This window comes from Lycium barbarum, chromosome 1, assembly GCF_019175385.1.
Source record: "Lycium barbarum isolate Lr01 chromosome 1, ASM1917538v2, whole genome shotgun sequence".
Taxonomy (NCBI): domain Eukaryota; kingdom Viridiplantae; phylum Streptophyta; class Magnoliopsida; order Solanales; family Solanaceae; genus Lycium; species Lycium barbarum.
The window spans coordinates 2547566-2618990 of record NC_083337.1 but is presented as its reverse complement, the minus strand read 5'-3'; the positions used below and the strand labels follow the sequence as shown (position 1 = coordinate 2618990).

The 71425-nt window shown below is 34.5% G+C and overlaps 5 protein-coding genes and 2 pseudogenes across 14 annotated transcripts; 6 read left to right on the top strand and 1 right to left on the bottom strand.

The window, feature by feature from the left end:
* The first annotated feature begins 4645 nt into the window (after positions 1–4645).
* Positions 4646–8573, top strand: LOC132628927 (transcription elongation factor 1 homolog). 2 transcript variants are annotated; one of them, XM_060344677.1, is made up of 5 exons: positions 4646–4794; positions 7036–7200; positions 7904–7974; positions 8143–8164; positions 8274–8573. In XM_060344677.1, the coding sequence occupies exons 2-5, from the start codon at positions 7088–7090 to the stop codon at positions 8332–8334; spliced, it is 267 nt and encodes an 88-aa protein (XP_060200660.1). In that variant the 5' UTR covers positions 4646–4794; positions 7036–7087; the 3' UTR covers positions 8335–8573. The 2 variants fall into 2 exon arrangements, with proteins under 2 accessions (XP_060200660.1, XP_060200664.1); XM_060344681.1 differs by lacking the exon at positions 4646–4794 and having other exon boundaries at positions 7014–7200.
* Positions 8574–13575: 5002 nt separating this feature from the next.
* On the top strand, positions 13576–22700 carry LOC132628913 (protein SAWADEE HOMEODOMAIN HOMOLOG 2). 3 transcript variants are annotated; one of them, XM_060344669.1, is made up of 10 exons: positions 13576–13732; positions 18391–18476; positions 18567–18612; positions 18719–18926; positions 19057–19101; positions 20204–20285; positions 20402–20453; positions 20870–21013; positions 21090–21209; positions 21495–22700. In XM_060344669.1, exons 1-10 carry the CDS (start codon positions 13679–13681, stop codon positions 22440–22442), a joined length of 1785 nt encoding a protein of 594 aa, XP_060200652.1. In that variant the 5' UTR covers positions 13576–13678; the 3' UTR covers positions 22443–22700. The 3 variants fall into 3 exon arrangements, with proteins under 3 accessions (XP_060200652.1, XP_060200648.1, XP_060200655.1); XM_060344665.1 differs by having other exon boundaries at positions 19051–19101; XM_060344672.1 differs by lacking the exon at positions 13576–13732 and adding an exon at positions 14244–17110 and having other exon boundaries at positions 19051–19101.
* A 2170-nt stretch (positions 22701–24870) lies between these two features.
* LOC132628894 (uncharacterized) lies at positions 24871–29612 on the top strand. Of its 5 annotated transcripts, none has more exons than XR_009578130.1 (6): positions 24871–25524; positions 27315–27533; positions 28336–28361; positions 28451–28695; positions 29139–29253; positions 29328–29612. XR_009578130.1 is itself a non-coding variant. In XM_060344653.1 (5 exons), the coding sequence occupies exons 1-4, from the start codon at positions 25027–25029 to the stop codon at positions 28662–28664; spliced, it is 957 nt and encodes a 318-aa protein (XP_060200636.1). In that variant the 5' UTR covers positions 24871–25026; the 3' UTR covers positions 28665–28695; positions 29139–29612. The 5 variants fall into 5 exon arrangements, 2 of the variants coding, with proteins under 2 accessions (XP_060200636.1, XP_060200633.1); XR_009578129.1 differs by having other exon boundaries at positions 24874–25524; positions 29135–29253; positions 29537–29612; XR_009578128.1 differs by having other exon boundaries at positions 24874–25524; positions 29135–29253.
* A 584-nt stretch (positions 29613–30196) lies between these two features.
* Positions 30197–31971, bottom strand: LOC132627071 (UDP-glycosyltransferase 79B3-like; annotated as a pseudogene).
* An 11197-nt stretch (positions 31972–43168) lies between these two features.
* LOC132643715 (anthocyanidin 3-O-glucoside 2'''-O-xylosyltransferase-like) lies at positions 43169–44797 on the top strand. The gene has a single exon (XM_060360472.1). The coding sequence runs from the start codon at positions 43191–43193 to the stop codon at positions 44556–44558; it is 1368 nt and encodes a 455-aa protein (XP_060216455.1). The 5' UTR covers positions 43169–43190; the 3' UTR covers positions 44559–44797.
* A 1549-nt stretch (positions 44798–46346) lies between these two features.
* LOC132642558 (anthocyanidin 3-O-glucoside 2'''-O-xylosyltransferase-like) lies at positions 46347–48410 on the top strand (annotated as a pseudogene).
* A 13467-nt stretch (positions 48411–61877) lies between these two features.
* On the top strand, positions 61878–69976 carry LOC132628881 (probable aminotransferase TAT2). 3 transcript variants are annotated; one of them, XM_060344640.1, is made up of 8 exons: positions 61878–61994; positions 65879–66265; positions 67361–67700; positions 68313–68531; positions 68776–68835; positions 69002–69157; positions 69241–69334; positions 69719–69976. In XM_060344640.1, the coding sequence occupies exons 2-8, from the start codon at positions 65928–65930 to the stop codon at positions 69847–69849; spliced, it is 1338 nt and encodes a 445-aa protein (XP_060200623.1). In that variant the 5' UTR covers positions 61878–61994; positions 65879–65927; the 3' UTR covers positions 69850–69976. The 3 variants fall into 3 exon arrangements, with proteins under 3 accessions (XP_060200623.1, XP_060200628.1, XP_060200621.1); XM_060344645.1 differs by having other exon boundaries at positions 61973–61994; positions 65885–66265; XM_060344638.1 differs by lacking the exon at positions 61878–61994 and having other exon boundaries at positions 65737–66265.
* Positions 69977–71425: the final 1449 nt, after the last annotated feature.

Genomic DNA, 71425 nt, shown 5'->3' with positions numbered 1-71425 from the left:
TTGTATCTATATTCGTTATTGTATTCCTAATCTTCCATTACGGTTATTAGGAACCCTAGCTTAATCCATGAATCATGAATTCTTCCTCATGTGTTCTCATTATGTTTATATGAAACTTTATGATTCTTATCTAGCAAGTTACAAGCATGTTTTCAAGTCAATAATATATATATATATGAACTATTGTTATTACTCATGAATCAAGAACATGTTTGCAAGACTATGACAAGTTATCTCATGAAACCATGTTACAAGATATTTCATGAAACCATGTTACGAGTTATTTCGTGAAATCATGATTACAAGTTATTTACAAGTTATTTCACGAAAATCATAGGCTTCCTGGCCAACTATATCATGTTCATTTTTTGTGGGATTTGCTTAGTTAACCGAGAAGGCTCAGTAAATCCTAAACTACGTAGCCACCGTAGGATAAAGATTGTCAGCAAGGAGGCAACACCTTTATTATGCAGTTTGGATCCTTGCATGCTTATTATTACTTAAATCTCATATCCCTGGCAAGGTGTGAGTGTTCTGCTGGTAGGACGCAAGTACCAAATCATGTTATCGGTTATACTATAGCATTCCCCACATTACAAGCAGTTTTATATACATGTATTTCCATTGATTTACTGTTTTCAGACTTTACTCACGTTTCATGCTCATGTTCAAGTTATATTCAGTTTCAGTTCATGTCCTCTACCTATGTTGTGCCGTGTTCTTTATTTCATCAGGTTTTACATACTAGTACTATTCACCATGTACTAACGTCTCTTTTGCCCGGGGCCTGCACTTCACGGTGCAGATACCGGTTTTCAGAAGCATACACCTGCGCAGTAGGATCACCTCAGTTATCGGCTTATTGGTGAGCCCCACTCCTCTCGGGGTTCAACATGGAGTCTGCACTAGTATTCCGTTTATGGTAGTCCAGGGTCATGTCCTGGTAGTTAGTATTCAGACATGTTTTAGAGGTTTTATAGACAGATGTTAGTTCACTGAGCCAGTTATGCTTTCATGTTTGCAGACTATTATGTTTTCATGATTTTTCATGCTATGAGATTTCTTCAAGACTTTATTCCGCAATTACGTTTTCATGATTCATTTAAATTGCATCATATATATTATATTGTTTTGATGCCCATGTTGACAAGCAAGCCATGAGGTTCGCTTGGACACATGCAAGCAAGACCCGAGTGCCGTGTTACGTCCAGGCCATGGTTCAGAGCGTCACAGGTATGGAGAGGGTAGAGATAGACAGGTTGTTTCCGATAGACCATTGAGTAAGAATAAAGCTATAATAAAGCAGGTTAGCATTCCTCATTGACGCAGACGTCGCATGAGCCCGACCGGCCCAAAAGGACACGACCGGATCCAAAACGAGCACGACCATCATCTCAAAAAGACCTCATAAACCACCATATTCAATTTAACATTATTAGTACTAAACTCAATAGACTGTTAAAGTTATTGATCTAAAATCTAATATTTTGATAAAGTTTAACTTATTTACATATTATATATATTTTATGCGTCAAAAGTATTAAATTAGTTTGAATACACAACACTAATGCTACTTCCGCCACAACTTGGAGGGTATTTGAGAAAATTCATCTTATGAATGACTTTTTTTTTTTTGGGTTAATAACACTTTTAATCCCGTAGTTATTGATAAATTTCAATATAGATTGTGATATTTGACTAAGAATATTTAATCTTCAATTACGTGAAATATTTCATTTTTGAATTGACTGAAGAAGTGCGGGAAATATTCAACAAAGAGATTTTGTCCGGATCCCACCTTTCTTCCGAAAAAAGGGAAGGAGAAGGATCTTCTTCAGTGGATCGCTCTTGTTCCTGTTTAGTTGATCCCTTTGCATATGAACATTTATGACTTTTCAAAACTATCAACCGTTTCATCATTTAATATGTACGGTTGTTATTCCATATGTGAGGATAATATACTAATAATCCAAAACTCCATATATAATATACTTTCCATATAAAGGATCAAAAGCACGCTTTCTAATGAATTGATATGATATTTAATATATTGAATCATATATTACAAAGTAAATTATGGTATTAATCGTTTTAAGATACCCTCTTTTTTTCCTTTCTATTTTCTATAATTCAAGTGAACAAGTTGAAAGCAAAACCACAACAATAAAACGATAAACCGTCTCAATTGAATATGTGAAGGAATCTTAAAGCAATGTTTTTTATAAGATATTGTTGCTTATCTTTAAAATCTCATGCAATGGACGGTACAAAGAGAATAAAATAATAAAAACTCACTAGTCAGTCGTATCATTAACACGTGAATTATTAGATTTACAATTCATTAGCCTTAACTTTCATTTTAAAATATAGCAATTAATTTGCACGAGACTGATTTATTCAAACTTGACAGCATACTAAAAACTAATTGTTTAGTTTAATGATAAACCATTTTTCGCGTCACAATAATTAATTGTTTAATGTAGTGATAAATTAGACGAAGTCATGCTATTCTCGATGGGTCAGCTATAGAACAAAACCATATCACGTGATGCAGGCTGTCACATACGAAATAAAATAAGGTAAGAAAATCGGGTTCTAATAGTTTTTGTTGCTTCTTAAATAACTTTACTAAGTTGGGATTTCAAAATCGACATTGTTATGAAATAATTATAAAAGTATAAGATAATAAATGATATAGCAAAATAGCCAGGGAAGAGAGATTTTATTGCTCCTATGTACAAATCAATTTAATTGACTTTTTACTTATAGAAGAAAAGAAGTTGTTGCGATGCTTTTAGGAAGTCGTTGCGAGGCTTTTAGGAAGCTATTGCGAGACTTTTCAAGTAAATGATTGCAAGTTTATCCAGGAAAATGTGCATTTAAATGGACATCCACAATATAGTGTATTTATCACTCTTCGTTGGATGTTCATTAACAGATAACGTGCCTCACTAAAATCTTATTAGGAAAAACCCAGTGGAACAAAATTCTAGAAGGAAAAAGAGTACACATATCTAGTTATACGCATCACTAATGGTCTCATTAAAAACCTTACCAGGAAAATCCAAATGGGACAAAACCTTGACTTAAGAAAAAAGAGTACAACACGTATTTCACTCCCTTGATTGAAGCATCGCATAGTTCTTGAAAATGATGTACTCCAATCTTGTATACCAGGTTATCATATGTTGATGTTGGCAGTGCCTTTGTGATCAAATTTGTCAAATTATTATTTGATGAGCTGATTGATCATCTGCATGTTCATTCTTTTGTCAAAGTTGCATTATCGTCTATAATATTGTTGAAATCACACCAAATACGTTCCTGACTTGCTTTATAAATTGTTTTTTTATCTTTGTATGATTTGACTGTCATGTAGAACATTATGGTATGACAGCATCACCTCATGGGAATTGTTAACATATCTGGATCGAAATCTTATGTCGATAAGATGCATGCCTTGTCTAAAAAAACTTGACAATACTGTTAGGATAAACACATTTATATGAGGGCTTTCATTTGCAATATGCAATTGATCTTTATTGTACTTCAAAACCAATCTATTATTGGAAGTTCCTCATTTCAATTTTGTCAAGTAGGCCATATCCGTGGTGACAATATCTATTAGTATCAATGGTGTGACATCTTCTAATGTTTGGACTGCAGGTCCAATAAACATTACGCTTATCAAGATGTATCATTTCACTTGGTAATTATTTCTACATTAGCATATTTTAAGGGACATAGAATTCACATCCTCAAAATTTTATACAATAGTGCGTGCTATATTGTATCAAAGATATCGTCGATGAGATATCATTCTGTATCAATTCGCAATTCGATCTAACTTACTAAGATCACATCACTTTATTATTTTTCAGATACCTTAATCTTCCATCAGGTTTCGTGAAATGTTATGTCGTGGGCTCTTCAATAGTACATTGCCTCCGTGATCATTTTAAGCATTTGCTCCTCTGATTTTTCTTAAAGGATTATTGCATTTGGAACTGATTGGTCCATTCTCCTTGCATGCTGTAGACTCAATCCTTCAGGGACATTAGTAGCATTTTGCAGCTGAAATATGAAATAGTTGGCTCAGCAAATGCTTCCAGTATTTGACTTGAATTATCTTTTGAACGAGGATCATATTGATGATAACTCACAATATATTTCTTAGCTATTTATTCTCTCCCCCTTGTGTTAGAAAAACTAATATATATCCGATCTTCTTTGGAGAATCCATCTGTGTGCATCGTTGTAGATTCATTAATCATATACCGCACATCAAAAGTTATTAGACGAAAATTTATTGTTCACGACCCTAAACCAATTGTAAGGAAAGAGTCCATCACAATTTATTGGTCTGAAACATACATGTATTATTGTATACAATATATCATATCACGGACCAACACATAAAGCTTTGTTCTCATACGCAATGATTTAGCTATTTATCAGAAGCATTCAATGTCAAACCAGCTTGAATATAAAACAACATTATCTAAAAATTACGCTCCCAATTCAATTATTTTGAGCAAGTAACTTCGTAAATATTAAACTACCGGTTGATAATAAACGCACATCTGACCGTCTCACAGATACATATATTTTAGACCAAACACATTGCTTTTAACATCGGATATATCAGAGTGCTAGTGTAGCCCAAGTCCATATATACTAAGCTTTCCTAAAATAAACGGCCCACTACTAGAGTCTTCTATTTGTGGGGCGAAACTACTGCCTATAAATACCCCAAATCCCAAATATTTTCCCACTCAGTTACCAGTTTTGCAGGTATGTTTCATAGTGCTATCGCTCTGTTCTCTCTTTTTTTTTTTCTTTTTTTTTTCTTTTCTTTTTGTAGGTGTAATTTCTATGTGATATATTTATTTTTTTCTGTTTCGTCTTTGGTTGTTTGTATGATTTCTAATTGTTCAATTTGTGCTGCGATGAACTAATTTTTTTTGGTTTTTAGGGTTCTATGAATTTTTTTTCTATCATTTGAATTACATGTACCTGTTTTTATTCAATTTGTTCCTTGTTTTGATATATGGTTCTATAGAGTTGGGAAACTTATAAGATATTATACAGTAGCATACAGTTAAACCAAACAATACAAATATTATTAAACCACAACAAACGTTACAGTCTATCAAAACATTGTGTTCATTAATACAGTACAATACAATATAACACCATACTGTACCATACCATACTGTACATTAATGAACCACAGGAAACAACCATCCAAACAGAGGGTAAGTGGCCGTGGTGTGGCTATGAATACTTCTTTACTTTTTCCCAGAGTTGAATTCTGGAAATCATGTTTGGCGATAAAATTCCAGAATTCGTCGGAATTTGGAAAACACCAAAAAGTTGTATTCACTTTTTTCACTCCAAATTACTCACGAGAATTCGAAAACAACTCCAATTTGTATTCATGGCCAAACACAACTCGAATTTCCAAATACCATTTTTCACTTTGAAAACAAAAAATACTTTTTTCAATTTTTTTTTTTCTTTTTCAAAGTTCAGTATTTTCATGGCTAAACGGGCCGTTAAATGTAATGAAGAGGAATAATCTGTTTTGTTCTGCCATTTTCCGATTGATAATTAATAAGTGTTTCATTCAATTTGTTCCTTGTTTTTGATGCATGGTTGTCTAGAGTTGGAAAAATTAAATATATTGAAGAGTAAGACTGTTTTGTCCTGCAATTTTTCGACTGAGAATTAATTAGTGTTTCATTCAATTTGTTTGATTTTTATGTATGGTTCGCTAGAGTTTGGAATGTCAAATATATTGAAGTGGTTCGCTAGAGTTTGGAATGTCAAATATATTGAAGAGGAAGCCTCTGTTTAGTTCTGCAATTTTCCGATTGAGGATTAATACAATAATAAGTGTTTCATTCAATTTGTTCTTTGTTTTTGATGTATGGTTCTGTAGAGTTGGTAAAGTTAAATCTATTGAAGAGGAAGACTCCGTTTTGTTGTGTTTTTTGATTGAGAATTAATAAGCCTTTCAATTTCAATTGCTTTTTTCTTTTTCTCGGTTACAAAGATCTAGTAGCATAGATTTTTGGGATGGTTCGATTTGAAGTCGATCTTATAAAGAAATGTGAACTGTCAGGGGATGAGATTTGCTTGATGTGATACTTAGACTAGCTCCTGGTTGCATACACTTATACAAATTGTATATTGCGTTTCCACGTCAAAAGCATACTTGAGGTGTGCTTAAGACCTGAAGTTAAGACACAATAAACATCGGATGCTTCACAAGGCTTCAATGAAGGCGCCTTCACTGAAATGCCACATCGGGGTAATTCAGTTGAACATGTGCTTGGCACTTGGGCAACTGTTTTTTTACATATGATGTTCATTAACGAGTTTCACAGGCATTCTTTTGAGGAAGGCTGATAAATTTTATCAATCAACATCAATATGATACATTTAATTGCTAAGGAAACAAACAAGGAATCAGAGAAATAACAGAATATCAAGCAAGCAATAGTTGGACCTCTCAAACTCAACATATTCGTGGAGTTAAAGGAAGAAAAATCTTATTCATATTGAAGAAATGTAGGATTATGAGCCAAGTAATATATGAGAATTATTGGGTTATTACCAGTAAGGAGAAGAAGGATGTCATATATATATATATATAGAAGATGATGCTAGTAATTAGGATTCAAAAATTGGAAGTTAATACAAGTAAGATAGTCGCTGGATCTGAATTAGAAACTCGAACTGCATTTTCACATCTGAATTATAAATTTAAACTGATTTGAACTGATTGACAACCTGTTACATCACATATTTCACTTAACTATAACTTCCTCTATTTCTCTGCTCACATAATATTTTTGTGCGTTCCACTGTTAATTGCACTCTGTGGTAAAAATACCAATTGTATTGATGCTCTTCGCCTTGTAAACACATCGTATTCCTTTGTAATTAACCTTTCAATTTATTTTTGTGCATCTGTTTGTATTTCTCAGTCCGCCCTCTTGAAGTCAACGTTTGTCTCTTCTGATCTAGGATCTTAATATACACTACTGTTAGTACTGTTTGGGAGAAGTTTGGTTGAAAAATGGGCAAGAGGAAGGCAAAAGCAAAGCCAGCACCAAGAAAAAAAAGGGACAAACTTGACACGGTCTTCAGTTGTCCTTTCTGCAATCATGGAAGCAGTGTAGAATGTCGCGTGTGAGTGTTTTTATTAATTTTAATCTAGACATGTTGCTTTTTGTGTACTGAATGACTGTCTGGTCACCGTATACTTTGAAGATTTATATTTGTTTTACTTCACGTTCAAGCTCTTTGCTGCCATCTCCTATCTCGTGATCTTAAACTAGATATGTTAATCTTATAGGTAAAAGTAATGGACAGTAACTGTGATGCTAAGATAGAATATATTGAAAGTACCTCAGACCATCCTGTATCTAGTTTAGCCTAAATACTTGAGCCTAGGATTTCTGAAATTAGAAACTCAATATCTGGATAAGGAAGGAGAGTGAGGTTAAAATTAGATTTGATGACAGGCTGAGAATATTTGTCCTGAGAAAGAAGATCTCTTTTTCCGATTTCCCGGCTCAGTTGGGTGATACAAATGATGAAGAGCTCAAAATGGTGTTATAGTCCATTAAATGTGTTACTTTAAGTCTTAGTTTCTTAAGGAGTCTTTTAGTCCTATTCAAGATTTATATGCCAGTAGAAAACATAGCGAACTTCTAGTACTTGCTAAACTTGCTTGGAGCTTTTATTTTTATGCCACATATCAAGCTTCATTTCACCACGCCATTACTGCTGTAATTGTTATTCTACTGCTTATATTATTGTTTCTGTTTGCACATTTTACATCAGTTTTGTTTGGTAGTTCTTCTGATATACATATTGTTATATGTTTCAGCGATATGAAGAACTTGATCGGTGAGGCCATATGCAGGATTTGCCAAGAAAGCTTTAGTACTACTGTGACAGGTAAGTTCCACATAGTGCCTTTTTTTTTTTTTGTGTGTGTGTGTTTGTGTATCCTGTATTAGGGTATTTTATGAGAATGTAGGTCTCTTGTGTAAACATGGTGTTCAATGGACTCTCAATTCTGTTTTGCTTACATTTTTAACCTGACATATTTTTTTTGTTTTGCAGCTTTGACTGAGCCGATAGACATGTAAGTCGGTGTTGAAACATCATTCTGCTTTGCTCTAAATTGTCGACTATCTTCAAAACCTTTTTCTCCATGATTATCTTTAATAACTAGTCTGAAATCCATGGTGCAGATATAGCGAATGGATAGATGAATGTGCACGTGTCAATAACCTTGAAGATTATGAAGACTAGGAAGGAGGCTAGACAGCCATTGAAAGGGAATACTTCAACAGCAAAGCTTATCTCAAATCTGAGCGCGACCATAACGATGAAGCTACCTCGAGGCTAATGTAGTTAGTTGATCCTACTGGGATTTGTAAAATATGTTATGAAACAGTACCTTATATAAATGAAACATTTGCAAAAACATTCTTCTGACTTCTGAGTTGAAGAAACTGAAATTGTTGTGATAGAAAGTCAAATTTTGCTTATTGCAGATTTAGCCATGCACTTGGACTAAGTTCTACCAATCACTCAAATAGAGTTGGTTAGAGCTTTTTTTGCTTTATCAACTCTAAATCATAGCCAATAATGGCCTGAAATGACAGATTTTTACTATTGATGGTGCATATTCCTGAAGTCAAAAAAAGAAGTCATGTCTTTTATTTAACAAAAACAAAGGAAGAAAGAATGAATACCGCAAGTGAAACCAGAATATAAGGAGATAGACAACTAGGCACCTTACATATTAGTGATCAAATATCTCACTCTGTTTACCTAAGCAAAGAAAACAAAAAACGAAGCAAGTGAAATCAAACATTTTTTTTCCTTTTGTGATTTTAATACACTTTGTAGTGATTGTTTGGAAGTTAAAGATGCCATTTAAATTACAAAATAAGTGAGGATTCTAGTGAAATAATGCACTTCTTGTATGTCAGGTTACGGGAGAGTGAGTCTTGCATCAAAGGCTTGTGATAAAGCTTAGGTTTCGAGATCGAACTTTAGAAAAAAAATCTTGATATGAAGCGCTATCTCTTTTAGTGGATCTTGTGCGGGGCACATAAAAATTGATCGAGCAGCGAGTACAAGATACTGAATGATTGTATAAAAACAATTTTAGTTTGAATAATCCAGGCACTGCCATTTGAGGAGTATTTCTTACTTTTTTTTTTTTTGGTGAAAGAGAATTAACAACAAACAACTAGCCCGAAACTAAGCGAGTGAATGAGGCCCAGCAACATCTCCTGTAGTATGTAAAAAAATGTTAGAAGGCACTTGTGAATGTCACTCTAAACAAGACTCTTGACTAAATGCCAAATTGATTAAATCATCAACTACCGAATTAGCCTCCCCATAAATATGAGCAATAGAGATCATCCAGTTCCTAGCTAAGAGGTGATGAATACAGTTGACAATATCACCATTTTATTGAAGCACAATTCTTCTAGCCGACAACACATTAACTACACTAGCATTATCAATTTGCAAGGCAATTCAGCGCCACCCCCTATCTCAGGCTTCCTAAAGACAAGTGAGAACTCCCCATAGCTATGCTCTGAATGATGTACAAACCCCAATTTTGATTGAAAAACTTTCAAGCCACATGCTATGAGGATCGTGAATTATACCGCCTGTAGTCCCCACCAAAATATTCCTTTAAAGAGCCCCATATGTGTTCAAAGCCACCCACCCACCCAATGCTCGGAGGCAACCAGTCGAACGAAACCACATGATTGTTGTTAGACACTTCTCTGATATTCTTTAACGAAAGCTAAGAAGGAGTACAAACTCTAACCTTGCTTATAAGGAGTGTTACCTTTTTGTCCATCAAAAGATACTCATTTTGAAAAAGAGCTTTTGCATGCCTCCGTTATCTTTGGGAGGCCTACACCTATATAAACTGTCTACCTGTGATGCCCCTTGGCCCGTAGGTCCATTATTACACCAAATTCAAATTTTCCAGCATGTGTAACCAAATAAAATTCTTCAATCATTATCTGTAACTCGCTTCAATTCAGACATTAAATTGTTAGTTAGTCAATCATGGATATCAAGAGCAAAGAACCGAGACATGTCCTCTGAATCAAGAATGCTAACCCATATAGCCCGAGCACAAATACAATCCCGGAAGACATGGAGCACAAACTCCTCCTCCACTCCACAAGCCACGCAACTACCAACTGAAGTAAGATGTCTGCGATATCTCTCCAAATTTGTAAGCATTACCACACAACTATTGGAATACTCGAAGCTTTTCAGGCCCAAACCAACCCCAAATTAATTTGTAAACTTTATCAGAAAGAAAATTCTCAGTATTGCTAAGAACCTCGTACATTGAAGCAATGTGAAGGAACCACTAGAACTATTTCTCCAAAAAAATTCATCTCCAAGCTATTCACTAGGAGGCGGAAAATTGCCAAGTAATTTCACTATTTGTGGTGGAACATATGGAGAAAGGAGCTGCAAATTCCAGTTTTCATTATGCCCAACAACATTCACTAACCTCCAATATAATTAGGAATAAAAATATCAACAACCTCAATTAAAGGCTTATCCATCAACCATATGTCATATCAAAAGGAACAATTCTTACCATTACCAATTGACCAACAAAGATTATGACTGACAAAAGGCCAAAGCTTATATGATTCCATAAAGTTGTGCCCTGGGAAGAAGGAAAAAGCAAAGACAGAGGCTTACTGTTGATCCTATATTTGCCTTCTAACATCGAAACCTGTAAGATTTGAGGTTCCGAGATAAATCTCCTACAAAGCTTGACAACAAGAGCATCATTAAATTCGCTTAGACTTGTAATGTCAAGGCCTTCTTTCTCCTTTTTGAAGTGAAGTTGGTCTCAATTTACAAGATGGACTTTGCGAGGATCTACGTTACTTCCCCAAACAAAATTCCTAAACCACTTTTTAATATTAAGCAAATAGTTTTATGGATGAAATAAAATTGCATGACATAAGAAGGTACTGGCATAAGAACTGAATTTACAAGCGTGACACTCCGCCAAAAGAAGGGAGTGAGACTTTTAACTTTATCCATCAAGTAATTAAAGTACATAGAAATAGACCGGCCACAAGAATGGGGTACATCTAAATAGTGACCCAAATAGTCAGAATATTTAAAGCCAGAAAGCTGTCGAAAATTTGAATTAAGCTCAGGAGTGCAATTTTTGGAAAGCACAAAAAATCGTGTTTTCCACATTAATTTTCTAACCAGAAAAAGTATAAAGATCCTGCAACACGCCGAAGATTACCTGTAACTGATCCAAAGAAGCCTCCGCAAATAAAACAAGATTGTCCGCAAAAAAATAAATGAGATAAAGGGGGTCCGTGTCTACCTAAATGAGTAGAACGCCAACCATCTGTAACCGCTTTATTAATGTCATGGGATACCCTTTCCATGCTAAGCACAAAAATTATGTGACAAAAATCACTTCATCTATTCTTATTTATGTCTTATTTTCTTTTTTAGATTATCTAGAAATGGATCACATTTTCTATATTTAGTAACTTTTCAATTTAATATTCTTATTCTACTTTTAGTGACAATCCTTTATAGGAATGGCTTAATTTAAGATTGAAAATTATAATTTATTTTAATATTCTTAATTTTTGTGTTAGAAAAAACTAAAACTCGTAAAGCAAAACATGAATAAGCAATATCAAGCCACGTTACAAGCTTGTGAGTTTGATTTAAAATGCAATACCGATAGAAAATAAAACTATTAAATAAGTTTCTAGTACTACTACTATTTATTTAAAAACTAAAAAGAAAAAGAGAAATAGATCAAAAGACCAAAAAAAATAAAAAAAAATAAAAGGAAACAAAGGTGCTAATAAGAAGGTATTGCACGGTTGTTACATATCATTTCATAATGTATCGTATTATATTCTATTGTGTTGTATTGCATTGTACAGTATCGTTTCGACGAATATAATGTTTGAATAGACAGTACTGTCTCCCGTCATTACTTAATGCCACACGTTGGCAGTTTGAAGTACAAACCTATAAAAAAAAGTAGGGTACGGAATAAAATTAACAAAATTGTTATTATTAAATAATAAACAAAGACAAAATGAGACGAAAAAATAAAATAACAACGTGATAAACTTTTCATGTTACGTCAAATATAACATAAAAAATCGACTCTGAACAAATTTGACTGTTATATAAAAATGTTGTTATATTAATATAAAAATCTAAATAAATATTGTATTTAAACTAATAACACACCGTACTTTACAATACAATACAATAAACGGAAAAGGATCAAATATACCCCTGTACTATCAAAAAAGAGTTAAATATACCTCTCGTTATACTTTGGGCCCAAATATATCCTTCCCGTTATACTTTAAGTTCAAATATACCCTTCCTCCGTTAAAATTGTCCAAAGTGGACATGAGATATGATGTGACACTGACAACTCGGTGAGGTGGACACCACATGGCATGCCACCTCACCACCCCAACCCATTTACCCCTCTCTTCCCCTTCTTCTTCCACCACTACCATCTTTTTCCCTTCACAACCTTTGCAACCATTAGCACCACCACACCACTAGAGAAATAGGAGTTGATTAAAACAAAACAAAAAAATTAAATTAAACATGCTTTGGTTCTGTATAACATTTTACCTGGATTCATGTTATTTACTTAAAAAGTTACAAGAATGTAGTTATTGGTACAGGAGACCAGAAACCATCCTCAAATTCTTTTTTTTTTTTTAAAAAGGGTCGCATAAAGCTAGAAGAATGTAAGGAAAAAATGTTGATAAACTTACCAAAATGTAGAGAAATATTATGTTCTTGTAGCCTAAAATGTAGAAAAATATTATATGTTCTTGTAGAAATTTGAATGTGATTCCAGCAAAGAAACGGCTTCAAATCCCTGTGGAGGTTTAAATTTGTTATGGGTCCTTACAACGAGAGTTTTTGTGTATATAGGGAAATCCGACACCAAGGTAGTGGTGTAGTTTATTCAAATCTAAAGGGGCCTTTTGAAACTTAAACACATTCTGGCCGATTTAGTTTTTCAGTTTTGAGCTCTATTTTTTTTTTCGGTGATTTTCGTGAGTTTCACTTACTAGTTGTGTTTCTGTGCTAAAATGATAAATATTCTTTTACTTGTTTTTTAGTTGGTGGTGCTAATGGTTGCAAAGGTTGTGGAGGAGAGGAGATGTTAGTAGTGGCAGAAGAAGGGGGAAGAGAGGGGTAAATGAGTTTTGGGGGGGGTGAGGTGACATATCATGTAGTGTCCATCTCACCGAGTTATCAGTGTCACGTTATATCTCATGTCCACCTTGAACAATTTTAACGAAAGAAGAATATATTTGAACTCAAAATATAAATGAAGAGTATATTTGAATCCATAATATAACGAAAAAGATATATTTGAACTCAAAGTATTTCGAGGGTATATTTAACCCTTTCTTTCTGATATTACAGGGTATATTACTATATTTGACCCTTTTCCGTACAATAAATAAGTAACAACCATCCAAACAAGCTTAAAATAGAAAGAAAAAAAAAAAGGTGAAGCCAATTCAGATTCTCTCCCCTCTAGCAAATTCTACCCGTTAGCAAGATGGGAAGGCCGCCGAGTAACGGAGGTCCTTCTTTCCGTTTCAACCCTACTGAGGTATATATATATATACACACACACATGTTTCGTTAACTTCAATTCGATAATTATTACTGATTTTGTGTTTCATATCAAGTTTATTTACATATCCTTGCTCCTGATTTTTTTTTTTTAATTTTTATTTTTTTATACTGGTTTGGAGTGACGGAGCCAGAATTTTTACTAAAGTGTAACCACACGAAAAAAGGCAAAAGCCAAGGGAATTGAACATCTACTTATATATAGATAAAAGATACAATTTTAAGCTTGTATATAAATTGTCATTACATGATTCGTAGACTTCAATTGGATAATTATTACTGAATTTGTGTTTCATATGCTGTTTATTTATATATCCTTGCTCGTGATTTTTTTTTTTTTTTAACTGGTTTGGAGTGACGGATCCAGGATTTTTACTGAAATGTAACCACACGAAAAAAGGCAAAAGGCAAGGGAATTCAACATCTACTAGATGTATAGATAAAAGATACAATTTTAAACTTGTATATACATTGTCATTACATGATTCGTAGACTTCAATTGGATAATTATTACTGAATTTGTATTTTATATCAAGTTTGTTTATATATTTTTGCTCGCGATTTGTTCCTTTGCCCGCTTGGGAGCCAAGATTTTAATCTAAAATATAAAAATGTAACCACATGAAGAAGACACGGGGCGAGGCGAGAAGATCTTGATCGAAAGTTCCACTGTTCTGAATAGTGAGAAAGAATGAAATTCGATCAAATCGATCGAGAATCTCATCATCTGTTAGGTGGGCCAACTGACTGAGTTGGCCTGGGCGTCCATGTCATCAAAAGCTACTATGTATAGTACATCAAAAGTAAATTTAAACTTGTATATACACCCTAACTCCACCAGCGCCTAGAATGTATTAGTATTTTTTGCTCTGTATTACATCAACGCCGTTAGCAGATGGAACGGCCACCAAGTAATGGAGGTCCTTCTTTCCGTTTTTAATACCATTTTTTATTCTCTATATACGTGGTCCATGGACTTCAATTGGATAATTATTACTGCTTTTTGTGTTTTATGTGCAGTTTATTCTTACCGTTTGGTATTTAGCTTTTACTGTCTTTAATTATGCACTTTGTACTTGCAGAGACTTGCGATTCCGATATTAGTGTTTTCTCTTTTATGTCTACTGGCTATAGGATAGTTCTGTAAGGCTTTTAAATGATGATTACATTTGACGGTCTAGCCTGAACTTGTAGTCGTTTGGCCATGAAAACCAAAGACTTTTCACTTATTTGGAATTTTGAAGTTGGAGTTGTGTTTGGTTATAGTTTGTACAAAAAATATTTGGTTGTTTGAATGTACTGAAAGTGGAAAAAGTGAAGACAAGGTTTTTGGTGTTTTCCAAATTCCAAATACAACTTCAAGTTGGATTTGGAATTTTCATGGCTAAACGCTGATTTTCAAATAAAGTGAAAAAGTTATCTGGAAAAAAGTGGAAAATTCTCATGGCCAAATGGGTCCGTATGTATATGATGTCATATAATGAGCTTCTCTTTGTTAAACTTAGACATGATGAGAGCTAAAATACCTTTGGATAAAGATGAAACTTAGTCTGTTAAATTAGTCAAACTCCTGGTAGACTCTTGAATTTCGTAAAATTATTGAAGATAGATAGTTAAGATAGGAGTTCTATATAGGTAAAATTTAAGTAGAAACGATAAGAACGGAGTAGAATCCAATAGTGGAGTGGGTCAATAAGATCATCTCCAGAGTGAGATAGATCAGATTTGAAATGGTTTGAACTGTTATTGAATCATACATGTGCATTATAGTTCCATTTTAGCGTGAAAGATATTTAGAAATTGTATTCATATGTAGTATTAGTTGACCTTAAAAGTTGATCAAACTAATGGAAGAGCTACCGAGAAAAGTGGGTGGAGAGCAATGGACCACTAGCACACTATGATCTTTTTGGATAGAAGTGTAATCCCACAAGTGGGGTTTGGGGAGGGTGGTGTGTACGCTGCCTTACCCCTACCTTGTGAAGGTAGAGAGGCTGTTTCCGATAGATCCTCAGCTCAAGTAAAGCATATCAAAATCAGTAGGAAAGGAAATACAATAGAAGTACTTGAATGAGGGCAAGATATCTTTTTATTAAAAAACTAGGGAACATAAGTTAACCCAATAAATAAATGAATAAGTATGAAACACTATGCTGAAAATGCCTCTATATGTTGCAAGTCTGGTAGTGCCACCTGCATATGCCACTACCATTGTTCTTTCCACCCTTCCCCAGGTCAGTGTATGGGAGACATCAGGGGTAAGGAAGTTGATAGTGGTGCTTGACTAGGGGCTCCACACTTGTCCTTTATCCTCTTTTGCTTTCTTTTTCTCCAATTTCCCTCATTCTTCAGTTTTAGTCTTCAAAGAACCAGTAAATTGAAAGAAATTGGGAACACAAGTTATTTGAGTAATGGAGTATAAGGATAGGGGTTCATTTTTTTGTTTTGATGAAGTTATAAGGATAGGGGTTCATCTGAGTCTGGTCATATGATGCTGAACTTCTTATTTTGAAACTGAAGATAATTAATTTAATATCCGGCCCGGTCCAAGTCCCAGTCCAAGTATTTAATACGTGTTTCTATATATAAACCGTTAGGGCTTTGTACAGAGTCACGAGAAAAAGAGCAATGTCTCTGACATAGATGCGTAATAAGCTTTTTTACTGAAGAGGGAAGAAATTAAATCGTTAACTTAAATTCTAGCACGTGCATCATTCAATCTAAGTATCTAGGATTTATTTTGAAATTATTGCAGTTAAATCATTAGAACATGCAGAAGATGTAGAGGAAGATACGGGGGTTGTGTTTCCATTAGGTGTTAGGAAGTGTTTCCCTAAGCCGTGGCTTTCGATGTTCTCTCTTGTTTCTTAACTAAAGTAAAGATGCTAAGGTGTGCAGAGCGATCAAATTAAACTAAGCTCCTTTATTACTAGCAAATATGAGTAAGTTTTGTTCATTAAATTCCAAAGAATCTGCTTATAAACAAAAGATGATTGCTGGACGGAGCAATCAAAGTAAAAAAAGCTAACCTACCCAATTCTACTTTAGAATATCCAGTGCTCTACTTTCATTTTTCATTTCATCCACCGCCCCTATTTCTTTCCTTTCCCTCTCACCCATAAAACCCTAGCGCCGATTTTCCCGTTCTTATCTGGTTTCCTATTTCTCCGGTAAAACCAGGATTTTCTTTTCCATTCCCGAACCCCCCTCTCTCCTTTCTCTCAATTTGGTAAATTTGGACCAAGACAAAGCCCTTTCTAGGAGATGTGTCACCCGCTTAGCTCATAGTGGCCATATCTGGCCACCAACAACTATTTGGAGTGCCGATGGCAATGATGGGTGTTCAAATACTCGAGTATGATAAAATCTTTTCCCTTTGGATTTATTATTCCCGAATTTGTTTGTATATACGTGTTTCCTCTTCTGTATTTTTGATAATACTATGTCTCTGTTATTTCCCTTTTAGATTTCTTATTATTATATTTCACATCTCATTGCCTTAATTTAGGTCGAGCATGTTTAAAAAGGAAGAAACCCTAATTTTGGAAAAACTTCTTTCGGTCTTGTGCTTTTAATTTACGATATTTCCTTCTTCAAACCTGCTTTGAAAATGCTTTACTTGAGCTGAGGGTCTTCCGGAAACGGCCTCTCTACCTTCACAAAGTAGGGGTAAGGTATATGTATACACCACCCTCCCCAGATACCACTTCTGGGATTACACTGGGTATGTTGTTGTTGTTGTAATATCCAGTGCTCGAAATTACAGTACAGTGTCCTTCTTGCTTGAAGCTTGACTTGACCTGTACTTTGTTCTATCTCCCTTCTCAGTTAGAACTATCTCTAACGTAAATTTGACAATATCAACTCCTAAAATTATTTGGTGTTTCCAAAAGTTCTCTTGGTTGCTTAGTCTCACATCTTCCCTACAACAGAAGCACTAGAATGAAATACTTGTGCCAATTGAGATATGAAATAACATCATGACTGAAATAGATGACATTACTTACTAAAAGGAGGTCTTGGTCATATGCTCTCTGATCAAGTTTTTGTACTGGACAAATGGAGGTAATTTTCTGTAAGTATATGAAATATGGAGTTGTCTAGAAATAAAGCTACGGCAAAGTCCTGTTAATTATTTTTGCCCCTAGTTGCTTTACCTATCTTTAGACTAGTTATTATTATCCTTTCAAAAAATGTTCATTCCTTTTGCTATTTCAGTTGCCTTCCATGATAGATATGCCTCTCTGCCCCACAAAGGTAGGGGTAAGGTCTGCGTACACCCCACCCTCCCTAGACCCCACTTGTGGGACTATACTGGGTATGTTTTTGATGTTCCATGATAGGTACCCTTTGATGTCACTTGTCAACAGAAGCTGATTTTTATCTATTCATGAGTTTGACAGATTTAAAGTAACCATGGAGAAAAATGTATGCCATAGAAGCTTTCCCGCTTGTCATACGTCCTTTTCTGTTTTCTTCTGGTGCATCCTTCCCTTTTTCAATTATTGTATTCAAACGTTTCAAACATGCGGACCTTACAGCTCAATTGTACTGTGGACAATAGTTGCATCTGATAACTTCACAGCAAGATATACAATCTAGTTGAAAACCTTAGTAATTTGTCAAATGTTGCAGGTTGCTGAGATGGAAGCTATATTGCAAGCTCATAATATTCAAATGCCGGCTCGAGAAATTCTTGTAGATCTTGCTGAGAAGTTCAGGTAGGTTGTTAATGTGCCAAACAATTGCAGTTATTCCTTAGATTTATATGCTCATGAAGTTTGGATGTTTATGTACCTACTTCAATGTAGTTCTTCAGCGGAGAGATCTGGCAAATTTGTGGTTCAAATGAAACAAGTAAGAGGCTTATCATTTTTTGCACTGTTTCTGATGATCAAATGAAAATGCTTTCATAACCGTGGCTATTTATCATGTACCTAAAATTATGAAAGTATTGCCATAGGTTTGGAACTGGTTCCAGAATAGACGATACGCCATTAGAGCAAAATCAGCTAAGAGTCCTGGAAGATTTATTGCCCCACCAGCGCCTCACAGTGATTCAGCTGCAGTAAAGGCTCCTGCAAAATTGAGTACCTCACCTATGCCTCAGAGTGATCCAGCTTCAGTTAGGATTATGCCCCAAGCCCCTCAACCCATACCTTCTCCTCAAGGTAGAATTTGAAATTTCCTACCTTGTTTCGAAACGGTCACAGATTTCTCTTATGCTTTACTTAGCAAGATTAATTATATATTTGGTTTTCACTATTCTTCCTTAACTTCTCCTACTTTTGTTAGCTACAGTGAGAGCAATGCCCCAAGCACCCCAACCTCTGCCTGCTCCATCAGGTAGCATCGTTAAGCAACATTCTTATGGTTTCTTGTTTTTGCAAAAATCTTCTTTGTGATCCTTTTCGATGGGTACCAACTTATGTTTGTCTTTCACGATTTATCATTTATTGTAGTTGCATATCGCCTCATTCTACTGTTACCCCAAAACATCAATAGCATCTTACCTTATCACAATAATAGAAGAAGAAGAAGATCACATGATTCTACTAATCTATACCTCGTCATGTGATAACTGGAACCTTTTGAGCAATGTGTGCTATATGTCTAGTTACCCAGTTCTGTGGCCTTCTCATATGTGGCACAGTGGCAGTGTGCTCATTTGACTAGTCTTAACTAGAGCTGGAGGGAGCAGAAGAATTCAATACTACTATTATCTTTTTTGATACTTTTGATAGTGTAACGTGCTAAAAGTATGGTGTACACAATATGGTGCTTAAGCTGTTTCTTGAACTTCTTGGTATCCCACCTTATCTTGAATTAATCTCTGCTAGCGGAGAAAATGGTGCATTCGGATTTGGAGTTCTGTAGGTTGGCAGAATTATTATAGGCTTATAACTGTTGAAAAAAAGATGACGCGCCTTATCCTGAGTTGGGTTTTATTACCTTAAATTCATGTCAACTTGCAATGAAATAATTGGGATACCTGTGAACCGCCATAATATTGAGTACTCTCTCTGTAATAATTTTCAGATTACCAGAAATGGTGATAATTAATTAGAATAAATAGCTACGATCTACCAATGTGAGGTTCCTCTGTGGATTACCGACGAGCAGATTGGTGGTTGTTTCAGGACGAGTAAGGAATATCTCATCACATAGGAGTTTAGTTGTGGTCTCATTGGAGGATCATGTTTTGGATATCAGCCCATCTCTAAGAAAGTACTTCAACAATGTTATTGAGGAAAAATAGTGGCTGAATAAATTGATGAATAACAAATATGTCTAAATTTCAAGTACTATAATCAAATATATTGCAAATCTTTTTAGGTTCCTTTTGCTCTTTTTCCCGTTTCTGTCTTAAAAAAGAACTTGTTTTTCCTTTAATTATATTTCTTTGAAGTTGTAACCTAACTTCACATATTTTCTACTCATTTTTTAGTGCCAGTGCAAAGTGTGGGCAGGAGTACCTCAGATAACGTTCAAATGGAGTTTGAAGCTAAATCTGCAAGAGATGGTGCATGGTTTGTCTTTTAAATCATTCAAAACATATGTGCTTCGCTTTATCATTTGCTTAATCTCACCTTCTTTTTATCTTGGTCTCTAATAATTATAGATTAATTATATTATCCTTCCTCAGGTATGATGTAGCAAGCTTCCTGTCGCATAGATCTGTGGAGACTGGTGATCCGGTAATTCTCAGAGCTACCTGTCTAATGTTCCATGAAATAAATTATAGTTAGCCTGCTTTGGTAGATAAATTTCTATTGATGCATAGAATTATCTCTTTGCTCTTTCTTTTTACCCAATGGAGTTTGCCATTGATTGTTGAGGCAAGATTAGCCCTCTTATTTTTCTGGAATCGGCAAACACATGATTGTCTCTTTTCTAGTTTCCTTTTCCATCCCTCTGTAACATGCATGACCTTTTTATCTGATGTTAAGAGTTCATACTGCAAACTATGTTTTGGTCTGGAATATGCTCCAAAAACCAGAGTTACCTCTATAAAGTTGTTCCATTTACCTTGTGCATATCTTCTTGTTCCAATCTGTTTTACCTTCTCTCTTTTTTTTTCTTTTTCTTAATGATGATAAGTTTCTGATTTCAGGAAGTAATGGTTCGATTTGCGGGGTTTGGAGAAGAGGAGGATGAATGGGTAAATGTACGTAAGCACGTAAGACAGCGATCTCTCCCATGTGAATCGTCAGAATGTGTTGCGGTTGTCCCTGGCGATCTGATACTTTGCTTCCAGGTGCATTTTATTATGGGCGAAATGTTAAAAACTTAGCAAACTGTCGTCATTTAACTAAGTCTTTTATAATTTTCAGGAAGGCAAAGAGCAGGCTCTGTACTTTGATGCGCATGTCCTTGATGCTCAAAGACGTAGACATGATGTGAGAGGTTGCCGTTGTCGGTTTCTGGTTCGTTACGATCATGATCAGTCTGAGGTATTTGATTATATCCTTTTTTCTCTAGTTTTCTGCTTTATCTCAATATTGAGGCCTAAAGTTTCATGAATTTATTTCAGATTTCTCATAAGTAAGTCGGCTCTCTTAGAACTTGTACTACAGTGGGTTACACCATCTACCTTTCAATGTTGGTCATTTATGTTTGAAACATCTAGTTTTCAAAAAATGGCGGTTCTTAGAACACTGAAACTTTTTTATTTTCAAGGAGAGACATCATATAATAATCTTCAGTTGGGTTTAATCCAGTTGTCTTTTCCTATCTAGGAAATTGTTCCTCTGCGGAAGGTTTGTCGTCGGCCTGAAACTGATTACAGGCTGCAACAACTTAATGCGGAATCTATGAGGCAACAGAAAATAGGTAATGACCCTACAACAGCCAACACTATGACGGTCTACCCTCCAGCTGATGCACCACAGAAAGCTCAAACTGAATCAAGGATAAGACCAGCTGTGCCAACACAAAATCAGCCTGCACCGGAGGACCCCACCAAGCTAGGACCCAGTGTTGCTCCTATGCAGCTGCAAAAAGCGAGTACTGATTCGTTAACAGGAGATACTTCAGCTGAAAAAACACCTAAGCTTATGGAAGAAATGACGGATAAGCCTGTAGCTGAAACAGCTGAGGTGCCTCAGGAACGAAAAAGTGAGATGCCTCCGGCAGAAATAACAAACAAAGCACCAGCTGAAACAGCAGAGAAGTCTCATGATGAAACAACTCTTAAGCCTCCAGCTGATTCAACATCGAAGCCAGATGAAGCACCAGAGAGGCCTCCTGCTGAAACAACATTGAAGTCTGATGAAGCACCAGAGGGGCCCACAGCTGAAACAACATCGAAGCCAGATGAAGCAACAGAGGAGCCACCTGCTGAAGCAACTCTTAAGCCTTTGACTGCTTCAACATTGAATCCAGATGAAGCACTGGAGCAGCCTTCTGCTGAAACAACTCTTGAGCTTCCGGCTGCTTCAACTTTGAAGCCTGAGGAAGCACCCGAGGAGCTTCCCGCTGAAACAACTCTTAGGCCTTTGACTGCTTCAACGTCGAACCCAGATGTTGCACCAGAGGAGCCTCCTGCTGAAACAACTCTTGAACATCCAGCTGATTCAACATCAAAGCCAACTGAAGAACCAGAGGAACAGCCTAAGGCCGAGGAGCATGTTGATGGTGGACCCATCACAGCTTCCATTGATCATGACAATGCTACAACTGTATAAGCAAAATCTTTGTGGCAAAAAGTTATGAACATTGTCAGTGTAGCTAACGTTACTAAGTTAGGATTCCTAGGGAAAGACAAGCCCAGAGTTAGAGGATGCTGGATAAAAACTTATTTCTTGCAAGTTCCTGCTTCCCTTGTGTAGTTCAAAGCACAAATTGTGCGAGGGACTTTACTAGTGGCTCCAATAGATCAATGATAGTCTTGTAAAATATTTGGATGTTGGCCTTCAATTTGAACTCTTGAACTGTTTTCGTCATTTACAGTTCCGTGATGTTTAGATAAAATGTCAGTGATCGTCTTAAATTTCTCGACTTAAAATTAAATCTTCTGTGAAACTCCTTCACATCAGCAGAAGTGGAGTGACAAACATGCAGAGGTATTTTGTAACCACAGTTCACTAATTCTTCGTTTACTTAAAAAATAATAATCTCACAGCACCTAATCATTTTGATACATTAATAATGTTCTAATGTCATCTCTAGATTCTCTACAGCTGCCTAAGACTTCCCTCTTCCTTCTCTACAGCTGCCTAAGACTTCCATAGATTGGGACTTGTTTCCTACGCGCGATGAGGTAGATAAAGATATTTCATGGGTTGGAATATCCCATCCCCTATATGAGATAGCTAATTTTATCATTTTAGTACATTCCATGGGATTGTTAACGCTTATCCCACTAATCAAATGCAGGATAAAATGATCTCATATTTTATCCTATTATATTGCTATCCCACCCCGCATGCCAAACGAGCAGTGTACAAGTCATGACTTCATTTGAAGTCAGTCAGTTTGGCTTAAACCTTATATATGTTAAAAAATTTACTAGTAAATATAAATAATAGATTTAAATCCAATAAATTAAGTGGGTTGGTGTAGAATTTTCAAACTCGAAACATAGTGAGCTGAATTGATCTTATCCGTCTACTAATTCATAAATTGTACTCTCTCTCTCTTTTTAATTACATAAGGGTAGGGGAAGGAGATGGGTGAGGGATTGCAAAGTAGGAATTGAATCTCACCAACAAGGTAAAAATGTAAGTAGCCAACCAACTAAGCTACTAAGTTCACAATCATAAATTGTATTGTCCTTTGGTAGCAAACAAATAAAGAATTGGGACCTGTGAGATTTTTCTTCTACCAGAAATTCAGATATTATTCAATCCAACATTCTTGAAATTGTTTTTTTTCCCCAAGAATAAGTGTACTCCATCCGTCCCAAAATAAGTGTCGTTCTAGCTTTTTTTATGCCTATTAAGAAAAACAAAAAATACAAGATATCATTTTTTAATTTGTCCCTATTTATTAGATGTTTCTTGAGCATTGAGTACTATTAAAAAGAAGTAGTTCTTTAATATAAAGATATAGTTGAAAATAATATATTGTCTTGAATTTCTAAAGCACAAATATTTTGAGACAATTTGCTGAATCGACACTTGTTTTGAGACGGAGGGAGTATTGTCCTTTGCAGTGTTTTAAAAGGTGTTTATGGAGCGAGTCCCGAGACAAGCCTTGGGGCAAGGCATACCAAAAAACCCCGAGGCAATGATGGGGGCGAAAGTATCAAAAGGCGTACGCCCAATCATTCGGGGCGTATGCCTGGGCATGAGGCAGGTTTTTTATGGGATACTATTAAGGAAACTCTTCCATTAAAATAAATTTTGTTGAATAAGTCCTTAATATAATAACCGAATTCTCAAAAATCAATTTATAGTTACTCAAAAGTTTCAAAAAAGAACTGAAGCTTAAAATTATTAAAGTCAAAACCTTTTTTTATTGTTAGAAGTGCTAATTTATGTTCTTTCACAATTCTTTCTTTTGTCTTCTACTATCTCAAAAAAATAACGAACAACCACCAAATACAAAAAAAACTCTATTCTCCTCCATCAGAGCATGTTCAAAGTTCAAATTACATATTATTCATCTTTTTTATTCGTATCACAAAATACTTTTAGCAAACTTGTATCGTAGAAGACTTTAAGCAAACTTGTGCTTGTAAGTAACGTATAATGAATTATTTTAATTAGTTTTTTGTTGAATGGGCCACATCTATATTTTTCACTTATTTATAGTTTTCATTAATTTTTTATGCATTTAAAAATATTTATTACAATTATATTATTTGTGAAATACTAAAAATTAAATATCTATGCGCTCACGCCAGTGGCGGATCCAGAATTTTCACTCAGGGTGTTCGAAAAAATAATTGGACCTAAATATCACTGTAATATATGTTCAGGGTGTTCAAAAGTTAATATATGTACACGATTACAGAAAATTTACCCTAAATATATACTGTAATTTTTTATCCAGGGTGTTCGTGAACACCCTGACCTCTTACTGCATCCGCCCCTGGCTCACGCCTCAGGCATATGTAAAAGCTCGTCTTAGGCATATGTAAAAGCTCGTCTTACGCCCCGCCTTTTAAAACACGGTCTTCGATAGCAGAAATAAAAAATTGGGACCAGAAAGATATTTCAAACACCAAAAATCCACATATACATATCATTCAACTCAAGATTCTTGAAATAGTAGTTTTTTGAGTGTTCAAAAATCAAAACCCCCATATCCACTTCACCCATAAAAATGTTGCAGACCAAATCCTTCCTCTCATCCAATTACCACTTCCCTCTCTCTTTTCATCCCAACCCCATCACTTTCTTCACTCCATTTCACACTTCTAACCACAATTTCCTTCACAAACCCAATGCCACGCGCCTTTCACGCGCCGCCCCTACATCACACGCGCCGCCGTCACCACAGTCATTGCTAGCCGAATCCCCAGACGCGCCATCTGAGGAGGGACCCATTGAACTCCCTTCTACAATAACGGCTGCCACGCGCCGTTCACGCGCCGCCACTAAATCACACGCGCCGCCGTCACCACAGTCATTGGTGGCCGAGGCCCCAGACGCGCCACCGGAGGAAGGACCCATTGAGCTGCCTTCATCAATAACTGATATATTTGCCACTACTGATGATCCTTCTACACTTCAAACTGCCACCAGTCTACTACTCACAGGAGCCATATCCGTTTTCCTCTTTCGTTCCCTTCGCCGCCGCGCTAAACGTGCTAAAGAACTGGTAAAAATGGTGTCTTTTTACTCTCTATGGTGTGAATTTTGCATATTTTCATTAACTTAAAGTTATACCTTCAGGGATGTTTGGTTGTTAGTTAGAGTTATGCAGGTATTAGTAATGTGAGGATTAGTTATGCAGGTGTCAGTAGTGCAGGGATTAGTTATACAATGATTAGTTATGCAGGTGTTAGTAATCCAGTAATGCAGGGATTGGCTATACAGAGCAGAGATTAGTTATGCAGGTGTCAGTAGTGCGGGGATTAGTTATCCAGAGATTAGTTATGCAGGTGTTAGTAATGCAGTAATGCGGGGATTGGTTATACAAAGTAGAGATTAGTTATGCAGGTGTCAGTAGTGTAGGGATTAGTTATACAGAGATTAGTTATGCACGTGTTAGTAATGCTGTAATGCAGGGATTAGTTATACAAAGCAGAGATTAGTTATTCCATCTTCTATCCTACATAAAATAATACTCCCTCTGTTTCAATTTGTTTGAACCTATTTCCTTTTTAGTTCGTGCCAAAATGAATGACCTCTTTCCTAATTTGGAAACAAATTCACTTTATGAATGATTTACAGCCACACAAATTTTCAAGGCTTATTTTGAACCACAAGTTTCAAAAGTCTTCTCTCTTTCTTAAATGTCGTGCCCAGTCAAATGGGTTCATATAAATTGAAACGGAGGGAGTACATAGATTTAATTCCCTTATAACTTATACGTGTATTAGTTTTTATGTGGGTATTATGTTTCCTCATTTTTGTAACCAAACAACATACAAAGTTATGCTACTTTTAGTACACGAATCATTCCTCTCTAACCAGCAACCAAATGAGCACTCTAGTGTGAAAATTGCATATTTTCATTAACTTGAAAGTACACTTGTACTCTTTTATCTGTGTGAATTTGAATGCATTTTGAAATACTAACTTTGTCCCTATCTCTGTGACGGTGTTGGACTGGTATGGAGCTGAAAGAAAGATTTTTGAAACTTGTAATATACAATATGAGATAAATATTTTGTGTCTATAAAATTTGAACGCAAAGGGGTGTGGCCTAGTGGTCAATGAAGTGGGTTGGGAATTAAGAGGTTCGGGGTTTAATTTCCAGCGGAGGCAACAATATGAGTTGATTTCTTCCTATCTGTTCAAGCATTGGTGGATAGAGTTACCCAGTACCTGTGATGATAGAAGGTAGCAGGTACCCCGTGGAAGCATGTTTAAAGTAATTTTTTTTTTTTTTTTTGTAAGGAGTGTGTCCCATAAAATGAATAGAGGGTATTACTGCATCCCATATTTAATGGAGTAAAATATTAAAAATGTTTGAGCCGAGGGTCTATCAGAAACGACATCTCTACCTCCCAAAGTAGGGGTAAGGTCTATTTACACTCTATCCTCCGTAGACCCCCCTTGTGGGATTACACTGGGTATGTTGTTGTTGTTGTTTGAGGAAATAAAAATGATTTGACTTCTTCAATAGTATAGTGTCATATAAAAAGCAGCAGCACAAGGTTATTGGGCAACAAATTGGTTGTACAAGCTTTCTTCTTAATGTTTTCCAGTATTTGTTTTTAGTTTCATTGAATATGACTATGGAAGTATGAGTTAGCATATCACTCCTTATCTTCAGTTCTTGTTCTGCTGATTGGATATGCATATGTATTGGCATGATGTCCCTGTAATATGAGGAGGCATCATCTATTTGTAGGACTATAATCCAATTATTACTAAAGGTATTAGGGAGCATATATGTTTATTTTTCGATAACAATGTGGGCTTTCTTTTTGCTGGTATTAGAAACTTAGGTCAACAGGAGCGAAGAAAACGTTGAAGGAGGAAGCAGTGGAGAGTTTGAAAGCTATTACGCCAACACCAATCGATACCAAGGCTCCACCGTCACCTGCTTCGGCACTCTTGGGAGGTTTAACAGCGGGTGTTATTGCACTTCTCCTTTACAAGTTCACTACCACAGTCGAAGCTTCTCTTAACCGCCAGACGCTTTCAGATAGTTTCTCGGTTGGCATTCTCATTTGCCTTTACATTTGCTATTTCTTTTCTTCCATTTGTACACAAGTAGGGTAAACATTCAGACAACTGATTCAGCACGGGAAGAAGGGGGTGGGAGGGAACAATCTATACCATACTTTAGTTGAGAATTGGTGGTGACTAGAATTTAGCATGACATCATTCTCATTACATTAAAAAAATTGTTGTGATTTGCTGGATCAGTTGAGCGCCCCCGCCCTCCCACTACAAGGGGAAAATTACTCTAATTTTTCCAGTTTGCTGGATCAGAGGAGTGTAGCTTTTCTTACTCTGATGGTTTTTCCAATTTAATTATCCTCTTAAGAAGTGAAGGTGAAAGAATATAGCAAGTCCAAGAGCCACATTCAATATTGTTTGATAGGATTGGTGCCCTGGTTTTATGGCTTTATGTTCAGTCGTAATTTTGAACTCATCACATTTAGACTAAATATTAAGCTCTTTCTTCATACCTCATGTATGGTTTCTCAAAACTACAACATAATATACCCTTGGAGATTTAGATACTCTTTGCCTAGTTATGAACACCAATGATGAGCATACTCCTTGTGGATGAGTTTTTTTTTTTAGGAAGTACTTATGGACAAGTTTCACCTTAAATGCCGCATAGCGTCAAGCAAGGTGGAAAAGTAACAAAGCTGTTGATTCCTGTTTATTATTTCCTATTCTTAAGCAAAATATGTACTTTTAAAGCTCTCTGCAGATTTCTGGTGTCAGTTTCATACTTCTATCATTTACCATTTAATAATCATACTTTTCTTTGTGTTTGCAACAGGTTCGCCAGATAACAATAACAATTAGGTAGTTTTTTAATAGCTTTTCTTTCATACTAATGCGTGCATTATTGTTGAAAGATTATGAAACCTTCTTATATTTGTAACTGTTTGCAGAACTATTATAAATGGAATATGCTACCTCGCAACTTTTATCTTTGGCATCAACTCTGTCGGTTTGTTCCTTTATTCTGGTCAACTTGCCTTGAACTCTATCACGGGAGATTCTGCCAGTGGAGAAATTTCAAAGGATTCAACACCAGCACGATCTGTAGATAGCAAAGAAGGGAACAGCGATGATGGGAATAAAACTTCTGAGGATACAAAATAGTGGAAAAATGTGACTTAGAAATGAAGACCAGGTTTAGTACACTACTATTCCATTAATTTTTGTAATTTGTAGACTACTATCCTTTCTCTGCAGAATTAGTCATGTAAAATGGCCAGCCAAGAGCCAATATGTCTTATCTAGAAATGGTAGAAAGTTTGAGCTGAGGGTCTTCCGGGAACAGCCTACCTCACGAGGTAGGGGTAAGGTCTGCTAACATTTTGCCCTCCCCAAACTCCACTTGTGGGATTACACTGGGTATGTTGTTGTAGAAATGTTAGAAAGTCTACATGATCGGCTAAAAGAAAACTATCAGCACTACTTTGAATATAGACATATTCCTTGAAGTCCGACGTAAATTAGTTGGATTATATGCAGTTTTACTGTCAAAAGTTTGTTATATCCTCTCAAGAGCACAAATACAAGACAATAATGTTAATTCTGATGGACAAAATCCCTTTTTTTTTTTGCAGCCAGACAGCGGTAGTAGCAGATACTAGCCAGTTTATGTGCAAGGTTCCTGTAGGTGCACGCGGCAGCTCGGATCAGGCTATATTAAGGCCAGCATTGCAAACTCAGAGGTGTTAGATTGGTAAGGCCGAAGACTATTTGTTCGATCTTTGATAGTGAAATGTAATGCAGCAAGTGATGATGTTCCTCCTTTAGGTGAAGTCAAATGATTGAACCACTACATACATCCTGAGCCAATTCATGAAGTTATATTGCAACGTATAAACGCCAAACACAATTCATTTCCAACAAAATAGGAATATTAAGCAGTAGATAGTGAAGTTCAATGATCTTGTATGTTGTACACTTGTAAATTCTTCTTGTTGCAATGCTTGTGAAGTTCTCTTGTTTTTATTGTTTTTTAGGCGGAGGCAATGGAAGTTTATCACCTCTGAACAAACTTTTGATTGTTCCCGATCAATCCAAGCACTCTTTATTATAGTTTTCATAACCAACTGGACAGAAGAAACAAATTCAGGATTTAAATTTTATGTGTTTGAATTTAAAATTCCATTAAAGCCCATCTGATTCACTGGGTTTGAAATCTATTATTTGTACTTATTATTTAGTAATATTGTTAATATATATACCAGGTTTGAACCAAAATGGTAGGTTCATATGAGCCCCATAACTTGTATATATAGCAATGAGTTCAACAGTATTTGAATGTCGTACATTTAAGGTGTTTCACTGAATTTTGGTGCCCAACTTAGAATGTCTATCTATATATTTCGCCTTTCTTTACGTATAAAACGTAAACTTTATCAAGTTAAATCCAAAAATTACGAAAGAAAGGCAATCTTAATATCAATTATATCGCAACATGCACACATAATAGAGTTCGATACTCAAAGCATGAATGATATACTAGCAGAATGATATATAACACAGACAGAGTCAGGATTTTGAGTTTATGAGTTTTGAATTCTAGAAAATGCAGTTTAGTAGTTCTGGATATATTACTTATACATATTCAGTGAATTTTTTAACCACAAATACAGGGTCTGCACCAAAGCTAATGAGTTCCGAACCCCTAAGTAGAATTCTTGCTCTGCCTTGATATAACACCAAAAAAATAGTGAGAAACTGCAAGTTGTAGGTTAGTTTTTCACCCCAGGTACAGTACACGCATTGAGGCCCGACTAAATGTGTATTCATGCTTCTGGAGCTTGTGCAAATTATTCATGAACTCTTCAATATAACCACTCATGAATCCAGGCCTTGTTGGTGTCTCTTTCCACTTGACATGATCTTTCTTGATCAATTCACCTAATTCATTCTCTTCATCCATCACACTTCTTATAGTTTTACACAAATTCTCTTTTGTGAACCATCCATTTTCATCTCTTTCTACTTCAACAGCAACTTTTAACTCGTCCGCCAAAAGCCTAGCGTTCAAGATTTGGTCACCCAAATGTGGTACAAGCACAACTTGACACTCACTCATTAAAGACTCCCACATTGATCCAAACACCCAATAGAAGAGTGACTCAGAATCCCAATTTGTTGCACAAAATCTCCATATACTATTCCCCTGCTTTTAGTCCCCTTTTCAAATCCCTTCGGTAGGGCTTCCTCGATCGTCTTGATACCTAACAGAGGTTTTAATGCGATCAAAAAAGGTATATTTGGTAAAATGAGTTCTTGAAATTGACTCTTCTCCTGAATGCACAGAACAGAACGAACCCTGGCTCGAATTGTTGGAGCCAGTTAGCCCATTTTTTGTCTAGTAGACGATCTTTTGATGGTGATTCAGGTAATACGGGCCCAGTAAGAAGCACCTGTTTGTTATATTGGCTTGACAAATAGTCACATAAAGGCCCTTCTAGTGAAATGTGCCCTTCTTCAGCAGTAGCGCTCCGCAAGCATGAATATCATGCTGTCCTTTATATTTGAGAAAAGACATCATTTGACCCATGAACTTGGCACGAAAACTTAGTTTAGCAACTAAACTTAAGTTGTATTTATTTACCCCCTTAACAACTTTCAAGTTAATTAAATACCCCCGTAACGGCCTGGACCAGATGAGATCTAGGTGTTGTTCACCACTCGCCTGGTGATTGGTCCACGTCATTAAATATATTTTTATTTTTATTTATTTATTTAGTTTTTCTCTTTCTTCTTCATTCTTTCCCTATTTTATTATTTTATTAAAAATGGACCCCATGACCCCTAAACCCCCTTCTCCGTCTAACCCCCAACCCCCGCTCCCTCTCCTTCTTCCCCCAAATCGCTACTGCTACCTTCTTCTTTCTTCAACAACTTCTTTCTTCTTCTTTTTTTAATTTTTCTCCTTGAATTTGAAACCTGAATTCTTCAACAACTCTATCAGCAAGATTCTTTTTTATTAGTTTTCTTCATAATTCATAAAACATTTAGAATCAAATTTATGTTTTGTTGCTGGGTCAATTCGTTGTTATGGTGGTTCGCCGGTGGAAGGAGAACAACGATGGTGGTGGTTAGCCGGTGGAAGTCGTTCTCCTCCTCCTAAACCCCCCACCTCCGCACGCTCCTATCCCTCTCCTTCTTCCCCAATCCCCATTTGGGGAATCCATAAATCAACAACATCAAACTATACCCAACATCATATACTTCTCTCCAAAACGTCATTTTTTTTCACCCATTATTATTATTATTAGCAACTCCATTTCTTCAATAACCATTTTAGAGGCTCTTCCTCAAAATTAAAGAACATCCCATTTGAAGGACAAACTGTGCAATTTCTTCATTTTTGTGTTGTTGCTGCTGCCCCCATCCCTCCGCCCCACTCACCCCTCCTCTCCCTCTCCTTCTTCCCCATCGTTTCAAGCATACCATAGCAATTCAAGTGAGTTTTTTGCTTTGTGTGCTTTGTAACTGAAGATATGAAGCTTCAAAGGACGAAATTGTAACAAAAAGTGGAGAAATAAGTGATTTAGATAAGTGGGTATTGTTTAAATTGGGAAATTTTCAGAAGTTGGGTTTGAACAACAACAACAACAACATACCCAGCAGTGTATTCTTTCTTAGTGGTAATAAAGTAAAGGTGAAGGAATTGCAAATGGCATTAAAATCAGTACTCGATTCTTCAGTTATTAGGGCAGAGTTCATTAGTTTCCCCTCTTATATTTGTTATTCAATAGCATTAACGTTAACTTATTTTGTTCTTCAATGGTATTAACGTTAACTTATTGTATCTGATCTCTTCAATTTATCTAGAAAAAGAAAGGAAAAAAAATTAAAAAAAGAAGAAGAAAGAAGATGAGGATAGAGAGCAGATACAACGAGAGGATGGGGAAGAAGGAGATGGAGGGCGGGTTTGGGGGAGAGGGGGGGGGGGGGGGGGGTTGGAAAAAGGAGAAAGGGAAAAGAATAAGAAAGAAAAGGAAAAAGTTAATTTAAAATGGAAAATAAAATATTAAGAAAATCTTAATATATCATCCAATTAGAAGATGACATATCTACAGTTGGGACCACTTTTAGTGTTATTTTTTTCCTCCCACGCGCTTTTAAGAAATTGGGTACACTTTCTTTCCACGTGATCCGCTAAAGGGGTATTTAATTAACTTGAAAGTTGTTAAGGGGGGTAAATAACTACAACTTAAGTTTAGTTGCTAAACTAAGTTTTCGTGTCAAGTTCAGGAGTCAAATGATGTCTTTTCTCTTTATATTTCAAGAATATGGCAATGGGGTCACCTTTTATGAACTTGTCACAACTTCATTGAAGCGACATAATGTTATACTCCATCCGTTCCAAAAAAATTGTCTTAGTTTAACTTGACACAGAGTTTAAGAAATGAAAGAAAACTTTTGAAATGTGTGGTCCAAAACAAGTCTTAGATATTTGTGTGACTGTAAATCATCTCATAAAGTTAAATTGTTTCTAAATATAGAAATGTACCAATCTTTTTGGGACAGACTAAAAAAGAAAGGAAGATAATCTTTTTGGGACGGAGGGAGTATCAATTAGGACATGTTGTAGAGAGCTAGAAGAAACTTTTTTTTTTTTTTTTTTATGTAACTACTAGTCAACTTATCCGCGCTTCACGAGGTCATAAATAAAAATATAATTTTATAATAGTAACCTTATAATACAACTCTTGTTGTATATTTAATCTAAATGTTAAATATTTTTGAATTTATAATTCTGAAATACTGTTAAGAATAAATAAAACGTAATTTCTTGCAAAAGATTGACCAAGAAGCTACATTGTAAAACTTATTTTTCCAAAAACCTAAATTTTTAAATCAAACCATCACAAAGATTTTTGTTTTAGAAAAAGAGGTAAACATAAAAAGAATAACCACGATGGCATCACAATAAAAAGATTAAAAATAGATTCTAACTGCTTTACCCACGCAAAGAAAAAGAAAACAAAAATTTAAAAGAATAAATCAAAACAAATAGATTGTTTGTGCAAAATGAATAGCACTTTTTACTTAGACTTAGACTAAATAACCAATATAGCAAGTACATGCAATATATATAAAAAAAAAATGCAACTTAAACGTCTCATGCACCATTGACTTTTTTTTTTTTTTTTTTGCGCGGAGTACCCTTCTTTTGGGCTGGTCTTTATATTTTGCCCCTCATTTATGCCTTCTTTAATTTTTGCCCCTGCCGCCTGTTTATTGAAATGTTTTTGATGAAATTACCCTTACCCCATTAAAACCCTTTCTATTTCGTCATTTGCCCTTTTCTTTTCTTTTTTTGCTTCTTCGTTCCTCCTCTGTTTTGTGTCTGTCTTATCTGTTCTAAAATTTAGGTACGAATTTGGATCTTTTGCTCGTTTCAATATTTGTTTTTATGTTAAATTATTGTTTGTTGAATTGATATCTTTGTCTTCGTCGTTTTTTATATTTAATTGATCCTTTTTGATTTAAAATTATAGTGTTTTGTTAAAGCGTCTGTATGATTTTTTGAACTTTAGTTTCGTTCCCCATGTATATATTTTGGTTTTTTGAATGTCGTAATATGTTTTAGTTGATTTTGATATGCGTTTTGGTTTTCTTTTTGTTGAATCTTTGAAGTTTTGCCTGTGAACAGTTGTTCTATGTTGTTGCTGTTGTTTTTGTTTAATAATCTGGTTTTTGTGAAGAATGTGTTTGTGCGAGGCGGCATATGCCTGTTCCGGTAGAATTTTTGTTTTTTGAAACTGTATTTATGCCTATTCCGGCATAATTTCGTGATTTAAGTTAGTTTGTATGTGTTTTGATTTTTTGGTGTTTTTTTTTGTTAATAATGTTGGTTTTTATGAAAGTTTATATGTTTTCCTGATTATAAACTTTAGTTTAAGATTTTTGGTGTTTTTTTTGTTTAGTAACCTGTGTTTTCATGAAGACTGTGTTTGTCTGAAGCAACATATGCCGGGTCCGGCAGAGTTCTTGGTTTTTGAAACTGAAATTATGCCGGTTCCAGCATAAAGTTATGCCTGTTCCGGCATAACTTCATGAATTAAGTTAATTTATGTGTGTCTTGGTTTTTTGGTGTTGTCTTGTTAATAATTTTGGTTTTTATGCAATCTTATGTGTTTTTGGTGTTGTTTTGTTAATAATGTTTTGTTTTGGTTATGAAAAATGAAAGTTTGCTTCTCACGGCATACTTTGTAATTTTGTAAACTGAAGTTTTTCCCCTTCCGACAGACTTTTCTAGTTCTTAACACTTGTATACCTGATGTTTTGCTTATGAAAATGAAAGTTTGCCTCTAACAGCATACTTTGTTCTTTTGTAAAGTGAACTTCTGCCTCCTCCGGCAGACTTGTCTAATTCTTAACACTTGTGTACTTTTTTATTTTGCGTATGAAAATGAAAGTTGCCTCTAACAGCATACTTTGTTCTTTTGTAAAGTGAACTTCTGCCTCCTCCGGCAGACTTGTCTAATTCTTAACACTTGTGTACTTTTTTATTTTGCTTATGAAAATGAAAGTTGCCTCTAACAGCATACTTTGTTCTTTTGTAAAGTGAACTTCTGCCTCCTCCGACATACTTTTCTAGTTCTTAACACTTGTATACTTGATGTTTTGCTTATGAAAATGAAAGTTGCCTCTAACAGCATACTTTGTTCTTTTGTAAAGTGAACTTCTGCCTCCTCTGGCATACTTTTCTAGTTCTTAACACTTGTATACCTGATGTTTTGCTTATGAAAATGAAAGTTTGCCTCTAACAGCATACTTTGTTCTTTTGTAAAGTGAACTTCTGCCTCCTCCGGCAGACTTGTCTAATTCTTAACACTTGTGTACTTTTTTATATTGCTTATGAAAATGAAAGTTGCCTCTAACAGCATACTTTGTTCTTTTGTAAAGTAAACTTCTGCCTCCTCGGGCATACTTTTCTAGTTCTTAACACTTGTATACTTGATGTTTTGCTTATGAAAATGAAAGTTTGACTCTAACGGCATACTCTGTTCTTTTACAAGGCGAACTTCTGCCTCCTCCGGCATATTTGTTCAGAACTTTGCCTGATTATTTTTTGTCAACTGAAGTTACTGTAATTTCTAGTCTAAGTCATTGAGCATTGTATACTAATCAAATGGAACGTATAAACTAATCAAAATTAGAACAAAGCAATAAATTTGATCAATTCTATGTTGTTGAGTAAAATTATGATTCGCAATGTTGAATCTCAACTGAATATCAGTTGTTTAGTTCATAGAAGATGATTTGTTGTTATTTTCAAATATTAACAAATCTAAACTTAATAAAGCATCAAATTGAGTTGAATTACGTTCAATTGAAACGCTATATATTATGTATTTACCTTTTCCGATGTTGTAGCAGCAAAATCAATGGAGATTTCTCCGGTGAAATGTTGGAACGATGGAACGATTGAAAGGTTTGTTGTTGGAATGATGAATAGGTTTAATTGGATGTTTGGAATTTGTTACAGACTTTCAGGTTATTATATGTTATGGGTAGGGGTAGTAACGTCTTTTTTTTCTTATTATCTTTTAGCTCAGAAGGGCAAATATTAAAGACCACGCATTACAGGGGCAAAAATTAAAGACCAGCGCATTTGAAGGGCATTCGCGCCAATTGCCCCACTATTGATGGTAGTTGGACCATGAATTTAATTGCTGGACATGAAATTCCAAAATTTAAAACAAAAAAATATGTAGGAAAAGAGAAACACATAACATATCTAAGTGAGTTCTTTAAAAACTTTCAAATGCACTACAGCATATGAACAATATTATTAATTTTCTTTAAGCGAGTTTTGTGGGGACCTGCTGAAAAACATAAATATTCATATCAGAATATCAGATAATAAAATGCATAAGGTAATTTAAGAGATTCCAAAAGAAGAAGTCAGAGGAAAAGAGCGTTGCTTGACAAAAGGATAAAAAATTCACGAAATTGGAGTGACATTCGTCTCTATCTCTCTCAGGAACACAAAAAACTCTTCACCGGTCTTCGTATTGGACAATAGCAGTAGATCATATTGCATAGTAGTATAGATTTTTATAACAACCACAACAAACATAGCATATAATCATCTGATTAATAATAATTGTATTTAAACACATTTCAGACATTCAACGGACAAATGTAATTTTTATCTAAGCATTGGACAAGAACAACATAATCAAATACCATTAAAAATAGGAAAAGTGAGAGAGGGAAACCAAGGTCTAGTGCAGGCAGTGTTTTAAGAGGCGGGGCGCGAGATGAGGCGTTTTATGCAGCACGGGGCGAGCTGTAAGCCTCGAGACACGGGGCGTAAGTCCCATGGATCTATGCGGCATATGTCTCGTGTATCTTTAATTTTATAATTTTATTACTAAAAAATAATCAAAAGTAATATTTTCATTCAAATTATGCAAATAAATTCAAATAAATCCTCAATAATATAAAAATAATTATTATAATTATATTTGAGAAAGGTAACAACAACAAAAATGATAATAGCCTAGATAATTTTTAAAGTGAAATCATCATTCATTTCGTCATCATTCTCTAGATCTATTTGTCCGTCCCACCCTTAACTAATATTTACACTGACTTTTATTTATATATCAAAGAAGAAGAAGAAGGGCAAAAGTGTAAGAGCAGTGACAAAAAATGGATAAAATTGTTTCATGAACATAGTGCGATGAAATCTCCATCATATCAATTGCAAACATAATCATCTAAAAATAATTTTTATGACAGTGTTATTTTCTATGAGAGTTGCTTGCTTTATGTATATATTTTAGGAAGAATTGCCACTACATTAAAACATGATAACATAAATTATAAAAATCCTTATACTAATAATAAAATGCAAAATGCTTTTAAAACAATAAAAATCAAATTTAACGTTGGGGCGAACGCCTTTACGCCCGGGGCTTGCGCTTTTGCACCCGGGACTTACGCCCCAAATTCAAGGGCGTATGCCCTATTGACACCCAAGTCAAGCTTCTTGAATTTCAAACAGAGTGAAATACGTATTCATAAAGGAAAAATACTTTCTAAACTAGTTTTTGGAGTTGTTTTGCCGTTTCATTTGGCAAAGTATCCTAATATATAATGTATACATTTTACGTAAATTTCAAGTATTAATTATGTTCAAAATAAGTGTTTAATTTAGTATTTTTTTAATTTAAAATTTCCAAATTAAAAGTCATTTACGACTTAATAATTACTATAATTAGCATATTTTCTCAGATAAATATTTTATTCTGTTAAGTTAAGAAGTTTGATTAATTAATTGAAAAGCAATTCATTCCCAAATGGGTTTGATTGACTATTTCTACAGAGAAGTATCAAGCGCTACTTTCTAAAAGCAACTTTGGCCACCTTTTTAATTGGAATTTTTACGCGTTATAACTACTTCTAATACATAATTAGTGGTAATAACTACCTTTTATTTTAATTACTGATAACAACTAAATACTTTTCTAATTTAACTATTATAGCTACACAGTAACTTTCAATTAACATTTCACAAATACACCTAAAAATTAGCACCCCAATCCCATATCCCCTTTTAATAGCAACAATATTAATCACTTAATACACATTATCATTCTCTCTCCTTTTTCATAAATTCTTACCTTTTTAAAAAGGGAAGAATCTGTGAATGCCCAGTTAAATAGTCGTCTTCTTCCTCTCTTCACCCTTCTGCAAAAATTTCACTTCCATTCTCACCAATTAAGAATATTCGTTGTATTCTTTATTATTATTTTTTTTCAAAAAAAAAAAAAAGCCTTAGAATAGTCTTCTTTCTTCTTTTAAAGTTCCAGTATATCAGTCGTCACCTCAGATTCTATTGCCTTGTGAATTATTAAAAATTACAATAATTCGATTTTCCATTTTGGGATATTGCAATCCGAAACGGTATTTTCAGTACGGTTATTTCGATTCAAGGCATATGTGGTCAAAGTGGGCCTCTTTCACGTCCTATCCCATCTCCTGTGTTTCGTGAAATTTTCGCTATTTGTGTTATTATTCTTCCACAAAATCAACTTGGTGGAAGTGATTGTTTTTGCTCCAGGCCGTGGTGGTGGTTATGGCTGCGCACACGAGAGAAGGGGAGAGAGAAAGTTTTTTAGGGTTTTGAGAAGATGAAAAATATATGTATTTGCGTATGTTCTATGATATAACTACCAATTGTTATGGTTGGTAGTGTATTTTTGTTTTTTCTATATATTTGTGTATTTTGTTCAAATTAATTCCATCAGTTCATCTAGTTTCAAATACACGGGTGACGCAAATACATGGTAAGTTTTCTATATATTTATGTATTTTGTTCAAATTAATCCCATCAAAATACATGGGTGATGCAAATTGTTACTCACACAAATACTTGAGATTTCATATAAAATACATGGGGTTTGATTGGAAACTTCAAATACATTAGTTATGCTATCAAATACATGGGTAAATAAAAAACGAAATCAATATTGAAAACTTCAAATACATTACCACTAAATACATGGGTGATGCAAATTGTTACTCACACAAATACATGATATTTAATATAAAATACATGGAGTTTGATTGGAAACTTCAAATACATTAGTTATGCTATCAAATACATGGGTAAATAAAAAACGAAATCAATATTGAAAACTTCAAATACATTGGCTGTTGAATGTTTTCAAATTTTGAATTTTTGATTTTTTACGTTTGAATGTTGAAGATTGGATGAAGGAATAGAAAACGGTTATGGAAAAGAAATCTAAAATCTGATTTTGTTAAAGAGTATGGTAAAAAATACTGATTAATAACTAATTAAATGATCCCATCGTTATGGCCTAAAATCAAGGGATATGTTTTCTTTTTTACTGTGTTTCTATGAATTTACACGCATCAAATATATCCGAAAAATCTTAATTTAAGAAAACATAACTACAAATGATAATATTTAAAAGGATAGCTATAAAGGATAAGAAACTATCATAAGGTAGTCATTTGAGTAATTTTACCTTTTTAATTCTCATATTCGCTCCTTAACTCTACAAACTCGGTCCAAATTTCACTAACATTGACCCAGCCCAATCTCTCATTTTAATGTCCTTCCCTAACCCTCTTTGCCCTGACATTTACACAAAACAAACGTAACCCAAAATCCCTTTCAACTTTGAAGTCTCCAGCTTGGCCCAGCTCAAAAAAAGGCAAGATTCCAATCCCTTTTTGCCATTCAAGACCTTGCCCGCCCATTTTGGGCAATGCTTTCAATGCTCTTGTATTCTTCTCAGCTAAGTAAACTCGTCTCATCTTCTTTTTTTCATTTTTTCTTTTGGTTTGGGGTACAAAGATCACTGATGGTCTTTATCCGGATTTCAAATGAAAATTATTCAAGTCCGAATCTCAACATTGCATTGTTGATGGTAGTTGGACCATTAATTTAATTGCTGGACATGAAATCACAAAATTTAAAACAAAAAAGGATGTAGGAAAAGAGAAACACATAATTGTATTTAAACACATTCATACTTTCACCGGACAAATGTAATTTCTATCTAAGCATTGGAGAAGAACAACATAATCAAATACTATGAAAGTTGGAAAAGTGAGAAAGGGAAACCAAGGTCTAGTGCAGGAAGTGTTTTAAGAGGCGGAGGCGCGAGACGATATGTTTTACGCAGCACGGGGCGAGGTGTAAGCCTCGAGACACGGGGAATAAGTCCCATGGATCTACGGAGCGTATGTCTCGTGTATCTTCAATTTTATAATTTTAACTAAAAAATAAGCAAAACTACTATTTTCACTATTTTCATTCAAATTCTGCAAATAAATTCAAATAAATTACCAATAATATAAAAATAATTATTATAATTATTATTTGAGAAAGGTAACAAAAAAAAAATGATAATAGCCTAGATAATCTTTAAAGTGAAATCTTCATTCACTTCGTCATCATTCTCCAGATCTATTGGTCCTTTTCACCCTTTAATATTTGCACTGACTTTTATTTATATATTCAAAGAAGAAGAAGGGCAAAAAGTGTAAGAGCAATGGCAAAAAATGGATAGAGTTGCTTCATGAACATAGTGCTATGAAATCTCCATCATATCAATTTCAGACATAATCATCTAAAAAAACTTTTTATGCCAATGTTATTTTCTATGAGAGTTGATTTCTTTATGTATATATTTTGGGAAGAATCACCACAAAATTAAAACATATAACATAAATTATAAAAATCATTATACCAATAATAAAATGAAAAAATATCTTTAAAAAAATAAAAATCAAATTTAATGCCGGGGCGTACACCTTTACGCCCGGGGCTTACGCTTTTTCATCCGGGACTTATGCCGGCATACGTCCTATTGACACCCAATTTTGGCCCTCTACATTTCAAATTAACTAGTCAAGCTTCTTGAATTTCAAACAGAGTGAAATACGTATTCATAAAGGAAAAAATACTTTCTAAACTAGTTTTTGGAGTTGTTTTGCCATTTCATTTTGTAAAATATCCTAATATATAATGTATACATTTTACGTAAATTTCAAGTATTAATTATGTTCAAAATAAGTGTTTAACTTAGTATTTTTTATTTAAAATTGCCAAATTAAAAGTCATTTACGATTTAATTACTATAATTAGCGTATTTTCACAGATGAATATTTTACTCTATTAAGTTAAGAAGTTTGATTAATTAATTGAAAAGCAATTCATTCCCAAATGGGTTTAATTGGCTATTTCTACAAAGAAGCATAAAGGGCTACTTTCTAAAGCCAACTTTGGCCACCTTTTTAATTATCATATTAGCTCCCTAACTCTACAAACTCAGTCCAAATTTCACTAACATTCACCCAGCCCAATCTCTCATTTTAATGTCCTTCCCTAAACCTCTTTGCCCTGACATTTACACAAAACAAACGTAACCCATTCCTTTCAACTTTGAAGCCTCCAGCATGGCCCAGCTCCAATCCCTTTTTGCCACTCAATACCTTGCCCGCCCATTTTGGGCAAAGCTTTCAATGCTCTTGTATTCTTCTCAGCTAATCAAACGGTAAACTCGTGAAACCTAGAATGCTTATAAGCTGTAAAATCATAAGTTGGGGTTGATCAACTTATAACTTATTTTGATTTATAAGCACTTTTGGTGTTTATCGAACACTTAAATAAATCATAAAATATATGCTAATTTGATCGACTTATAAGCTTAACCAAACACCATCATTATAAGAAAAATTTGGTAGGTGATAGAGCTCTAATTTTGGTTGCAAAAACTTCACATCTGTTGTTACTTCAACACAATAGATATATGCTATGTATTCATATATACGTTTCTTACTTAACCATAATTTTAATCAATATAAATTATCACCTCAGTAAATCACTTAATTAACACAATAAATAATACGGGTATGGTTAGCAATGTCTTTGATTAGTTATGTCGAAGTTTTCCTCTCAGGCCTCAGCAACACAGTTAAACACTCCACAAAAGAGAAAATGACAAAACCAGTCCTCTATGTATGGAGGTAGGTGTAAGATGATCCCTTGAATATAGGGAAAATATCACTGCATATCACTTTAGGTAAATTAATTACCCGTTGTAGCCAATTTTGTTTTACATGCTTTAGCCAGTTTTTCTTAGTTTGGTGCCACTGTTGGATTTCTATGTTCGAATTTTATGTTTTTGCTTTTGGTTATTATTAATAAATATCCCACGAAATTTCTTAGTGGTTGCTACAAAAAATGTTTAAAATGTGTATAAACATTTTTATACATTATTATACACTTTTATACGGTGTAGAAATGTGTATAAACACCGCTTATACATTATGTATAAACTCCTTTTATGTATAAACACCTCTTGTATGAGTTTGTATAATATTGTATACTAGTTGAAAGTGTTATACACCTCTTGTATAAATTTGTATAATCATGTATATCCAGTGTAAAAGTGTGTAAGAACACCTCTTATACATTATTCTACACTTTTATACATTGTCTACTCCAGGTGTATAAATTTGTATATTGTTGTATAAAGTTGAATATTCAAGTTGGGCCATAAAATATTGGGCTGTAGGTTTGCAATTTAAAATATGGGCTAGGAATATGTAATTTTGACCCATAAATTGTGTATAAGTGAAATTTTCCCTTGAATATACTTATCAACAGTTAGTAGTTTTTTATGTTTGTCAAAATGATCCTTTTTTATTTTATCAAATATTTAATATCCTTTTTTATTTTATCAAATATTTAATATGCTTTGATTGCTAGATTTTACCGAACCGTTTTTTTTTTTAGCATGAACTCATATTTGGAGGTGCAGTTTTTGAAGTTTCTATTATTTTTGGCCTATTTCTAAAATTTGACGAGACTTTTCTAGTAATTCTTATTTTTTTTCACAGTTCACATAAAAAAGAACAATCAGAGTTTGCTAAATGTTTGACGGCAACAAAAAATGCTCACATTTAACAAACTTAGAAGACCAAAACTACTCAAAAATATAGTTGAGGAACCATTTCAACTTACCCGCAATCATAGAGTACCATTGTAGTCATTTTTCCTCCACAAAACATCAAAAAATGCATCAATAAATAGAGATCAAATCCACTGCCTTAGCAGCAAATTTAAGATTCAGATTCAAGAGAAAACAAATGTCAGAAAACAAAAACAAAAACAAAAAGTTACACATAACAATGTTCCCATGGTTTGCACTTGGTCACATAAGCCCATTTCTCCATCTTTCAAATGAACTAGCTAAAAGAGGTCATCAAATCTCATTTTTATGTCCCAAAAAAGCTCAAATCCAAGTAGAAAACATCAATTTTCATCCAGATCTCATCACATTTCATTCTCTTAAAATTCCTCATGTTGATGGGCTTCCATTAGGCACAGAAACAGCTTCAGATGTGCCCATTTTCCTAACATGTCACCTTGCCACGGCCTTAGACCAAATGCGCGATCAAATCAAAATCTTACTCGCAAATTTAAAACCGGACATTGTGTTCTACGATTTCGCGTATTGGGTACCGGATATTGCCTCTGAAATCGGGTTCAAGACCGTATGTTACAACGTCGTATGTGCAGCATCCATCGCGATCGCGTTAGTCCCCGCGAGAAAATCATGTACTGTTGAAGAAATGATGAAGCCGCCAAAAGGGTACCCTCCGTCACAAGTAGTGCTCCGCAAACACGAAGCACGTGGAATTTTCTCTGTATTTCAAGAATACGGTAGTGGTGTAACGTTTTTTGACCGTGTCACAACAGCATTGGCGCGATGTGATGCTATATCAATTCGGACATGTAGGGAACTTGAAGGGCCTTTTTGTGACTATTTGTCTAGCCAATATAACAAGCCCGTGTTTCTACCCGGGCCTATACTGCCCGAACCATCATCACGAGATCGTCTAGATGAAAAATGGGCTAATTGGCTCCAACAGTTCAGGCCAGGGTCCGTCCTGTTCTGTGCTTTGGGGAGCCAATTAGTTCTTGAAAAGGGTCAGTTTCAAGAACTCGTTTTAGGAATTGAGTCAACAAATTTACCTTTTTTGATCGCGGTAAAACCTCCATTAGGTGTCAAGACAGTCGAGGAAGCCCTGCCGGAGGGATTTGAAGAGAGGACTAAAGGAAAAGGAATAGTATATGGAGATTTTGTGCCACAAATTGGGATTTTGAATCACTCTTCAATTGGGTGTTTTGTGAGCCATTGTGGGTTTGGGTCAATGTGGGAGTCTTTAATGAATGAGTGTCAAGTTGTGCTTGTACCACATTTGGGTGACCAAATCTTGAACACTAGGCTTTTGGCCAATGAGTTAAAAGTTGCTGTTGAAGTAGAAAGAGATGAAAATGGATGGTTCACAAAAGAGAATTTGTGTAAAACTATAAGAAGTGTGATGGATAAAGGGAGTGAATTAGGTGAATTGATCAAGAAAAATCATGTCGAGTGGAAGGAGACACTAACAAGGCCTGGATTCATGAGTGGTTATATTGAAGAGTTCATGAATAATTTGCACAAGCTCTAGAAGTTTTTAAACTATTTGTTGGGTGTTGTATATTGAGGGCAGAGCTATAAGTCTACTTACGGGTTCAACAAAATTCAATACCTATGGCTCAGATCCTGTATTATTGTTAAATAATCTTGAACACTAGGCTCCGCCTGTGTTATGTATCCTTTGCTAGTGTGTTATTCATGCTTCGAGTATTGTATTGTATGATGTGTGTATGTCGCAATATAATTAATATTATGATCGCTTTTCTGTTAGCTAGTTATAAACTTTGTCTTTAACTTGATAAAGTTTAGGTTCTATGTTAAAAAAAGGCGAAATCTATTCATACGACTGACCTTTCTATTCATCATCATACTGCAAAGTCCAATATATTTCAGAATGATTTGCGTAATTAAAATTTTCCATCTTTTTTCATCGGCTAAAATTTTGGTGAACAGAATTATTCAATACATGTTTCTGGTGGAAAATAACAAATACCTGCTAAAATCAGTTTGAAGTTTGTGTATAAAACACTGCCGTCATAAAATAGTTTGGAATTGGCCCCACCAATCTAAGGTTTAAAAGTGAATATAAGATGAGTTTGCTCTTCTAACTCTATATCTATTTGGGCAGTCTTAATATTATACCATCCAACCTTCAAGCATTTTAGCGAAAAATCACCACAAAAAAATGCTACTATGCTCAAAATCTCTACTTATGACATTCAAATATGGTTTTCTTACTGTACAAAATTAAAATTATAGACCATTCATGCCTTTCTTTGAAAATTTGACCCACCAACATTGCTGATTTCAAAAATGTTGAAACAGCAACCAGAAGACAGAAGGCAAATAAGCTTGTTTGCAACAATTTTTTTGTACGTGGAAAATAAACTGCAACCACAAACAAAATATGAAGAAACAAGAATATTTGGGTAATAAACGGTGCGAGTACAATTATGTTTATCCCTGGATTATTCTCTCCTAAATTTTCTCCGTAATTTGAAGGCCGTTAGCAGCGTATTTCCCGAACGTAGGATGATTTGAACCTTCTTGAGATGTAATTGATTGCCAAGAATGTCGGACAACACTTTGCTATTTTGAGTTGAAAGACAATATTTAATGTCTTGATCTCTTTGTGAATACCCAAGAGTTTATGGAATATTCGAGATGCCTTTCAAGAGAATATGTGTCCCTTTGGCATAAGCTAGAGTTTAGGATAGAGTAGCTGATGTTCGACCAAAAATACATATATTTACTCATTGTTTGCCTCACATTTTAATACTTTTAATCATCATTTGTCTATTAATTATATGACTTTGTGCTTAATATTATATTTTTATTGAGTAGGAATAAAACGATGTGAAGTTGAAGAAATTTGGAGCAAATATGAATAAATTGTGGAAGAAAAAGGAATGAAAATAACAGAGGAAGGGAGACAAGAAAAGACAAGTCTGCCAAATAAGAGACATCAAAGGAAGAAAGGAATTGAGATTTAAAGTTGAAAAACATATCTGGCAGTAATCAAATTGACAAGCGTCAACTGAGTGTGGACGCGAGGCTTGGCTGAAAGCAACGAAAATTGAAGCGGTACGCAACGCGGCGCATGAAATATTTTCGGACTAAAAGTTCTCCCAATTCTTTTTGAACTCATTTATGAGAAAAGGGTCAAATATACCCCTCTATTTTATTTTATTAGTTAAATATATCTTCCGTTAGTGAAGGTTAATAAAATTATCTCTCTAGCGTCTTCAAACTTCACACTTATACCCCTATTTGGATGGAAATCCTAAATCCTCTCAAATTATCCAATTTTTTTAAAAAAAGTTACACATAACAATGTTCCCATGGTTTGCACTTGGTCACATAAACCCATTTCTCCATCTTTCAAATGAACTAGCTAAAAGGGGTCATCAAATCTCATTTTTATTGCCCAAAAAAGCTCAAATATAAGTAGAAAACACCAATTTTAAACACCAATTTTCATCCAAATCACATCAAATTCCACTCTCTTAAAATTCCTCATGTTGATGGCCTTCCACTAGGCACAGAAACAGCCTCAGAGGTGCCCGTGTTCCTAACAAGTCACCTTGCCACGGCCTTAGACCAAACGCGCGATCAAATCAAAATCTTACTCGCTAATTTAAAACCGGACATTGTGTTTTACGATTTCGCGTATTGGGTATCGGATATTGCCTCTGAAATCGGGTTCAAGATCGTATGTTACAACGCTGTTTCTGCAGCATCTATCGCGATCGCGTTAGTCCCCGTGAGAAAATCATGTATTGTTGAAGAAATGATGAAGCCGCCAAAAGGGTACCCTCCATCAGAAGTAGTGCTCCGCGAACACGAAGCACGTGGACTTTTCACTGTATTTCAAGAATACGGTAGTGGTGCAACGTTTTTTGAACGAGTCACAACATCATTGGCTCGATGTGATGCTATATCTATTCGGACATGTAGGGAACTAGAAGATCCTTTTTGTGACTATTTGTCTAGCCAATACAACAAGCCCGTGTTTCTAACCTGGCCCATACTACCCGAACCATCATCACAAGATCGTCTAGACGAAAAATGGGCTAATTGGCTCCAACAATTCAGGCCAGGGTCCGTCCTGTGTGCTTTCGGGAGCCAATTAGTTCTTGAAAAGGGTCAGTTTCAAGAACTCGTTTCAGGAATTGAGTCAACAAATTTACCCTTTTTGATCGCGGTAAAACCTCCATTAGGTGTCAAGACGGTCGAGGAAGCCCTACCGGAGGGATTTGAAGAGAGGACTAAAGGAAAAGGAATAGTAGATGGAGATTTTGTGCAACAAATTGGGATTTTGAATCACTCTTCAATAGGATGTTTTGTGAGCCATTGTGGGTTTGGGTCAATATGGGAGTCTTTGATGAATGAGTGTCAAGTTGTGCTTGTACCACATTTAGGTGACCAAATCTTGAACACTAGGCTTTTGGCTAATGAGTTAAAAGTTGCTGTTGAAGTAGAAAGAGATGAAAATGGATGGTTCACAAAAGAGAATTTGTGTAAAACTATAAGAAGTGTGATGGATGAAGGGAGTGAATTAGGTGAATTGATCAAGAAAAACCATGTCAAGTGGAAAGACACACTAACAAGGCCTGGATTCATGAGTGGTTATGTTGAAGAGTTCATGAATAATCTGCACAAGCTCTAGAAGTTTTTAAACTAATTGTTGGGTGTTATGTATTGAGGGCAGATGTGATGACCCGCCACATCATCATGCCACCTAGGCGCCACGTGGAACTATTTTTGCCATGTAGAAAGCTTATGTGGATGCTTACATGGAGAGGAGGCTAGCTTATGTGAGAAGGTTCTAGAGAAATATGGAGATTTCTCATGGAAGACCTTAGATATGGAATTGCATGAAAAGTCCTTAGAATAATCTAGTTGTGTAGAGATTTCTAGAATAGGGGCTTATTTGTAAATATGTAGGGACTTGTATAATAATAATTATTTACATACTAGTCCCTAGGTGAGTAGTATAAATAGGAGGGTCATTTATTTGTAAACCATCAAGCAAAATCAATTAAATCTTCTATAATAAAAAGCTTCCTTCTAGCAAATTTCTCTTGTCTTTCTCAATTACTATTCCCTTAGCGATCTTGAGTGTAGTAATCTAGGCTGACTTGGCATAGCAAGATCGTGAGCAAGTTGTGCAAGAACGTGAGCGAGTTGTCAAGTGCCGCACGTGCGCTTAGTTGAAGACTAAAGACGTGACACAGAGCTATAATTCTACTTAGGGGTTCAACAAAATTCAGTACCTGTGGCTCAGACCTGTATTATTGTTAAATAATCTTGAACACTAGGCTCCGCCTGTGTTATGTATCCTTTGCTAGTGTGTTATTCATGCTTCGAGTATTGTATTGTATGATGTGTGTATGTCACAATATAATTAATATTATGATCGCTTTTCTGTTAGCTAGTTATAAACTTTGGCTTTAACTTGATAAAGTTTAGGTTCTATGTTAAAAAAAGGCGAAATCTATTCATACGACTGACCTTTCTATTCATCATCATACTGCAAAGTCCAATATATTTCAGAATGATTTGCGTAATTAAAATTTTCCATCTTTTTTCATCGGCTAAAATTTTGGCGAACAGAACTATTCAATACATGTTTCTGGTGGAAAATGACAAATACCCGCTAAAATCAGTTGAAGTTTGTGTATAAAACTGCCGTCATAAAATAGTTTGGAGTTGGCACAACTAATCTAAGGTTTAAAAGTGAATATAAGATGAGTTTTCTTTTTTGGGAGTCTTAATATTACCTAACCTCCAAGCATTTAAGCGGAAATCACCACAAAAATAGTGTTATTATGCTCAAACTCTCTATATACTTAAGACATTCAAATATAGTTTTCTTACTGTACAAAATTAAAATTATAGACCATTCATGCCTTTCTTTGAAAATTTGACCCACCAACTTTAATGATTTCAAAATTTGTTGAAACGGCAACGGGAAGACAGAAGGCAAATAAGCTTGTTTGCAACAAATTTTTGGTACGTGGGAAATAAACTGCAACCACGAACAAAATATGAAGAAACAAGAATATTTTGGATAAACGGTGCGGCTACAATTATGGTTATCCCTTGATTTTTCTATCCTAAATTTTCTCAGTAATTCAAGGACCGTTAGTAGCGTTTTTTTCGAACGTAAGATGATTTGGACCTTCTTGAGATGTATTTGATCGCCAAGAACGTCGGGCAACACTCTGCTAGTTTGAGTTGAAAGACAATATTTGATGTCTTGATCTCTTTGTGAATACCCATAAGTTTATGGGATATTCAAGATGCCTTTCATTTCAAGGAATATGTGTCCCTTTATATAGGCATAAGCAAGGGTTTAGGGTAGAGTAGCTCTAAGAAACCCTAATTGACCTTAGAGTTTGAGATGGGTTGGACTCGTTTTGTAGAGTCCTATTTTAAATTTGGAAAAATTTTGATGTCTGCAAATGCCGCCATACTTCAAGGCTAGTCGGGGTATAGACTTGCTAACTCAAAGACGAGAATTGAAGTGCGAGTTTCCATCAGTTGCGATTTTTTCGCTCCAGATTTTGCAGATCTAATTTGTGAGAGAAGATATGAAAGGCAGATTTGATCCCACTGGGCGTACCAAGTGTAATAAATAATTTTTCAAAACAAGTTTAGGGTAAACCTGTCAACTGGTCCGGTTGAACTAGTCAAAATCGGTAATCGAACCCGGTGGACCGGTTTACCGGTCGCCGGTCTACCGGGGTTCAATACCGGGCTGGTTTCAAAAATTGTGACCGATTAACCGGACCCGGCCAGTTAAAACCCGTTAACCGATAATTTTTTTTTTAAATTGCTGCACCTACTGGACCGTTGGCCAACGGTTCATTTTGCAAAAATGGCCGTTGGCAATGGCTAAAAACGGTGGCCTCCCTTTGTTCCCCAACCCCCCAAACTTTTTTTTATACACTTTAACCCATCCCCCACCCCTTATATAAACCCCTCTCCATTTTATTTTCATCCACACCAATTCACTCTTCTCTTTCTCTCAATTTCGCTCAATTATAGCTACTTTGCAACAATTAGCCACTTTAAATTTCTTAATTAAATACTATAAAATTTTATTCTAGTTTCAATTTTATATTTTGTAATTAGAAAAAAAAAATTGTTGGTGGAGTTGGTGATTTTGCAACAATCCGAAGTAGCTCCAAAGCTTTGGTGGATTTGCAATTCTAGCTGCCTTCACTTTGGTGGAAATTAGTCTGGCAATTTGGTACCTTCGTTTCAACTCTATCTTAATTTTTCACTATTTAATTTACGCAATTTAATTTGTTGCAATTTATTTTCTTGTGATTTATTTGCGTGTGATTTAAATTATTGTTATTTAATAATGTCTAAGAGAGTGAGACGTGGTGCCGGTAGTAGTGGTAGTGGTAGGGATGAGTTTATGGAGGAAACATTTGTGAACGAAACACCTTATTTAGGTATTAATATTGGTGGAAATAATCCACTTTTAGATCATGAGGTAATGGAACACCATACTGGCACTTTTAATGAAATTGATGATGATGATGAAACACAAGCCCCCGAAAATCCCATAGGAGATACACATCCTTCACAATCACATACACAAGACAAACCGGCAAAATCACGTAAGCCAACCGCTAGAATTTGGAAATTTATGACTAAAGATAAGGAAAAACAATTAGCTGTATGTAATATATGTGGAAAAAAATTTGCTTTCAAGTAACAAACTAGTAAGGATGGTGGAACGGGTTCACTAACGAATTATATGAGAACTAGACATAAGGATGTTTGGGGAGAGCAAACGGGTTCAAATGTGGGGGGTATTCAACAAACAATAGACCCACGAACCGGTAAAAGTTTTAGCTATGACAAGAAAAAAGATCGTATAGAAATAGCTAAAATGGTTGCTTTTTGATGCTCTTCCATTTTCCTTTCCTTCGAGTTTGAGTTTTGTTACTTATATTCAACGTTGTTATAATCCGTTGTTTGAGGGTATTCCTAGAACGGCTAAAAGTACTTGTAGATCGGATATTATTGATTTATATAAAAAATATAGATTTTATTTGCGCCATGTATTTAATTCTTTAAATTGTAGTGTTTCTCATATCGCTGATATTGGTCTTAGTCTTAACAAGTTAGATTTTTTTGCTATTACATGTCATTGGGTTGATGGTAATTGGGTGATGCAAAAAGAATTATAGCTTTTTTTGTATGATGAAGGGAAAGGTCGTTATGACATAAAGTTTTTAGCGGATTCAATGTCAACTATTGATTTTTTTTAACATTTATAGCAAAACACTTTGTATTGCTTTAGATAATGCTTCCAATAATACAAAGGCGGTTAGTCTTTTAAAAAGGGAATTAAACCCTCCGCTAGAAAATATTTTTCATGTGAAATGTAGTTGTCACATTTTAAACTTAATTGTTAGAGATGGTCTCGACTATTTTGAAGATTCTATGCAAGGGTTAGAAATGCGTTTTTTTTTTTTTTTTTTTTTTTTTTTTTGTAATGCTAATAAGCAAAAAATGAGAGATTTTAAGAATTCTTGTTTGCAAAATAACCTTAGACCTAGGAAAATTCAAGTATAAGTTGACAGTAGGTGGAACTACACTTACATTATGTTACAACAAGCATATGATTATAGGATTCCCATACAACAAGTTCACAACCATCACAATACGGAAAGTGATGAGTGGATAAATAATAACGATTGGGAAGATGCTAAGGAATGTATTGAACTTTTATAAAAATTTTATAATGCAACTCTTGCTTTTTCTAGACAATTTTATCCCACGGTAATCGAAATTTTAGCCTGCTTAACAGAAATAGCTAGAGTTTTATATGAGTATAAAGATAAATCCGGTTATCAAGCGGCTATTTTTCTATGACAACAAAATTTAAGAAGTATTTTTTTCCCATCCCAACTTTATTTATATTGGGTTCTCTTTTAAATCCTTGTTTTAAAATGTCTTATACTAGAGGATTGGTTAGACAAATTTATAAATATTTAGAAATTTCCGAGGGAGTTAAGCCATCTTTAATTGACGCTGAACTCGCGGTTGATGCCGAATTTAGAAAAACTTTTACTCATTATTCTACTTTGGAAGAAAGTGCTACACCCGTTGCTCCACGCCCTAGTACTTCTCAAAGTAACAAAAAGGGTTTATCGGGTTTGTCGATGCTAAAAGTTTTACATTCACATCCAACTCCTTCTCATAATGCAAACTTTGATGAATATCACCTTTATTTAATACAGTCAAATGTGGATATCAACCAACTAGATGATTTGGACATCTTAGCATGGTGGAAGAAATACAAGGCGAGTCATCCGATACTTTTAAGAATGAGTCGAGATATTTGTTATACCCCATTTTAACCGGGTTAGAGCGGAGCACAACATATTGGTGATTCCCATATTGCTTCGTTTTAAGGAGTCGCCACCTAATTGATTTTACGGTGAATTAGGACACCTAATTATTAACTAAGGTGAAGCTAAATAAACCTCCGTTAATAGCCTGCTTAATCAGTGTGATTCTAGGTAAGGGCTCTATATTATCCTAAAGGGAAGGGATTAGGCATCCTTTAGAATCCGTTAACTTACGGTTATCCGACCAAACTTAGGTTAATTAATTAGATTGAATAAGATGCTTGCAGCTTAAAAAAAAAAGGCTAAGAAATGTTGCTAAGGTTTATAAGTAAGAAAATGTAATAATCTACATGAAAGATTTTTAATGCTATTTAGAACTTACAGGAGTTGATATGGCTTTAAAACAAAAGATGCTGTTGAGAATGAGATTTGTGAAAAAAAAAAAAAAACAATAATTTACATAAAAGGAAGCTTCAAATGCCATTTAAGATAAACTTATAAATGTTGCTAACGCTTTAAATAAGAAGGCTATTAAAAATAAGATTAATATTTTTATATAAGAAGGAAATCTTAGAATGTCATTTGAAGTAAAATTTATAATAATTACTAATAACTTTAAAAGGAGGTAGCATAATAAAATGAGATTTACAAAATAGGATAATTTAACGTATAAATAAAGAAGATGCGAATTTATTGTAATGTTTAATAAATATTTAAACGAACCAAGCAATAAAGTGCTTAATTGACTTTAAGTTTTAAGAGTGTGAATAAAAAATAAAAATATAAAAAAAAGCTAATAGATTTCCTCTTTTATTTTTATTTTTTTTGTCTTTATCAACTATGCTTAATTAAGAATATACACGATTCATTAAAACTTGAAAAATTACTTAAAATGTGTCCGAATCTTGTTTGCATATTAACGATGTTTCGAAATTAAGACAACGCGAACGTGACTCCTTTAATTCGAAAAAATATGAATTTTATACTATCAATTAGTCTATAAGTAACTATTATGGATATTGTGAATAACTTTAATATAAAAGAAGAAACGTGGAATTTATAGAATTGATTATTAATCTGTCTTAAAATAACTACCCATTACTAAAATTAAATCTACTAATTCTTTTGGATTTATCTAAGTTAATAAGATGAAGTTAGTTGTACAAGATAAGAACAACAATAAAATAAGAGAGAGGGAGAAGGAAGAGATAAAATGGATCTGGCCTATTTTTAGGGCCCAACTGCTGCTGTTTTCATTTGGGCTTTGGCCCAGAATTCGATTTGCTGTTTCTCTGGCTGCGGGCAGAACCAGATACGGAGGAGGCGTCGTCGGGCTTTTAGCCCAACATAGAATGCGGGAGATGAGTCCCTCGGACTCGTATGCGGGGTTCATGCATAAAAAGAAAAGATTAGTAGAGTGAATACAAGGCTTATTCTTCAAATAAAAGAGAAAGCCGATAGCCGGAACAAATATAAACATCGTGTTAATAAACAAACAAGAACCGAACCTTGACATGCTAACTTAATAGAATAATTTCAATATCCAAGCAAACAAATGATTTATGCATACATGGTATCCAAAATAACAGAAGCAAAGATCTGGTCCAGCAGGTTAGGCAAGACACAATAATCTAATGACATGGAGAGATCCATATAAGAGCAAAAAGCAAGTTCGAGCTCAAGGGCCTGGACTGCAAATAAGGTTTGATATGGAAGAAAGAAACAATGTCACAAACAAAATTCCTACCCCCTTAACAGATCCTGCTTCCTTAAGGCTGGATGATATACCAAGGATACACTTGATATACAAGCCCATGACATACTAAAAGCATGTGAAGACAGTATACTTTGTATACCCTGATATATCCCCATGTGTATGACATCTTAATCGAGCAGAAAAAAGGTTACAATTCCAGTTCAGACCAATATTTACAAATCAGATCTCACCCTGTTCATTTCAGGTTTGAGATAAACTCGAACCATCACAGCGAAAACTTCCCTTTCTTGACAGCATATGCGAAACAATTTAGAAGAAAATGCATTCTATCTTACCTCTTACTCTTTCATTATTTTGGGTGACAATGTGAGGTATTTCAAAGAAAGGATGAGATGTCCATAGACAGGCATAACAATTCAGAATACTAAAAAAAATCAGTTATTTAAAAACAGGCTAATTGAGCTAAACTTCCAGCATTATCAGATTCATTAAATGAAACTCATTCAAGCCCCTTCCACAGATCATGCAATGGCTACAACAAGATCCCATGGTTTTCAAATACTCCACAAGATTAAAGAAGGACATAAATGAAATACTACATACATGTTCAGTTGTACGAAAGCATGAGCACTTAGTATATTCACATGAAATACATACGGATAGATAGACAAGGTAAGGTTTTAGATCTTTTTGACAGATAATCACACAAACTACATGACTCACTCTAAAAGGTTAACTGGGGTTGAACTTGGATTCCTGTTGATCCTATTTAGACTCATTGACACCATTTTGAACTTACTTTATCCATGCCGAAAACTAACTGAAACAAGTAGACAAATACCAATACTAAAAGATTTTCAGGAACATTTTGTGAATGGGCATAGACACAACAACAACACCATATTAGGCCAGATTGGACATCCTTCATTATTTAGAGTTATTAACCATCTAAACCATACTAAATGTAAGTCTATGTTTTAGATAGGATGAGCTTAAGTGAAACTAACAGTGGGATTCATACTTTAACTAATAGGCTAATATGTCCTTTGGGATTAGACATCGTTAGATCATTACCTATGCACTACTGCTTAAACAAAACTAAGTGATATCGTTCGAGGGTACTCAAGCCATTATTTGAAATCCTTATAACCGAATATTATTATCCAAGGGGTAGACAGCTAAACAATGGTTCGAATATCGGCTAGGCAATGCTCGAACATTGTCATGTTCATACCAACAAATCATCACTTCAAATCTGATATTCAAATAAACACATATCAACACACATTAAGGATAAACTAACTGAGTAAATTAAAACATATACGAACCTATGCAAACTATATCCAAGTAAACACTGGTACAATCATTCGTTACCATTGACAAAACCAGAGCAAACAGTACAGAACAAACAAGACCAAAATAAAAATAAGAAAGCGCGAAGGGGAAAGGGAGAATCACCTGCTTCGGGTGCAGCGAAATGGGTACGGGGCTTCGATCTATCCGCGAACACTTCGAATCTCCTTCGACCCGAACCCGAATCAAACTTGTGTGTTCTCGGATTCTATGCAATACACAAAAAAAAAAACAGAAGATCGATTTCGTATCTTAAATCGATGTAGAACGTTGTGACGACTGCGATCTTAATGCTTTCTGGGGATTTCTGGTGATAAAGATGAGAGTTTATTTATTTCTTTGGGGGTTTCTTTTTTCCGATCAAAGAAGACCTTTCTCTCCTTCCTCTCTCCCTTTCCTTTATAGTCGTTTAAAGGAAACGAGCGAGGGAAGAGCGTGGGGAACAGGATATGGTGGAGTCGGCAGAGGTGCGTGGTGACAGGTGCGGGAGTTCCGTGGAACAGAGGGATGGAGGATACAATAAAATAGGAGGGGGGGAACATGGTGAAGTGGAGCAGAGGGGAAGTGGGGGTGTCAGACGCGTGGGGGATGATGGAAGAGAGAAAGAGTGCGCAGCTAGGGTTTGAAGGAGGGGAGAAAGGGAGGAGGGAAAGGGGAAGCGGCGGTGGAAATGAAGAAATGAAGGGGAAACCCTAAAAAGGGTTTCCCTTATTTGGATGAAAAATGGATCGGACCCGGTCCATTTGTGGACCGGGTCAATTTTTAGACTGGGTATTAAAAAGATGGACTAGTGAATTAAAACATGGACTGGTCTAAAAATTGAGATAAAAAATATGGTCTAGTCCAAAATATTAGGAGTTAATCGGACTTTGATTTGGGGTCCGGTAAGTCAAAATACGGACCGAGTGCAAGAAATAGTTTGGCTTCTAAATTTGAATAAGAGACCCATTTTGATTAACGATGTACTAAGGGTGCCAGAATATCACCTAATACGGAAATATGTAATTATAAAAGATCCGGATAATAAAATTATATGATGTTGCAATGACCGTGCAATAATATTTAATAACAAATAAACGCTATCATTTTAAATGTGCGAAATAAACGCGATGTGTATGCGGAAGTTGGTAGAACGTTGAGAAATGCAAATTTCAATCATACTAAATAATAGCAGCAAGTAAATAGCGGTAGTAATACTGCTAATAATAATAACAATAATAATAATGGTAATAATGATAATGCTGATGACAATGGTGATAAAATAATAATAGATATAATAATAATAGTAGATAACAAATATTGATAATTAATAACAAAATAACAATAAGAATAATGATAAATAATTAATAATAATAATAAAGATGATAATAATAATAATAATAAATGACAATTATTGATAATAACAAAATGATAATATATTAATAATAATAACAATAATAGTGATAATAATAAAATAATAATGATAATAATAATAATAATAATAGAATAACGATGATAATGATGATTAATAACTAATAACAAAATAACGCTGATAATAATGATTAGTAATTAATAATAATAATAATAATAATAATAATGGAAATAACAAGAATAATAATAATCAATGACAATTAGTAATAATGATAATTTAAGAATAATAATAATTAATAATAATAATAATAATAATAATAATAATAATAATAATAATAATAATAATAATAATAATAATGATGATGATGATGATGATAATAATAACTGCAGTAGGATAATAAAACGTGGATGTTAATAAAAGACTAATAATTATAGTAAAATTTAAGTGCATGTTTTAATTTCTCAAAATACCAGAAGTATAAATAGGTATTTCGGGGGAGATGCGGGACAAAATTGGGTGTCAACAATATTCTTACGGTTCAAATATCAACCGTGGCTTCGGAAAGTGAATTTAGTCAAGGAAGACAACAAATTGGAGACCATAGACACTCATTATCCGGATTTAGCTTGCAAGTACTAGTTTGCATTCACGATTGGATTAGATCAGAGCAACGCAACCAAAACTTGGAGCGGTGGAAGGCGAAGAGGAAGAGATTGAAGAATTGATGGCAAGTGGAGTAGACCAAATGGAAGACTTTGAAGATATCTCAATGACCGAATTTAATATTGCGGAGATTAGCGAAATGATTCAAACTTTTTGATTTTATTCTTATACTACTTTTTTGCAACTCACGTATTATTTGCAAGTTAAAAAAAAAAACTACAACTTGCAAATAAATGTTATCCATTAATGAATAAAATATGTGGCTCATTGAGCTTTCTTCTATTTACTTGTGTTCATATTCTTACTTATATTAAGTTAGGAATATACCTAAAATATACTAAGAATATACTAATAATATACATCTACTTAAATTAAAAAATAGAAAGTTATATACTTGGAAAAATAACTTAAGTATAATACATATAACTTAAAAATAACTTAAGTTATATACTTATATGTATATAAGTAGCTAAGCATATAAGTTAAGTTTTTTCTAAGTTTATAAATTTCTATTTTATAACTTAAGTATATTTATATTATAAGTATATTCTTAGTATATTTTAGGTATATCTAGTATAAATATACTTAAGTTATAAATAGAAAGTTATAAACTTAAAAACAACTTAACTTATATGCTTAGCTACTTATAATATACACATACTTGAGTTATAAAATAGAAATTTATAAAAAAAAAACTTAAGTTATTTAGTAACTGAACTTATAAACTTAGAAATAACTTAAACATAGTGTATATATATAAGTATATTTATATAATATACATATACTTGACCTTGAGTTATAAAATAGAAAGTTATAACCTTAGGAAAAAAAAACAATCTAGAATTTTATAATATTCATAAATTTTTAGTTAGTAAATATATAAACTTAATTTATGATACATATAACTTAAGCATATAACTTAATATATTTATATATTGTTAGTTAGTAAATATATAAACTTTAATTATAAATTTATATAACATATCTAAATATACCTACAATATACTAAGAAATACTACAATATACATATACTTAAGAAAAACTATATAAACTTTAGTTATAAACTTATATAACATATATAAATATACCTACAATATACTGAGAAATACTATAATATACATATACTTAAGAAAGAAAAACATTTTTTTACGTTTTAACCGGCCGGGTCCGGTTTCCGCATTTCCACCGGTGACCGGTTCCGGATTTTTGACCAGAAACCAGCCGGTTTCCGGTTTCCGGTTCCGGCCAGGTCCAACCGGTTGACAAGCTTAGTTTAGGGAATAACCTATGTATTTCCCCTAAATCATATCAGGATAAGTTATACATGATTCAAAGGATTTTCATCAAGAGGGTTAAAAAATACTGATAAGGTAAATACACGAAGAAGACAAGGGGGTCAACATCAATTATATATACATAAAAGATGAGTAATAATTTAAACCTTATATATACAATGCAATTTTTCGTCGAAAGAGAACCCCCCTCAACCCCACCTATCTCCAATCCTAAACACCATGATTACCTCACTCAATTAATTCATCAAACCAACGAGCTGTAATTGTGCTGCAGTATTTTTTTATTTATTTAATTATTTTCCATTCAATCTCTCTTTCCTCCCTAGCTACTATAACTAGAAATTGAAAAGCTCACTCGAAAACGAAGGGCATCCATCCATTAAAAGTATGCCGCGGTCATAGCTACTCTTCCTATTCCTGCCTGGATTGACTTAGCATGTCAGATTCATATCATGTAACGATATGCGTGGGTATTTAAGAGGGAAACCTCCCTATCTAGACTTTCTTTTCTCTAAGATAAGAATTTGAGACCTCCGATTAGCTAAAAATATCAAAATTCTATCCATTTCATCACTACTCCCTTATCATGCAATATTAGCTTTTTTTAAGGCCAAAAAAATACTCCCTCCATCCCAATTTATGTGTCTTACTTTTCTTTTATTTGTCCTAAAAATAGTGTCTCTTTCTATTCCTAAAAAGAGTGTCTATTTCTAAATTTTGTGACTTCAGATTTTGAAGATCTAATTGTGAGAGAAAATATGAAGGGTAGATTTGGTCCCACTGATCGTGCCAAGTGTAATAAATAATTTTTCAAAACAAGTTTGGGGAATAACCTATGTATTTCCCCTAAATCATACCAGGATAAGTTATACATGATTCAAAGGATTTTCTTTAAGAGGATTAAAAAATATAAAGATACACAAAGAAGACAAGGGGGTCAACATCAACTATATATACATAAAGATGATAATAATTTGAACCTTATATATACAATACAATTTCCAGTCGAAGGAGAACCCCCTCAACCCTACCTAGCTCCGGTCCTAAACACCGTGATTACTTCACTCAATTAATTCATCAAACCAACGAGCTCTAATTGTGCTGCAGTATTTTTTTTATTTAATTATTTTCCATTCAATCTCTCTTTCCTCTCTAGCTACTATAACTAGAAGTTGCAAAGCTCACTCGAAAACGAAGGGCATCCATCCATTAAAAGTATGCCACGGTCATAGCTACTCTTCCTATTCCTGCCTGGATTGACTTAGCATGTCAGATTCATATCATGTAACGATATGCATGGGTCTATTTAAGAGGGAAACCCTCCCTATCTAGACTTCTTAATTCTCAAGATTAGAATTCGAGACCTCCGATTAGTTAGAATATCAAAATTTTATCCATCTCACCACTACTCTCTTATCATGTAATATCAGCTTTTTTTAAGACTAAAAAAATACTCCATCCATCCCAATTTATGTGTCTTACTTTTATTTTTAATATGTCCCTAAAAGAGTGTCTCTTTCTATTCCTAAAAAGAGTGTTTCTTTCTAGATTTTGTGGCTTCAGATTTTGCATCTAATTTGTGAGAGAAAATATGAAAGGTAGATTTAGTCCACTGGGCGTGCCAAGTGTAATAAATAATTTTTCAAAACAAGTTTAGGGAATAACCTATGTATTTCCCCCAAATCATACCAGGATAAGTTATACATGATTCAAAGGATTTTCATTAAGAGGGTTCAAAAATATAAAGAAGTAAATACACGAAGAAGACAAGGGGGTCAACATCAAATATATATACATAAAAGATGAGTAATAATTTGAACCTTATATATACAATGCAATTTCCCGCTGAAGGAGAACCCTCTCAACGCTACCTAGCTCGGGTCCTAAACACCATGATTACTTCACTCAATTAATTCATCAAACCAACGAGGTCTAATTGTGTTGCAGTATTTTTTTTATTTAATTATTTTCCATTCAATCTTTCTTTCCTCTCTAGCTACTATTATATATAACTAGAAGTTGCAAAGCTCACTCGAAAACGAAGGGCATCCATCCATTAAAAGTATGCCACGGTCATAGCTACTCTTCCTATTCCTGCCTGGATTGACTTGGCATGTCAGATTCATATCATGTAACGATATGCATGGGTCTATTTAAGAGGGAAACCCTCCCTATCTAGACTTCTTAATTCTCACCATTAGAATTCGAGACCTCCGATTAGTTAGAATATCAAAATTCTATCCATCTCACCGCTACTCTCTTATCATGCAATATCAGCTTTTTTTAAGACCAAAAAAATACTTCCTCCATTCCAACTTAAGTGTCTTACTTTTCTTTTTGATATGTTCTAAAAAGAGTGTCTCTTTCTATATTTAGTAAGTTGATTATTCAAACATGTTACATGACAAGTTTGAAACCACAAGATTCAAAGCACATTTTAGTACATTACACACATTTTTAATTTAGGACCACAAGATTCAAAAGTCTCTTTTTATTCCCTAAACTTTTAGCACAGTCAAACGAAGACATTTAAATTGGAACGGAGAGAGTAATTTTTTAAGAGTTCGAAACCTATGGTTCATCATTATCATCAAGATTTTAACTTGCCAATCTTGTTTTCCAAACTCATTTTGGTATCTTTCTTCTAACTTGTCATCTTCTATTTTCCTATCCTTGTTTTGCTACAACATCGTTTTTCTGTTTAATTATTTCGTATTCGGAACTCACTAACTCAATTAATTCATGTTTGCATCGTGTAGCCATATAAAACCTATAAAAAAAAACGCATTCCCTATCAAGAATTTCACCATTCTCAGAACTTGAACCTGAAACTTCTATTTGTCATCAATCTCTCTCTCCTTTATTTATTTATTTATTTATTTATTTATTTTTTTTTTTTTTGCGATTCATTTTGCTATCTTGATCCTCCTCGTTTAAGTAGAGACGTCTTAATGTGAGACTTCTTATCCTCATCTTGGTACTCTTGTTTGTACAGAATTGCTGACTCACCTCTTTATCATGTAGTATCTGTTTATCCAAAAACTTGGAACACTTATTAGCCATTCCATCTCCTATAATTACACATTGCAACCCCAATTTTCCACAAAACTTCTACTTTGCCACAAAAGTTTAATTAACTTTTATATGCTGATAGAATAAAAGAATCTCTCGACAAAGCTTTCCATACTACTAGAGAGCGCCATTACAGGTATGTTTTCCAACAAAGATTGTTGTTTCGCGATATATTTACGAAAATGAAATACTGTACCGGGTCCTATGATAGAATAATGTTGGATTAAGATTACGTGAACACTAGTTTATTCTAGCTGCAAAAAGTGGCATAGTAAATCATAATGTTCCGTTACATAGTAAATCATACTTATAATCCTTATCAATTTGGATGAAACTATAAATCAGGTCGAACCAAATAATTAAAGCTCAAAGTAAGATAAGAAATTAGCCAAACCCGCCCTAATGGATTGTATCTTGTTTTTCGAGGCCCATGTGCAAAAGTACTTCTACATCAACCTTGGAAAAATCTTTTTTTTTGTGCGGATTGCCCTTCATTTGGGGTGGTCTTTAATTTTAGCCCCTCAAATTGGTGGTCTTTAAGTATTGCCTCTCGCTTAACACGCTGAGGTTGTGGGTTCGAACTCCAGCTCAGTAAAAAAAAAAAAAAATCGCAAAGCAGAATTTTACAAATCTACCATGTAAATTCTGCCTATTTGGGCCTTAAGGCAGAATTTGCATGGACACAGGCAGAATTTGCACAAGCTGAAATTCTGCCTGAAGGGCAGAATTTAAAGACCACCATTTTGAGGGGTAAAAATTAAAGACCACCTCCAGCAAAGGGCAATCCTACAAATTGCCGTGGAAAAATTATAGTCAAATATCACTTGGTCATCTAGTTTACAAAATATGTACACAATGCATAAGTAGTGTATACTTTATACTAAATATTAGTAAACTAGTTGATTGATGGGTACATTTACATAAGTTTCCCTATAATAGGTTAAACTATATTAATAGCATATGGCTTTACAATATCACTTCATGTTACGTACATTATGTTGGGTTAAATCATCCCAAAGATCACCTTTTGGATACTTTTTAATATGTGAATGACAAAAGAATTTCTCGGTAGTTGTTCAAGCAAACACCAACTTTAGGACTTACTTTACCAGTTTGGCCATGAAAATTTTTCACCTTTTTCGGATTTTTTTTCACTTTATTTGAAAATTAGCTTTTGGTCATGAAAATTCCAAATATAACTTAAAATTGTATTTGAAATTTAAAAAACACCTAAAATCATGTCTTCACTTTCAGTACATTCATATAACAAAATATTTTTTGCAAAAGCTATAACCAAACCAAACACAAACTCCAGCTTCATAATTCCAAATAAAGTGAAAAATATTTGGTGTTCATGCCAAACGCCTGCTTAAAGTTTGTATTTAGGATTTGTTCTTTCCTTTTCTCTTTTCCTTGACCAGAAAAATTTCTGTTGGTTAAGCTTATGATACTCCAGCCTCCACATAAGCAATAGTTCGTCCAAAGACTCGGAAGTGTTTTTTATGTAAAAGGCATGTTCAATTTCTTTTTTTGGTCATTTTTTACTTGTTCAACTAAACACATATTAGAAGCCAACTCATCTATTGGTTGATCGTTTCGTAGACAACTTGGATATAGTTTCAGTCCTCAAAAATCTAAGATTAAACTAACCCTGCTTATTCCGTGGGCTTTGGTCTAGCCGTAATAGTATACTACTATATAACGTGTGATATGTTGGTTAAACGTTCACGTTGCAAATTCGAACATGACATGTACAAAAATTAATTTTCTCAGTTTCAATTTAAGTTTTTTAGTTTGATTGCACACATAATTTAAAAAACAGAATGAGGTAGACTTTTGAATCTTATGGTCTTAAATCAAATATGTGTGTAGTTCTTTAAATCTTGTGATCTTAAACTTGCTATGTAGAATATTGAAATTGAAAAATTTACTAAATATAAAAAGATACACTCTTTTTTCAGACAGATAAAAAGAAAAATAAGATACTTAAATTGAAACGGAAGACGAAATAATTAAATGGAGAAGAATAGAAACCGGCTAATTATCTATTAAATTTCGAACGGTGCGTGAGAGACCCCCTCAAAAGAATTTTGGTCATAGAAAACCATGCTAGTTACGTGCCTTAATCTAGATGGACACATAATTTGTTTTTTCTTTTTTTGTCAGAAGTGGGAGGGACACATAAATTGACAGAGAAACTTTGTGTCTTCTTTTTCTAATCAAAAGACATGTGGCCTCACACCAAAGAGTGTCAGATCCGCTAATTTTTAATTATTTGGAGTTTAGTTAACCAATCACCTGTAGCACGTAACATCTTTAAAACAGAATCACTATTACAAGGTACCACGGGTTTAGTTGCTTTGGTCCAAATGTTGATTTACCAAAAATATACAAATGTTAAATTTTGATCACAATAATTCAATAAACAATGAAGTGATATTTCAAAATCATAAAATTCAAAATACTGGATCCGCATCCGTTTTTAAGGTACTCGCCCATTAGTTTAAGACAAGTTCAATCATCTTGAGCTGATGATAAAGTTAAACACTCGGGGGTCACCATAAAAAACTGTGATAGGATGAATATGATCCTTTCACCTTATTCGGAGATCTCGTGTTTGAGTTCTGAAATTGAATTCGATAAGAAGCTCTTCCCCTTTTAATGCGTCTTATATGACGCGAATCAGAATTAATCAAGGCTCCAAAATGAATACTAAACATCATGTGGAAGACAAAAAACACACTCATGGGACTTTACGTCTTGATGGATGCATTCACGTACACCACATTCTGAAAAATATGTACATAAAATTGTGGGGAGACCACAAGTTGGAGTTGAAAATTTGTACCAATTTGCAAACCAAATATTTATTTGAAAATGTTTTTTAAAAAGAGATTTATATATATATATATATATAACTAAACGGGACCTTACTATACTATCAGTAAAAGTGTCTAATCTGTGTCTCCGTTGTTTAACACATCCAAGCTTAACAGTTAGGTGTTTGTCTCAAAATCATTAAAGAAAGTTCTACAACTTTCCAAAAATTGAAAAATACACTAGATATTTATTCCTAGTTTTTGCAAAACTTATTTTTTTATTTTTTCTTTAAAAATGTTTGGTCAGCTTTTTTTCTCAAAAGAATATTAAAAAATTGAAATAATTTTCAACACCACGAGGAGTCTATAGCTCTCATCCTGGCGCGTGGCGAACCTTCGACCACATAGCATCAGATCCGACATGTACCAAAGTGGGACCCAGTTAGAACACGGATCTTTTTTCAGTTCAAGCAAATTTTTGACAGAATTTTCTATTAAAAATGTTTTTTTTTTAATATTTCAAACCATCCATGCAAAACAAAACAAAAAAAGTACTTATTGTTTAACTATTGTCCTCTTAAATTGTTGAAGACCGGATGATTGAGATTTCATCATTCTTAATTAGAGATGTCGAAAGTAAAATGAAAACCTTTTTTTAGTAGATAGGAATATATGTAATATGTAACGTATGGGTTAGTCTGAATATACTAGATTTGACATGAGTTGTAGTCAAATTTCGAACTCAAATTCATAAAGTTCAAATCTTGAATTTATTCCTATTGGTAAGGAGTACTTTATTTCTATAGTAAGAATTCAAATTAGTTGGACCAGTGATCTTTCGGATGATTAAAGCAGGGATAGATGTAGCCATAAATTTACAAGTTCACGTGAACTAATAACTTTTGCTTATTTGTATTAAGAAAATACTAAATATTATAAATTTTTAATTGTCACCAAATTATTATTATTATTATTATATATTAATTTGAGATTGTTATAAAACCCATAAACTTAAAGAATGTGAACCCAAATTAATTGGATCAGTAAACTTCGGATACCAGATGATAATAAAATGGAGCGTGAAGCTCCATAAGTCTAAAAAACGAGTGGCCTTTAACAAAACACTTCTATTCCTACGAGGCCACAACTATCATTTTTGTTTCTCTATTTAAAGCCCAAAAATTAACAACCAAAGTTCCAGTTTCAGAATTCAGAGTACTTTCAAATTGAGCTGAAGTTTCAACTTGAAAATGGAGACCAATGGGGTGATGGTGAAGTCATATTTGTCTGACGGAGTTAACAACCTAGAAATTGAAACCCCAAACAATATCACAATCAAAGGCATTCTTGGATTGTTAATGGCAAATACAGAAACAACATCTGATGATGAAGATGAAGAAAATGGTTGCAACAATCTGAAGAAGAATATGAAGAGGAAGAAGAAAGTGATATCATTGGGAATGGGTGACCCTACAGCATATTCTTGTTTTCATTCACCTGCTGTTGCACAGGATGCTGTTCTTGAAACTCTTGCTTCTCAAAAATTCAATGGTTATTCTCCAACTGTTGGCCTTCCTCAAGCAAGAAAGTAATGTACACTCACTTCAATTCTTTTTTCTTTTTCTTTTTATAACTGAATGTCTAGGCCAGCTTGCATGTAACTCGACTAATTTCATTGGATACTTGCTATTTTCCACCGGCACGGGTATTAAGTAACTTTGTCCGGCTTGGACAGATGAGGAGAAATCGTCTAGTATTTTTGCTTCTATTGAAATTTAAACTTGAGATTTCATGACTCCGCAACAAAAAAATCACCTCAATTCTTTTTTTCTTTTATTACTCTGGTCCAGCTTACTCGCACCTCGATTAATTTCACGGGTACATGTTACCTCCCATCAGCAGAGATATCGGATAACTCTATCCACCGTGGCTTGGACAGATAAGAAGAAATCACCTAATATTTTTGCTTCGGTGGAATTTTAATCGGAGACTTCATGGTTCTCTCCTTCACTTTTTGCTGCAAACATATTGAACTAGGAAAAATATGATATAACCTATATATACACCGATAATCTAAAGATTTTTATAGTATCGGTATAATTTAACATGGTGTAGTAGGTGACATGTCTTATTTTTAAGTTACTAATCTCACTATTATGAATGTTTACATGTCGGAGTAATTATCTTTTTAGGTAACCTGATGGTCTAAAAATTCACTTACGATGTCAGTTTGCAGAGGTTAAAATAGGCAAGACATGAGTGTTTGTTGTTAATGTGTAGGCACTGTTACTTCCTCTGGTCCCAAAATATTAGTCGTTTTGGTGATCTGAATTTGTTTCGAAGTATTTGGCGTTTTAGAAAAACAAGAAGTTATTCATTGTTTTTTTCGAATCTACCCATGTTGTTCCCAACATTAAAATGTTAATTAAGTGAGACGTCTAATGAGAGATAAATGGTAGTTTAGACAAATACTCTTATATTGAAGGTTATTACATGTCATTCTTAGTTAAGACTGCAAAAAACTTCTCACAGATAATATGGATAAGGAGGTAGTAACTTCTTTTTTGTTTTTTGTTTTTTTGATTTGAAGTTTCAGAATGTTCAATGAAGTTATTCTGTTCTTATGTTTTACTACTTGGTTCCTTAATTTTAACTTCTTGTTGAATATTTTTTGATCGAACAGGGCGATCGCAGATTATTTATCCCGTGAACTTCCAGACAAGTTATGTGCAGATGATGTTTATGTCACAGCTGGTTGCACCCAAGCCATTGAAATAGCCTTGTCCATTTTGGCTCGCCCTGGTTCTAACATATTGCTGCCAAGGCCTGGTTTCCCAATTTATGCACTTTGTGCTGCCTTTAGACACATCGAAGTTCGATACTTTGATCTTGTTCCAGGCAAGGGCTGGGAGGTTGATCTCAATGCTGTTGAAGCTCTAGCAGATCGTAACACGATTGCAATAGTTGTTATAAATCCTGGCAATCCTTGTGGAAATGTTTATAGTTACGAGCATCTTCAAGAGGTTGTCCTTACTGCTTTTTTTCCACACAACTATTACTACCTTTTTTTTTTTAATAATCGTGGTGTCCGGGCCAATTTGCGTGTTTGGCCAAGCTTTCAACATATGCTTATTTTGAAAAGTGTTTTTCAAAAAAGTACTTTTGAAAAGTAGCAGTTTGTGTTTGCCTAATCAATTTGTGAAAGCACTTCTGTCAGTATTAGAGCTGTACTTTGTGCTTGGCTAATGTTCCAAAAGTGGTGAGGGAAAGCTATTTTTTTTATCTTCTGAAAAACAACTTCTACTACTACTCAAAAGCGCTTATTTTTCCCTAAAAGCTTAGACAAACACCTTAACCTTCTTTAGAATAAGCACTTATTGAAAATTAAAAAAAAAAAAAACACTTTTAGCTATCCAGAAGCTTGACCAAACAAGCTATAATTCCACGGGGTACTTGATACCTCCCCCAAACACAAGTACCGAGTAATTCTATCCACCAAGGCTTTGGATAGATGCGAAGAAAAGACCTACTGTTATTTGCGTCCGCTGGATTTGAACCTAAGATTCGATTACTGTTTTTCTTTCCTTTTTGCATTCTGTATTAGTTATGAGATTTTGTTTTCGTGTTAATATCAGATTGCAGAAACTGCAAAGAAGCTTAGGACCATAGTGATCGCAGATGAAGTATATGGGCATCTTGCTTTTGGTGCTAAACCATTTGTGCCTATGGGAGTTTTTGGAGCCATTGCTCCCGTGCTTACTCTCGGTTCTTTGTCTAAACGATGGTTAGTCCCTGGCTGGCGCCTCGGTTGGCTTGTCACAAATGATCCCAATGGCACCTTCAAAAACCCAAAGGTTTGTACTACACAACATGATTAGGCTATGCTGCTTGGACCCTCCAAAAATGTTGCCGTATTCGTGTCGGATCCTCCGAAAATGCATAGTTTTTGAAGGATCAGACACACACCCAACGATATTTTTGAAGAGTCTGAGCAACATATATAGTGATCAATTATTCCATTACAATCCTTAATATCTCTGTTTATGATGTTCTTCCATATATATTTTTTTCTCTTTATTGACTTATCTTGATTACCAGTTTGTTGAGCGCATTAAGAAGTATTGTGACATTTGCGGAGGTCCAGCTACCTTTATACAGGTTTGCATTTTGTCCCTATTCTCTCATATTTTTTGTCAAACGTATATGTCTAAGGCGTCTTAGAATTGTAGCTTAAGCTTTGATAAGTCGTAAATACAATTAGTGCAAAGTCATTTAATTGAATCTCATGTAAACTTACCTGATAATAGCAACCATTAATGTGTAGGCGGCTGTCCCTTGCATTATTCAGCAAACCGAAGATGTCTTCTTCAGGAAGACCGTTAACTTGTTGAAGCGGACTGCAGACATTTGTTGCGAAAAGATAAAGGAGATTCCTTGTATTAGCTGCCCACATAAACCGGAAGGCTCAATGGCTGTAATGGTGAGCAGTGAGAGAAATCAAACACCTATAAGTTTATCCAGTATATGCTCTCATTTTTAAAACAATTTCTCTATTATATGCAGGTGAAGCTGAATGTATCACTTTTGACAGACATTAGTGACGATATTGACTTCTGTTTCAAACTGGCGAAAGAGGAATCTGTTATACTCCTTCCAGGTAAGAACTAAAGAATTGAGGAAATAAATGATTAATCTTAGAACTAATAAAGGTAAAACCACAACTTAGGATGCAAGGAGACATCTCTCGCAGCTTATGGACCTTTTAGACCACGATCTTTTTGGGAAAACTGAAAATCGTATGAGAAAATGTTAGACCACGGTCTAAAATTTTGTCTGTCTCAACGGCTATATTTGTACAACTTTTAAAAATAGGGACAAAATCTAAATGGTCACTTAGAAAAGGAACATTGCATAAATCAGCCGAAGAACAGAAAAAGAGGTAATATATAGTTCAGGAAACAACGACAATTGTTTGCAAATATGTAAGAGTAAGCATTTATACAAATAATGAGGCGATTTACCTTGACTAAAACACTTGCAGGACTTGCTGTGGGTCTAAAGAATTGGATTAGAATAACCTTTGCAGCGGATCCGTCTTCTCTTGAAGAAGCACTAGGAAGGCTCAAGTCGTTCTGTCAAAGGCATTCATATCAACAAAATGTTCATTGTTGATTGCAGTTAGTAAGCAATCCTTGTAATAGATCTTCTACGCTGAGCACCTCAGCTACCGTTAGTTGCTAAGTCACAGTATAAATTGTACAATCACAGTGTAAATTACAGCAATATATTGATTTATAAACATGCAATGACTATAGTAATGTTACAGGCTGATTACATGGAAAGTTACAAACATATTGAACTGCCAATATTGTTCCCGATGTACCTATTAATTTGTGTAACAGAGCCCTTGAATTACACAAACTAAAAATGTAATAAATAATTAATATCGAACTTGACTCTGCATTTAGAATCTTACGCATTGCATAATAGGATTTGCTTTGAGCTGAAATGGCATTTTTGCACTGTTTGCCTCGGCTACATGACAAAGTGAAGACTTAATAGACTTGAAGCTTGAATTCTGCTTCTAAAACTCATGCTAATACCAAAATGTTATCAAAGACTTGAATTGCCCGAGGATCGACATTTTGCATACATGTAAACTGTAGCGAAGTCAGGAATTTAGTCAAGAGTGTTAAAAGGCTAATATATATGTATAAAATACAATATTTGACCTATATACACAATATAATTTTCTATATACTCAGTATAATTTTTCTATGAAGGGTGTTCTATACCACTTCATGTAAATCAATGCACTATCGACAAACACATTGGAAGAAGCGTGTACCTTAAGGAGGAATGGATCACTTTCAATGGATACGTAAAGCGGAGGAAGCCACAACTGTTAGGATTGGAAAAGTCTTCTATTCATAACCGGAACAGAATTACAGTACGAGGAGCAACTCTCACACTCAACTATTACAAAAAACCAATCCTAAACTTAATACCTATATCTCACTCAAGTGTTTTCCTTACTGTTTTTCTCTCTTGCTCTTGGTGATGCTACAAATGATAGAAGGCTTCCCTATTTATAGGGATGAAATGAACCTATTGATGTCATTTGTGACTCAAGCAAGCACTTGACAATTTGTCAAATACAAGGAAGATGTTTTCTTCCTCAAAACAAGGGAAATGTTTTCTTCCTTGTTTTCTTCCTTAAAATGAGCGAGATGTTTCCTTCCTCAAATTATGGGATGGACCCAACAAATCTCCCCCTCCAGTCCCATACACCTGAAGGAGGGTACACTGGCTTTTAGTTTGAGTGTATGCCGACAAGTTCTTTGGACAATTCGAACTTGTCTCTCGGTACCACCTTGGTCAGCATGTCTGTAGGATTGTCGTTTGTGTTGATCTTGGAGAGCTTCAGTTCATGTTGCTCGACTGCTTCTCTGAGCCAGTGATATCGAACGTCAATATGTTTTGTGCGTGAGTGGTACCTCGAGTTTTTGCTGAGATCCATAGCGCTTTGACTATCACAATGAACTGTGTATTCTTCTTGTCGGAAACCCAGTTCTTGAAGGAAACGTTTCAGCCACATAAGCTCCTTCCCAGCTTCAACTGCGGCAATGTATTCGGCTTCTGTGGTTGATAGTGCTACACACTTTTGTAACTTAGATTGCCATGACACAGCTCCCCCTGCAAATGTGAATATATAACTCGAAGTTGATTTCCTGCTATCATAATCTCC

Coding starts and splice junctions, on each gene's coding strand:
- LOC132628927 (XM_060344677.1), top strand. CDS start 7,088: ATGGGCAAGAGGAAGGCAAAAGCAAAGCCAGCACCAAGAAAAAAAAGG. Junction 7,201..7,903: donor AGCAGTGTAGAATGTCGCGT/GTGAGTGTTTTT, acceptor TATATGTTTCAG/CGATATGAAGAACTTGATCG. Junction 7,975..8,142: donor CTTTAGTACTACTGTGACAG/GTAAGTTCCACA, acceptor TTTGTTTTGCAG/CTTTGACTGAGCCGATAGAC.
- LOC132628913 (XM_060344665.1), top strand. CDS start 13,679: ATGGGAAGGCCGCCGAGTAACGGAGGTCCTTCTTTCCGTTTCAACCCT. Junction 18,927..19,050: donor ACCCATACCTTCTCCTCAAG/GTAGAATTTGAA, acceptor TACTTTTGTTAG/CTACAGTGAGAGCAATGCCC. Junction 20,286..20,401: donor TCTGCAAGAGATGGTGCATG/GTTTGTCTTTTA, acceptor ATCCTTCCTCAG/GTATGATGTAGCAAGCTTCC.
- LOC132628894 (XM_060344653.1), top strand. CDS start 25,027: ATGTTGCAGACCAAATCCTTCCTCTCATCCAATTACCACTTCCCTCTC. Junction 25,525..27,314: donor CTAAACGTGCTAAAGAACTG/GTAAAAATGGTG, acceptor TGCTGGTATTAG/AAACTTAGGTCAACAGGAGC. Junction 28,362..28,450: donor CAGATAACAATAACAATTAG/GTAGTTTTTTAA, acceptor AACTGTTTGCAG/AACTATTATAAATGGAATAT.
- LOC132643715 (XM_060360472.1), top strand. CDS start 43,191: ATGTCAGAAAACAAAAACAAAAACAAAAAGTTACACATAACAATGTTC.
- LOC132628881 (XM_060344640.1), top strand. CDS start 65,928: ATGGAGACCAATGGGGTGATGGTGAAGTCATATTTGTCTGACGGAGTT. Junction 69,158..69,240: donor AAGGCTCAATGGCTGTAATG/GTGAGCAGTGAG, acceptor TATTATATGCAG/GTGAAGCTGAATGTATCACT. Junction 69,335..69,718: donor ATCTGTTATACTCCTTCCAG/GTAAGAACTAAA, acceptor AAACACTTGCAG/GACTTGCTGTGGGTCTAAAG.